This window comes from Catharus ustulatus, chromosome 17 (assembly GCF_009819885.2).
Source record: "Catharus ustulatus isolate bCatUst1 chromosome 17, bCatUst1.pri.v2, whole genome shotgun sequence".
Taxonomy (NCBI): domain Eukaryota; kingdom Metazoa; phylum Chordata; class Aves; order Passeriformes; family Turdidae; genus Catharus; species Catharus ustulatus.
The window spans coordinates 9,519,647-9,589,469 of record NC_046237.1 but is presented as its reverse complement, the minus strand read 5'-3'; the positions used below and the strand labels follow the sequence as shown (position 1 = coordinate 9,589,469).

The window sequence follows — 69,823 nt, the reverse complement described above, 5'->3', positions numbered from 1 at the left end:
AAGGCTGCTGCCAGATGCTGTGAAAGCTTCATGCACCGCACAGTGTTTAACCCCAGCAATCTGATGGGCACTGAATTTCCTTCTCATCTTCCAGAAGAATGACCTCTCAGAGGTCTCGGCAGGGGTTAACTGTACAAAGTAGTCACGCAACGGGGAGGGCTTGTTCCAAGCACCAAATAACTTGCAGAAGTAATGCATTTGTTCCTCATTAGGATAATTGCCCCATCACTTTTCTCTGTGGCATTGGCCAACCTAACTCACAAACGTCTGAAAACACCAGCTAAAGTATGACCAAATTTAGGAGCTGAGTCGAGTAATATATCGCCTTGATTTGCCCTAAAACATGAATTGGCTGGGGGTCCTCCCACATATTGCATTTCCAGGGAACATAAGGAACCCATTGTGTAATTAGTGGTTGTATTTTCAACACGCTGCCTTGGCTGTGCTCTGCCCTCCTCTCCTGAGCTACTGCAGCTCTTGGGACCCCCAGGCTGTGAATGTGAGTGGGTAGAGGGGGTATAGGACGTGTCTGCCACAGAAGTGTTGAGGATGGTTATAGCAAAGCAGAAGATAAGGGCTTGCTTTCTGCTTCATCCCTCTAGCATTCAGTTTGGAGCTGGCCAGAGTGGGGATGTGTGTGGCCATAACCTGTGTGATGTCCAGGAGAAGACCTTGGGACAGGGTGAGGTTTGAGTTGGAGGATCCAGCTCAGAACCATTGCTGCCTCCTGCAGTTGTCAGCCATCATCAGGATCCCCCAGCCATGGGATGCTCTCACTGGGAGCTCAGCAGCACAGCAGCACAAATCCTGCCCCAAGGCTGCAGGGAGAGAGTGAAGCTGAGCAGGAGCTGGGCTGTGAGTCCAACCCTGTGCCCTCCTGCCTGCCCACACGCTGATCCCAGCCCTCATCAGGGCTGGCTGGAAGGACTCCCCATGGTCCTTTCAGGAGGTCTGGACTGAGTTTGGTCATCCCCCCTCTTCACTTTGCCTGCAGGGAGTGATGCTGAGCCTTGCCTGCCTCAGCAGAGCACTGAGTGCTCCTTGCTTTGGCTCTCCACTCTCCCATCATGTGGATGTTTCCTTCTCCCTTCCCAAGCTGCTTTGAGCAACCCAGGCCCTAAGTAATGGTGAGGAGTTGGCCCTTGGAAGAGCTGGGTGCTTGGTGTGACTGAGAACATCCTCCAGCACATCAGCTTTTCCCATCTTGGTTTAACCCCATGTCTGGCAACCCTCCCTTCTCTTTTCCTTGTGAATCACCTCTTCACCATGCAAGGGACCATGTGTGAAGCACACCTGGGGCTGGAGTGGCTCAGGGCAGTACCCTCTCCCTGCCCTGCACCAGTGTGCCCAGCACAGCCAGCTTGCAGGTGTGATCTGCCATTGGAAAATGCCCAAACACCTCTTCCATGCTCATCTTTCCACATTTACTCACACTCTGAATGCCCCATCAGGATGCATTCCCCCAAGGGTGTTGACATTTGAAGATGTTGGGGAAATCCTTTTGCACTGTAAAAATAACTAATGGTTAAATCTCCTCCATGTCCCATCCCTGCCAGTCCAGGAGCTGGCCAGAAAACAAACAAGAGTGCTTCCCTCCTTCCCTGTCTGTTTGTTGTCAGACCCATATGTTCACCTCTCACACCTCATCTCGAAATGTTTTCCCCCCTTGTGACTGTTGGAAATTCTTGGAGAGGTCAGGTGTTGCTGCCCTGGTCAAACAGGGTGGGGACAGTTCCCTCTTTCCCACCCACTGTCCTCCCATGGAAGAAGGGTTAACAGCAGAAACACTGGTCAAAGCAGGAAAACAAACTAAGAGAAGCCTGTCTGTGAGCCAGGACATCCATTCAGAACAATTAGCTGGCCTGTGGGGAGCCCTGCTCTGCTAAAGGCATACATTTCCCTTCTGTATGGATTTTCCACCTAATCTCCACATTTTACACAGACGTGCTGGGGGGAAGGGCCCAGGATGAAGTGTTCATTCATTTCCCCTGCCCAGCTTTGTTTCCACACCTTCCACAGGCTGTCTCCTGGGCTGGGGATGCCTTTGTATCCACTCTCCCTGCCCTCTCACCCCTCCACCAGGCTCTGTCCCATGGCAGTGGGGGGAATACACCTCTGATAAACACATTTCTGGCAAGGCTGCCTGTGTACACGTATGGCTTCCTCGTAGGAAGAAAAGGAAAAGAAAAAGGAAAAAGAGAGAAGAAGAGTCCCTTTCTTTCATAAAACCATGGAAACATCCTCATTTGTGGGAGCAGATGGCTTTCCAATTGACTCAGCAGCTGAGGCCTCCTTCATGTGCACAGCAGAGCCCCAGAGCCGCCTTGTGCTGCTCTGCAAAGAGAAGAGAGAAAACCAAATCACTGAGACAACACGTGACTGCAATGCAAAGCAAACCAGCTCTGCAAAAGCCTTGCTGCAGGTAAAATCAAGCACAAGAGTGGATGTGGACTCAAGAACCCAGACCAGTTCTTCTCCCCCTTGAACTTCTCAGGCTCCAGCTGAGCTCTGATTTTGTCCCACTGGTCCTTGTTTGGTTTTTTGGCACTAGGGAGGTTCAAACTGAGATGTGGCAAACCCAAAGGAAGCTTCTCACACCACACTTTTCCCTGAGCTGCCTCAGAGGTCCCAGCCTGGCTGGTCAGTGATGTTGGGGCAGTGCAGATCTGTCACTGTCCCCTGACCTTCCCTTCTCCTTGGAGCTGCAGCTCAGCTCGTGTCCCACAGGGAGTTGCAGGGTTGGTATTGACTCTCCACTCTTCCCTTCTCTCACCAGGTGGCAGTTCCACGTTCTCCTCAGGGGAGCCAACCCTGGGTGTCCCCTTCTCTCTGCTCTCCAGGAAGCACCTAAGCCTCTTGCTTTCAGTCCAAGTACATCCCTTTAAATCTCCCTCCTCGATCTGGACACTTAGTAAGTCTTAGCATTTCATTAGCAGATGTTAATAGCAATGGCACAGAGCCACATACTTTGAATTCAAATCCTCCTTGGCTTAGCATGCACCACTCATCCCCCTGTCCACCAGCAGCTAGGATCTCTGCTGCATCCCTCCTTGGAGCTCTTCCTATCAAATGGGTGAGCAGCCAATGTTTCCAGCTAATTGCAGTGCTGGAGGAGGGGAACACTGATCCTGTGGCACCAAGACCTGTTCTGAGGGAAGGGGAAACCACCAGGCCTTGAAATCCTTCAAAAACCTTCCCTTCAAAAACTTTCCCTTCAGCTTCCAGCAGGGAAGTGAACATTACCAAGCAAGATGAACCAAGGCAAGAGCTCAGCTGGAAAGCATCAATGACAGCATAGAAACTGGTCCAGAACTGTGGGCTGGTCCCATTGGTGTTCACTGAGCTGCTCCCACAGGCTCAATGGGAAGGTGACAGTCTCTTTCCTCAGATGCTTTTTCTCTTCACTTCCAAGTCAAAATGTTTCTGAGGAAGAGGAAACCTCTGTCTGGTTCATTCCTCCTAGCAGTTATCCTGCCCAAGTTTTTCTCACAGCAGGGAAAACACAAAATGGGCCCTGGAAAATCAAGACATGGTCAGTCCCTTAATTCCCTTTAGCTTCCAATCTTCAGTCACTGCTCAATCAGAATCCCCAAACAATCCTTCTCATCTGTGTGATGATGATACCTACAGATAGTCCCAGGGAGTCACAGTGCTGCCAGGGACTGTTCCTCATCCCAGCCTTGCCAGTGAGTTCTCTCCTTTCCCATGCAGAGCTGAGCAAACCAGCTCTCAGTGACCCTTCTTGCTTTGTCCCAAACTGAGATGTGGGACCTGAGACCAGCGCCCAGGATGGTGAAAGCTGCACCAGAGAGGACAAGGAGGAGCAGTGCTGATGAACCAGGAGCAATCCCATCTGCCATGAGGCACAGCAGGGAGGGCAGGCTGCTCCCCCTGGTCCACAGAGGACCAAGCAGACGCCCTGAGCCCACGCTGCACATCTGGAAGTCGGATCCATTAAAACAAACCCTATTACATAACAACAGACATCTGGAGCCTGTTACCACTACAATTTTAGCAAAAATAGTTTTTTTGATATGATCTCTCCTAAGAATGTGGCAGAGGGGCTCAGAGCCAAAGTCTTCCAAGAATGGCTGCAACTGCTTTTCATAAAGCATCCCCCACCTCCTGCTTGGGGCAGGGCTGTTCCCTCTCTATGCACACACCGCGACTCCACACTGGTGCTTGGAGGCACAGAGGAAGGTTTCAGGGCAAAGGCAGGTGCAATGCTAGAGTTTCCTCAATGAATCTATAGAAAAAACCACAATTTGCTCTGGAGGTGCTTAGATACTCCAGGGATGGGTGAGTGGATGGCTGGAGGGAAGGGAGGAGAGCCATGGTTTGTGGACAGCAGTGTCAGAGCTGCTTTTCATAACAACCAGAATAAACAGCCACTTAGTGAAGTGAGAAATGCTGAGCTCCTGCAGCCTCCACGTCTCTGTTTTGCTGACTTTCTCTTGAGTCTCTGCCCTTGCAAGCACAGGCCCTGCCCATTATCCTGGCTGTGCAGTCTCCAGGCCATGTCTTTGTTTCCCTCAGCTTTCCTTAGCCCTTATTGCCAGTCAGACTCACTGCCCTCCTCTGTCCATGGACCACCCCAGACCCCCTCTCTGCTTGTGCAGCCCATCAGCTCAGTTGGTCAGCTTGTGACCGTGTCCCCAAAGTCAGGGCAATGATGGGATCAGGGCTTTTCTGCCAGCTGTATTTTCCACCTCTTTGTGGACTGCATCTCCAAGCACATCTCCTTCATCTGGTGGCCACAAGGGGATCATCTCTGTCCATGGACCCTCTGTACTTTGGCTTTCTTTAACTCCCCTGGTCAGACACTGTTTCTCCTGAAGGCTCCACCCTGCCCATGTGCTCACCAGTGCTGAGCACCAGATCATGGCAAACCCAGCGAGTGCTCATCTGGGAGAAGCAGAGGAAATCTTGAACTGGCAGTGGCTCAGTTGGCAGCTGCCGTGCTCCTGGAGCCAGCTCAGCAGCAACACTATGGAAAGGACCTGGAAGGTCATTTGGGCACATGCATTTGGTGTTAAATATTGAAGCGCTGTTGCTAAGGAGACCTCAGTGCTACCAGCCAGGCCGAGGGGTAACTCAGGTGCCAAGATCCGGTCTGAGCATTCACCAGTTGTTCCTTCCGTAGGATTTTAATGGTGCAATTCCTGGCTCCCCCAGAGCTCCTCAGCTGGTCCAGGCCATAACAACTGCCCAGAGCTGGCCCTGCAGCCAGGAAGGTTTTGCCTGGTGCTGTCAGATCCCAGGCAGAAGCAAGGAGGGTTTTGGCTGCCCAGAGAACATCAGGCTGCTTCGCAGCACAGAGCTGGACCAGCACACAGGGAATGGAAACTCCCTGCCTTGCTGTTGATCTATCTGCAAGAAAGTGTGTAGGGGTGGTGTTTGCACCACTTCATTAGTGGCTTGTCTGAAGTTTCTTCTGTCTTCACTCAGAGCCAGGATTAAAAAACATGAAGGAGATGAATTTTTCTTGTGTTCAAGCTTGATTGTTTATTAAATTTTGTCTAAAGTACAGAAAGTTCAGTAACACTTCTAGCCACCAGCTAGCAACGAGCAAATTGGAGGTGAATCCAGCTAGATACAAGTTCTCTTAAAGCTAAACAGTCTAACAGAGAACTAACACCTATATTATTTATACGATTGACCCAATAATTAAAGTCTCATGACCCTCAGTGCAGCACTAACTGTCCAGGAAGAACACCAAAAAGAGGCACCACCCAAAATCCTCCATCTTGTCCCATACCTATTACTATGTTATAAAAACCTCAAATTTAAGACCCTTCCCCATGTGAAATCACACACCTCTATTTTAACTACACACATCTGTGACTTTTATTCCTTCACTCAAAATTTGGAAACCTTCTCCAAGGCCTCAGGTCAAAAGCAATGTTCTGCAGGGGGTCAGTGCCAGAAAGCACAGAAAGCACAAAAATTCCAGGTTTCTGGGGTCCAACAAGAAAGTATTGGAGAAATCCTTTCTGCAGTTTTTTAAGGGAAGGGTGGAGCTGGCTCGGGATGGATCCTGGTTGCTGGAGTCAGGACACAAGACAGGGTATTTTGTTCCTGCATGAATGTGTAGAGGTGTTGTGTGCTCCTCTCTCCAGAGCATGGCTGGAAAAGTCCTGGAACAAGGAGAAATGAGACATCTGACCCACCACCTGAATGCTCCCCACCCTCCTGAATTCCTCCCTGGGTCATTTCCCAAAGCAGGAGGGCAAGGAGAAAGAAAGTGGATTTCCACTCAGGTCTGGAAGGGTAAATTTCAGTCTGGGTTTTAGGAACTGTGTTGGCACAGTGCAGTGGAAGCTCTGCTTTCTGTACAGGGCTAGAGCTCAACATTAACACCCTTCATGCCTCAGAGCAAGGCTGCACCATTTCCTTCCACATCAGCCTATAAAAGACACAAATTCAAACTCGAACTCTCAGGCTTTTTGCCCTGTGTACCAGGCAGACCTCAGTTTTCCAGAGGTTATAACCTGGGCAGCTTTTCATCTCATCTCCAGCTAATGCACCTTTGGGTGAAGTGCACCTCCTTGCCAGAGCAGAGTGTTGCTGGAGCCCTTGTGCAGAAAATGCTTTTCTTTTGCCTGAACCCTGTCCTTGCAAATGGAGGTGCTATTTTGGCTGATGTGCAGCCAGCCTGGAGAAGTTCAGGCCAAGTGTTTTGAGTCTGACAAAGTTAAAGGCAAATGAAATCAGAGCCTTGTAGCTAGAAGTGTCAGGCTACATCCATTACCAGTTCCACCTACAATAAAAACTGCTGGAAATTTGTAAGAATGCTTTTTTCTTTCCTTGCTTAGGGCTTTTTCCCTTTTCTTTTGGAACCTCTCCCCTACTCTGCAGTCTCTAGCTAAAATCAAAGCAATCCTACTCTCAACCTCATTTCCCACATGTACCCTGTCAGCATCCCAAATGGGCAATGCACAGCCAGCTTCTGACAAACTGAGGGCAGGAGGAGGCAGGAAGAGTGGGACATGAGGCAAGGCCATGGTTCCAGAGCACTGCTTCAGGCTGATGTGAAACTGGTGCCTGATTTTGGTTTCATCTTTTCAGCCATCGTCTTGGGAGATGCTGTGCAGCTGCTTCAAACCTGGAAAACAAAAGGTCTTTATTTTTCCTAGTATTATTATTTTTATTTTATTTGCAGATTCAGACAGTGGCTATTAATAGGAAATTCCTGCATGGCAGGAGCAGCAAATGAAGGCTGCTGAAAGACTGAGTGCAGTTACTCTGTTCATGCCTCTCAGATGGCCCCTTGCATTGCTCTCTGTGCTGGAGCTGCCTTCCCTTCCTGGCTCTTTTTCCATCCCTCCCTTTACATTTGGAAGGCAGTGTATGTTGCCTCTGATTTTCTACAATTTTATCAAAGAAAGATTGTGAATAAACAGAGCAATCTGGAGAAAAAGCAGACTCAGATTAGCTTCAGTTTGCCTTTGCCTGGCCATTTCCCACTGGTGCTCTCCTCACCCACAGCCTGTGGATGCCATTCCTCCCTCTGGAGAAGCAGCAGAGTTGCTGTCTGGTGCTTTTCTGTGCTTTTGGCAGGTGGTTCACTCGTGTCTCTGGGAGCAGCCCCTGGGACAGAGTGAGAGGAAAAGGGAAATTTCTGCGAGTGCCAAGCTTGGGGTAAGGAGCAGAGGCTGATCCCAGATGTTCTCCAAAGGCAATCAGGGTTCATTAAGTTGCTTATTCCACCCAGGAGTGTCCCCAGCTTCCCCATCTATCTCCACCCTCCCATCTCAGGTCCCTCCCCAAGAGGCACCGAGGCACAGGAGGGGCAGGAGGAGCCCCCAGAGCCCCCAGCCCCAAGGACAGCATTGTGTTCTCCAAGGTACAGCTGCCACATTTGCCCTGCTCTGCTTGGCACCCCCTCAGGGAAACAGCCCTGGAACTGCTGCAGTGGGAGCCTCTCACACCCAGCTCCCTCTGGGGTGTTCCCACATCCTGGGCTTTCCACTTGGGATTGCTGCAGGAGGAGCCATGGACGGAGATCCCCGATCCATGGTGCATGGCCAGGCTCCCCAGGAAGCCACATACCCCACATTTCTCCCAAAACAGCTCTGCCATGTCATGGGGACTCAGCACTTGGCCCCAGCACAGGGAAGGTGCTGGCAGGCTGCCACAGCCCTGTCCAAAAACACAGACGTTTGGCCTCAGAGTGCTGGAGCATGAGCAATCTCCCAAGAAGAGCAAAAAGTCAAGACACTGATTTGCAGATACTGTTATGAACCAAAGCCCAGAGCTCTGCTCATTGTAATAACTGACATAATCGAGGTCATTATTTATACAGTATCTGCATGAACATTTGACACTGGGAAAATACTTGCAGTTCCTGAAAGACTGGCAAATTCTAGCACGAGTGTTTATTCATGCCAGAATCTAATGCAGAAAGTCACTTTTCTTTCTCAGAGGATGCTTTATCTGATGAGAGCATGGACAGTGATGGGCAGGCAGAGCTCAGCTGAGCCACACTGGAGTGCCTGCCCACTGGAGATGCCTGCATGGGTGGTGGGGAAGAAAGAGGATGCCTCTCAATTGTCCCAATTGCCTCAAAGCTCCCTGGTCCAGGGAAATAGCCTCTAGAAATTTTCCCTGTTTCTGGGATGAATCCATCCCCTGTCAGGAGAAGGAGAGGTGCTCCTGCAGGTCTCAGCCAAAATGCCAGTGGGCAGCTGAATCCCATCACCCCCATGCCAATGCTGCCAGCAGTGATTTACTGCAGGGAAGATCCTCGAGGAGATAAATAAAAAGGCCCAAAGTGAGGAAGGATGAGCTGCAGAGCCCCGTGCAGGGGGACCTGATGTCTCTGCCAGAGCCCTGCACTTTGGATAAATATTTGAAGTCCCTGTAAACAGAAATCTCACTCGGGAATGAGGAGCAGCACTTTCACTTCTCCCCCTGCAGTGTGGGAAAGGCGAGCACGCTGGCCAGCAGCCAGGCAGGGACTGCCCCATGGGACATGCACAGGCAGGGACAGAGGTGACAGCAGGCAGGGCTCACCAACAAACCCAGCTCTGACCCTCCTGGGTCCCCTCTTCCAGCATGGGAGCACACCCCAGCTCACCATGCATCATCACATTCAGCCTGAGACAGGAGGCACTGAATGAAAATCGTGCCCAGTGCAGAGCAGAGTGCAGGGTTTAGCTCTGTGCCCTGTGAGCCTTCACACCCCAGTGAGAGCAGCCCCGTGTTCCTTCCCCTCCTGCACCCCCTGTGCCTTTGGCCCCTTCCCACCGCAGGGAGTTTCCATTGCTCCTCTCAAACCGCAGCCCCATGCTTGGGAACCTGAAACCTGTATTTGCTGGAGAGAAGAAAATCAGATTGTAGGAAATGCAGCACATGAAAAGAGACAGGGGGAGAAGAGGGGGAAAAAGCAAAGCCATTTTTTATTGCTCACAGAATCTGTCCATTTTCCATGGCTGTCACATCCCCCTTCCACAGCCAAGACACAACGGAAAATATGTTTGATTTTTTTTTTTCCTGGCAGGTACCTGATTTCTGGGGTTTTTTTGTTTTTTTTTAAAGGCACCATCCCTTCTCCCCAGCACCACATGGCTTCTCTAAGAGCTCAAGGCTGGGTGAGAGCTGGGGTCTGTAGAAGGGAAGGTGAGCTGCTGTTTCTTGAGGGAGATAGAAGGACCTGGTGGGTAGAGAGAGGCCTCCCCGCCAGAATCACTGTTTCTGCCTTGTTTTCTTCTACCTTCCTCTCTTTAAAGAGATAATGCAATTAATAATTATTATTGAATTTGTTATATTGCTTAATTTTTTACATTAATAATTTTACTCATTCTGTCTATCCAATGGGAGCAGCCAAGGTATCAGCATTATGACACCCATGCCAGCACGGCTCAGGAGTGTGGCAGAGCTCTCAGGATGAAATTCCTGCATACTTTCTGCCATATAAAAAAAAGAGAGAGCAAAGGGTGTGCTTACCACAGGGTTTGATGCTCTGCCTGGCAAGGACCAAGAGCATCCCCACTGCCAGGCTGCCTGTCCACCTTCACAGATGGGTCCAAGTCACGGCCACGAGCACAGGCTGGACCTGCACCCAGAGAGGAGAGGGACTTGAGCTGCCAAAGACCCAAATTAGAACAGATAATCACTGGGAAATGGCCTTTGAGGAGCCAGGGTGGAGACAGCAATACTGAATATCAGCCAAGCAGGAGAGGCAGCAGAACCCCAAGTTCAAGGCTGGACCAGCCCCACCAGCATCTGCCTGTGGTGAGGAGCCTGATGAAAGCACAGAGGACATGGGCACATCCTGCAATGGGCAGGATCAACACCCAGGAAAGAATAAGTCTGGAAAAGTGTGAAACATGGGAATTGTTGAGACATAAAGCACAAGGTTAGAGAGGGCTGAAGGTAGGAGCTGTGTCCTGGGCCGAGCAGTAAAGGCAAAGAGCTGTCACTGTCCTGTGGGGCTTTGCAAACAGCACCTGCAGTATCACAGCCCTCAATGACCCCAACAAGGCCACTTCTCCAGGGTCCCCCTTTCCAAGGAAGAGGTGGCAAAGCAGAACCCATGCAATGAGATCTCACTAGGAAGAGGTGGGGGTGGCCTGACCTGCAGAGCCACCAGGATGGATTTGTGGATTGTTCCAAACTCAAAAGCTTCTTCTGCTATTTTTAAGAAAAACTTAATATTCTTCATGGAAAGCAGCTGGATTTCTATTGATTTAAGCCAAACTTTACACGTGGGATAGCTGGCATAGCCAGTCTCCCTGCTGATGCTCAGAAACAAGCATAAGGAGGAAGAACAAGGTAAAAGCAAAAAAGAACAGATTCTAAGTGTGGGGAAAAACATAACCCTTGTTTTGCTTCATTCCCTTTGCTTTCCATTTCACAATCTTCTGGGAGCTGGTGAAGCTGCAACCTGCCCCCATCCTTGGATATAAGCATAGAGGTGATGGTGTTTCAACCTCTGAGTTGAGTAAGGGGAAGGACAGATCTGCCCAATTTTTTTGCTGCTGGGTTGCATTGGGAAGAGCACGTTTAAGAGGGCAGAGCCCACAGGCAGAGCAGAGCCGTACTGGAGCAGCCAGAGCCGCTCATCTGCCATGCAGCTGTGGGTGCACACACCTAATGCTTGGAAACAGCAGCCAGGAGAGCTGGGGGAGCTGGGGCCCTTTGCACCCTGCTCATGTCCTACAGCCAGAGCCCCACACAGGCACAAGGATGTGCTGGTGCTCGCCTGGCAGTGCCTGCATGTGCAGAGCTCCCTGCTGCCCATACCGTGCCAGCCCCTCTCCATCCCGCCCCAGCCCTGATCACCCTGCCCAGCCTCTCTGGGAATGGCAGCGGGGCTTATGCAAGTGAGGAAGGAAAGCTTTGCTGTGCTATGGGAAGGGATGGATGGATGGATGGGTGGATGGATGGATGGATGGGTGGATGATGGATGGATGGATGGATGGATGGATGGATGGATGGATGGATGGATGGGTGGATGATGGATGGATGGCCAGAGCTGTGCACAGCCCAGGTGAGGACGGTGCCCAAATGCAGTGCTCGTGGCCCGCCAGCCGCCAGATGAGCCGGGGTTTCGAGTTTCAACCGCAAGCCACACGAAGGAAGGAAAAAAAAAGCAAGGGCCAGTGAGACATGACCTGAGTTCAACTTTGGGGGCTGGTGTCTCTCCTGTCCTGCACCCCCTGGACCCTGCCCATCCCCTGGCAGGCACTCACACTGCGGGCAGGCCGTGGTGCAGGAGGCTCTGTGGGACTCCGTGCTGCTGCTGCTGATGTAAAACCCTCCCCATCCCGATCCCACGGGCACGCCAAGCTGGGGACCCAGGAAATGCTTTTATTTTAAACAGAGCAAGGCCATCTCTGAGGGAGTTCCTCCCCAACTCCCACACTGCAGAAAGGCTTCGATCTATTTAATCTTCCAATAAAACCTTCTGCAATTCTTCTCTGTTTTTTATCCGTTTCCTTTCCCGTTTGAGCAAACAGATTCAGATCCGTATCTCACCAGCAAGACACGGTCTCCTTCCAGTCCCGTAGCTTTGCTTGTGATCTGGAGGTTACCAGCAGCAAAAGGATGCAGGGAAATAGCAGTGATCCCTTCCTCTGCCCTTGCCTGTTACCTGGGGCTGCTCTAGCACTGGGGAGCAGAAGGAAATACCTGACATTCCTTCTCCATGCTCTCATTTCTCAGGCAGACCCCGCACAGGCCAGCTCGCTGTGCTCCCGTTGGATTCTGCAGGGAGATTTTCTCTTTCCAGACACGAACTCTGACTGTTCCCCCGCCGGGCCAGGCAGGCGGCTCTGCCTCGCAGGCACAGCCCGGCTTTGGGAGCTGGCAGGATGCACCGAGGGATGCAGGGGACACGGGAATGTCCTGCTGATGTGCTGGGGGCAGGCAACAGCACTGGAGAGGAGAGGAGAGGAGAGGAGAGGAGAGGAGAGGAGAGGAGAGGAGAGGAGAGGAGAGGAGAGGAGAGGAGAGGAGAGGAGAGGAGAGGAGAGGAGAGGAGAGGAGAGGAGAGGAGAGGAGAGGAGAGGAGAGGAGAGGAGAGGAGAGGAGAGGAGAGGAGAGGAGAGGAGAGGAGAGGAGAGGAGAGGAGAGGAGAGGAGAGGAGAGGAGAGGATTTCAAGTCTTTATTTATATTTTCCCCTCTGCTGCTGCTGGCCAGCAGCTGTGCACAGCTCCTCCAGCATCTGGAGTCTCTTGGCCACCGGCTGGGGCTCTTGGAGGACGTGTGCGCTCGTGCACACGCTGGGCTGCGCACGCCGGGTGACGGGAGGAATGTGGCCCTGGCCGGAGCCGAGCGGGGCTGTGCCGGCCCAGCAGCAGCTCCAGCTCCATCTCTCCTTCTCCTGCCTGGCAGATGCTGCCCGGAGCTGCCTTCGACAAGGGAAGGGTGCCAAGGTCTGCTGGGGGCTGGTGCAGTCCCCGGGCCGGGTGCAGGGCTGAGGCAGGTGAGCCAATGGGGCCAAGCCCAAATTTCCATCTCCGGCCTTATTGCTCCACTCATGGTTCCCAGATGTGGGAGGCAGTGGCCAGCATGAGGAGTGTTCCTGCAGCAAGGTTTGGGAGCAGCCCAAATCCCAGGGAAAAGCACGGTGGGGAGAGTGGCTGCTGCTGGCAGGGCATTCAGAGGTGGAAAATTTCCGATTGCATGTACCAAGCACCTGGGAAAATGGGGAAAATCCTCTAGGCTTGTGTAACAGCCATCATGAGTGCTGGAAGGCAGCTGGGTGATGAAGTCTGGGACCCTTCTACCCTTCCAGCCACAGCAGAGCCATGCCCACCTTCTGTGCATGTGTAGGGGGGAAGAATTTTGTGGCCCACAGGTTGCTCAGCTATAAACAGCAAAATAAATTGTTACCCCAAGTTTTAGAGGGATTTCACACCACCTGAGCCATGCTGCCCTTCCCTGCCCCACAGAGTCCTTGGCTGCTCTGTCCCTGCCAGGGGGATGTGGTGCAGCTGCCCACGGGCACTGGAGCAGGGCAGGAGCGACTGGGAAACCTCAGCTCCCTCCCAGTGCTGGCGCTGACCGAGCAAACCCTGGCTGTGCTCGCCTTGGCTGGGACCACAGCCTATTTTTGGAAGCTCTTGAGACTTCCAGGGATGGAACCGCCTTTTTTTTCCCTTCATTCACAGACGGGGTCATTTTGATTTGTTACGTGTTTGTGCATGGTTATTTTTGTTGCTGTTATTGTTTATTCTGTCCTGCCTTTTATTCATGGCATCAAAGAAGCAGAACTGAAACGCAGCAGAAGCAGAGGGGGAGCTTTGGACTCGTCTGTTTGGGGGAGCAAAAGCAGCCAGGCTGCAAACACGTGGGGACATGAGTGTCTCTGCCATGAAATGTCTGTTCTTCGTATCCTGCCGGTGGCACTTGCCAGATCTCGGGATGCAGAGGGAAGCAGAGGAGCCAGCAGGTTTCCACCTGGGCCACAGCCTGGCTCCAGGCTGCCTGCTGGGGATGCTGTGGAAACTGCAGCTTTCCAAGAAACCAGGCTGAGCACTCAAAAAAGGAGCTGTCTGCCTCTGACTGGGGACATTAGACTACTGATTCCCTTTGCCACCATCTCTACAGTTGCCCAGCCCTGAATATTTCCTGCTGGGATGCTGCCTTCTCCCTGCTCCACTCAGGTCACATTTCTTGGGAGCTCCTGATTCTGCAACAATCTCTCCAAAACACAAGTGCAGCCGGTTTTCCCAGCATGCAGCAAATGACTCAGAAAGAGTCAGGCCACAAGACACCCAACTTTGAGCAGAATTTGACCCTTTCTCTATGGTATGGAGCAGACCTTGACCTCTCTGGTGACAGCAATGGAGGGCAGAGAGAGCCACCTGGTTTGTGACCTACTGCAGATGGTGACACTAATTTGGATGTCGCAGGACAGCCAAGCCCTTGGCCTGCCTCAGAAGATAGGTAATTCCACTGGGGATCCATGGAATGCTCCCATGGATGTGGTTCCTCATGCAGCCTTGGTCGCAGCTCCTTCATCCCTGCTGGGCTCTACAGCCCTCCCCAGGAATCCCTACCTCCCTCAGGTCCCCGTGGGGAAGGCAGGAGAGCCAGAACCTTTCCCATGGGATCAGGACTGACTGGCTCTGCAAGCCCCAGCCCTCCTCCTGAGCTCTCCCCATGGGAGGGGTTAATGCAGGTCACAGCATCACCCTGGCTGGTGCACATGTCCTGACCCAAGCCAGGAGAGGGGACACCAGAAGACTAAGCCAAGTTTTCCTCTTTCCTGGGGCTGGCTTGCCCTTTCTTTGCATCCAGAGGTGCTCAGAGCGACTTGCAGCTCCCCAGAGATCAGATCCCCCATCCCAGCCAGCTCAGCGAGGTCATGGCCAGCTCAGTGCCTCGGTGCTGGGCTGTTCTGGGCTGCCTGGGAGCTGAGGCAGGAAACATAAAAACAGGCTGGGCTGTGCTTGCCAGGGCTGGAGCTGCAGGGGCCGGGGACTGCCACGTCTGTAAGCAGAATCCACGGGGCCGAAATATGCTCCCTCCCCTTTGCCCCCCCCCGTCCTTCCCTGTACGGCCCCTGGGCTCACAGGAAAAGGGAGGAGGGGGTCTTGGGGAATGTTCTGGATGAATCTCAGGGGCACAGAGGCTCAAGCTCAGCCAAGGAGCTGTGATGGACAGTTGGGATCCCACAGGCAGGGGAGTCTTGGGGGTGTCTCTGCAAATATGTTCCCATCCTGCTGCACTTTGTCTCATTGTCCCTGACCAACACCAGCCAGGCATCCAGCTCATCTCCAGCCCCAACCACACCTGGTGGGGACAGCCCTGCACCATGTCCCAAAACCACCCGGTTTTGCACCTCCACAGAAATTCTGTCCTTGGTGAAAGGTGTCACCACGGTCCCTGGGAGGGGAGCACTGAGGTTCCTCTCAGCTAAGGATTTTGGAAATGACAATGGAGCAAGTTGGGCTGGCAGGGAGACCAGTGGGGGCAGGCACTCCACAAGGGAAAGCAAAACTCCCAAGCTGTGTCCGCAGGGCTTCGTGACATGTGAAAGTGTTTATTTCATTGGATGGGGATGGAAAAACAGAGCCCCGGCAGAGGCAGTGGAACAAAATCTCCTGCAACAACCCCTGGCCGGGAGCTGCCAGCTCCCATTCCTGCAGCACGCTCCTGCCTGGGACCCGGCGCTGCAGGTCCATGGCTCCCGGCCCCTCCAGGGGAAAACAAAACCAGGAAAGGGCAATAATGAGTCTGCCAACAATTAACACACATGGGGGCAGGCTCTGCTCAGTTCACCCAGTGTAAAGCTGTGACTGGAGGTGTTTCTCCAGGGAGGCTTTGGTCTGGAGAAGCAAATGGAATAATATAGTTGAAATCTCTCTAAAGTAGTGGGTTGGGATGGACACAGGGCAGAGGGGAGCAGCAGGTAAATCCCACAGGATGACATTGCATGAAAGTGCCTGTTGAAGTCTGTACAGCTGATGGAAGGCTGCATGGAGCATCTCTGCACCTTCTGCTTCTCCAGATGGGCTGGCAGAGAAACACTGGCACAGGACACCTGTATTCCCATTAAGGACATCAGACCATGGGGGATTTGCAAGGCTCTGTCCAGCAGAAGAACTCAAGGTGCTTGGCATGTGCTCGGAGGTGAAGCCCTGGAGAGGAGGAGCCAACTGGGGCCACTGGGCTGGGTCCTGCACTGCCCCAGCAGCCGCTGCACCAGCAGGGAAGGGTTACGTGACTTTCCCAAGCTCCCCAAGTGACTCACAGGCAAGGCCAAGCCAGATGTCAGAATCCTGACTCTGGGACTGAGTGGTCTTGGGACCTCCCAACTCTTTGAAAGAGCAGATGTGCAGAGACCCAGACTTGGCGTTAGTGTCCAGGCTGGGGAGGAAAGAGAGGAAGGAGGTAAAAGAGAGATAATGCAACAGCTTTGAGGTGGTGAAAGGGCCCATCCAGAGTTCAGAGGTCGGTTGTGTTTCTGTTTTGCCTTTTGCACATGAAAGCAGTCAGAGGGAGAGGCTCCAGGGGAGATATGCAGCCATGCTCCTCTCAGCCTTCCTCCCACAATCCCAACACTCCAGCCCAGCAAACAACTCCTAGAGACGAGAAGGAGCAGTTTGAGAAGACGTCAAGCACCTTCATTGCCTAATAAATTCCTGCCTTGTCCTCTGGGAGAAGACTGGGTCCAGTGGATGTCAGCAAGGGGGAGTGCTGGGAATGTGCAGAAAGGGAACAAGGCTGAGAACAGCCTTCATTTCCCACCGGCTGCAAAACAGCAGCTACAGATATAAATATATGTGTGCATACATCTCTAATGTGTCTGGAAACTCACAGGGAGATCTGGCCAACATGGCTCCACATCACTCCACCAGACACTTTACAGAGAGAGCTGCACTGTAAAACCATGTGGGATGGGATGGGATGGGATGGGATGGGATCAGGGCTCCCAGGCTGAAAAACACTTTTTGGACCTCACCAGGCTCCCAATTACTCCCCTCAAGGGCCACCCATGCCTAACCAAGCATGGCACTTGCCACTCCCAGCTCTTGCACAGGCAGATGAAGCTCAGACCTGCCTTCCCTGCCTGCTGCTCTCCTCATTCAGATGAGGGAAACCAGCAGAGAAGGTGAGAATAAGGTGTGATTTCAAGAAAGAAATTTTTTCCAGTGAGGGTGGTGAGGCATTGGTACAGGTTTTCCAGAGAGGTGGTGGATGCCTGATCCCTGGGAACATTCAATATCAGGTTGGATGGGGTTCTAAGCAATGTGATCAGGTTGAAGATGTCCCTGCCCATGACAGGGAGGTTGGACTAAATGGTCTTTAAAAGTCTCTTCCAAGCCATTCCATGACTGTAACAGAGCTGAGAAGACAAACATACAGAACTGGTTTTACTTTCGGATGTTTGTTTGGAGCAAATCCCTCAAGACCATCAGATCTGTTGGGCTGCAGACCTGGAGACCTGGCACTGGGAATGAAAGAAGTTTGTCCCTCTCTGCACTGCAGTCACAGAGCAGAACACATTCTTTATTTCATAGGTGAGCACAGCCCCTCCCATGCCTGGAGCACGTGCTTTGCTCAGCCTGAGAACTTTCAATGGATGGGAGAGGTTGGTGGCTCAGTTTCCCTCTTGATGCTTTGGCCATGAATCTTCTTGGTTCCCTTGTGGCCACAGGGTTGGGAAGGGAAAGGTGGAGTCCTGGAAACATCCTGGGGATGGACAGAAGGCCAAGAAAGTTTCCAAGATGGAAGCCATCCAGCATAAATATACTCATTGGGCATGTGTGTGGTCTCCATATATTAATGCTACTAATTGGCTTTAAGGGACATCACAAAGACCACAACCAAAGAGAGCCCACATGATCTGAATCCAAGGGAGGCCAGGTCCTCACTGCCTATCACTCACTGTAGGGTGAGCAGCCGAGAAAAATCCTCCCTGACACCTTCTCCAGAGATTTCCCTCCTGCTCCCTCCTCAACACCCTCCAGTGATATCTGCCCCTGTCAACACACACGCACTCGTTCGAAAGCTTGCTTGCAAAAGAGAAAAATCTCCAAAAGTAGCAGGTGTCCTTAAGTCCTGTCAAAATACATCAGCGCTGTCTCTGGAGCGCGGCTGGCCCTGGGAGCCTGGCCTGACCCCGGCATCCAGCCGAGCCAGGCTGGTCCCTGCAGCTGTAATTAGGGCTTGGGAATGAGCAGCACCAGCACAGAGCAATTTGCAGCACCGCTCGCTCCTGTTGCGTGCCCCATCCCAGTGCAGGCAGGGCAGTGTGGCAGCAGGGCACCCACCTCCCACAGGAGCATCCCAGGGATGCTGGGCTGCCAGCACGGCCACGGGGAGCAGTGGGTACCTGGGCACCGGGTGTTGGGCAGATGGGCACCCCCTGAGCCACGGGGGCCTCGAGGTCTTGGAGGGGCTGCAGAGGTGCAGTTGGTGGGGCTGCAGAGGTGGTGAGGAATGACAGCGAGGAAGGGGCTCAGTGTCCCCCGGGGAGGGGAACAGCACGGTCAGACGGGTGTCTGCAGGGCGGCTGTTTGTTTTCTCACCCAGAATTAAAGGAGCACGATGTGTCAGGGAAGATCCCTCATTCAAACAGAGTCCTCTGTAAATCTTCAAGGGCTGGACTGCCAAAGAGATTGAAAAGGGGTTAAGCACTCATTTCTCCGAGGCTGACAGAGTTCAGTGCATGTAGCCTGGAGGTTTTCCAAGTAGCCTGATGTTTTATGTCTTTGGGATGTTTTTGTCTTCCTTCAGTTGTATTCAGTGCTGGTATTGTGTTTATATCAGCAAAACTCTGGATTATTGCCTTTTTTTTCTTTTTTTTTTTTTTTTTTCAAACATCTGCTGCTTCTGCTTCTAACTCATCATACCACTGCATCCTGCCAGAGGGGAGAAGCTCCAAGTAGGACGTGGGTGGCAAATGTGATGCTCCATGGCAGGCAGAGGAGTTCAGCAGAGCTCAGCCTGCCGCTATTCTGGTGACACAAAACAAACCTGCTCCATCTCAGCTACTCCTTAAGAAAAGGCACTGCTGGATTCAAACACAGAATGAGGTGAAGCTTCCTGCTGTGATGGATTGCAAAGCCACAGGATGGAGAGCTTGAGGAGAAATAGCTCTTGAAGTGCATTTTGGTAGGTCCCAGAGTACCCCATGGCTGGAAACTTGGTGGAACCACAGCCCAGAGGACAGGGCTGGGCTGGCAGGTGCTCATTGGCATCCTCCTTCACTCTGATCTGCCTGGAACCAGGCATGCAAGGGGTGGAGGCACTGCTGCATTATTTTACCCACAGGATTTCAACCAGGGCTCCCCAGGGAGCTGGGAGATGGCACAGCCTCATCTGCTGGAGCTCTCATCCCCACCCAGCCTCCAGTGCCAGCCCCACACCTCCCAGCTCTCCTGCCTGAGCCTCTGCACTACAAACCCCCTTCACCTCCCCCTCCCAGAGCAGCTCCTGGGGCACAAACCCACCCAAGGGAGCCTGTCACCCTCCTGGCCACACACACCACCCTGCTGCCATCCCCTGTCTCACATCCCGAAACCAGCGTATGAAGAGGAATGTGAGTAAACACGGACCCCCCCCAGCCCCCTCCCATCCCAAATTCCAAAGAGTGCCAAAGAGAGGCCGCTGGTGAGCAGGAGCAGTTTCAGTCAGCTCCCTATTTACTTATGAATTCCAGCCAAAGGGGCGACAAAGGTGCTGGAGACCTCCCACCAACCCGGCTTTTCACCCCTCGCAGCCCAGCATCTCCTCCCATGCCCAAAGGAGCAGCTCCCTGTGTCCCAGGTACAGTTTCCCTCTGCTCAGTTATGTTCCCTTTGCTCCTGTCTGCCAGTGCCTCTCCTCGCCTGCCTGCCTTTCTTTCTCTATTCCTTTCTTTCTGCATTTGCTGGAAAAAGGGCTTGATTACATAAGAAAATACGATCAAACCGAAAGAGAAATGGAAAGAAGCGCCTTAAAACTTGCTAGACAGACTTTTTTGGGAAAGATCAAGGGCCAAATTCTGCTTTCATCACACTGGACAAAAATCTGGACAATCTCCCCTTGAATTAATGGCATTCCTTTGTAAGGGGAACAGAATTTCATTCATTTGCACCTCGTACAGCAGCAGAGGGGCCATTAATCCTTACAGCTTCCAGTCACGTCTGCCCCAGTTCACAGCTCCAGCCAGTCCTGCATGGGAAGTCCCAGATCATTTTCTCGCATCCTTCCTTGACTTGTCAGCTCATGATAAACAGCATCTCGTCCGGATCCCAAATGTACGAGCACACTGAGTGATTACATCAGCCCCAAACCCACTCCAATAAGATAAAATGTAGCTTGCATCCAATTTGGATAATTCCACATTCCCCAGTGGGCTCTCTCCTCTCGTGCACAGCACTCAGGAGCCAAAACCTGGTGTTTGCTGTGGGGTGTTCAACCCACCACCATCCCTCCCTGGAATCTGGGGATTATTGGTCCAGGTTCCTGCCAGAGTCACTGCCAGGGGAGCCCTGTTGAAGCAGATGCTGCCCTCACTCCCTGCCAACAGCAGAGCCCTGAAACCACTTTCCCATCACCGGGTCACAGCCCTGAGAAGAAGGTGGATGAGTGCTGGAAACTCTAATTTTCATCTGTACTATCTATAGGGAGAGGGACCAAGCCTCTTTAAAGCTAAAGTTGGCATGCAAGGCTTGGAATCTGATCTGTTAAAGCTTTCCAAAGGAACAGAGAGCAGGCAGGCAGTGCTGGCTGGGGATGTGTGTTGGAGTGACACCACTGACAGGAGGGGGCTTTGCCCAGGTGCTAAGGGGTGTGCTGGACTTGCTGGGCAGGTGCTGCAAGGCCACAGAAGACTCAGTTTTGTGCTCTCAGAAGGTGTCTGACCCCCTCTGTGGTGCCTTCAGTGCACAGCTACCATGAATGGGAGCACCAGACCCTTGGCTCCTCCACCCCAGGAACACAGAAGTTATAAATAAGGAAATAACAGCCATGGGACACAGAGTATGTGAGAATGAGCCCACATCCAGCACAGAAAAATCACTGTAGGGACCTGTTCCAAAACCTTGGCCCAAGCCTGCCCTGGGTATATGGATGGAGCCAGGCTGGCACAACCGGGCCCAAAGTCCCACCTGAAACCCCTCTGAGACAGCTGCACTTATTTATTCAGATCAGGGAGCAGCAAATCAATGATGATTTTATAACGTGGACAAACACTTAAATCTCAGCATGTCTGCACTGAAAGGTCAGCAAGATGCTGCCAAGGAGTGAGGAATTCCCTCTTAACACCTCTCAAGAGCCTAGCAGGGAATGCAGCAGGCCAAGCTAGCATCTCAGCAGTACAGCCTTTCCCTTCTCAAGGCATTGGAATACCTCAGACCTTGGGAGTGGGTGTGGGATTAAAACAAGGGCTGGGGGATCTGGCAATGTCTGGGAATAATGACTTTCTGGGCACTAAAATGAGCTGTAAAAGGGGAGCCTGCCAGTCTCTGGAGGGGGCTGGGGTGCAAATGGGGAGCAGGTAAGATCACTTCCTTGCTTTACATCTCTGGGGCTGCTGAGAGCCCATGGTGAATAAAGCTCCAGCTTCCTGCCAGGTCTTAAACCTTTGCAATAAGAAAAGTTTTTAAAATAAGCAAATAGAGGGAAATCCTGCTGTTTGCTGTCTTATGCGGGAAGTGCTTGGCACAGGAAGGAGCAGGAGCTGGTGTCAGGCCAAGCTCTGCTGCAGCACAGACCAGAGGAGCAGCTCTGCAGAGAGGGTGAATGTTGCTGCAGGGCAATGGAGCTCAGTGGCTGCCCTGCTCTGCTCTGCCTCTGCACCCAGGATTTCTCTGTCCTGCAAGCAGGGAGCAGAGGGGCAGAAGTCCCTCACCCCAGCAGCCATCCTACTGAACCCATGGAGATGGGTTCTGTGCTGGGATAGAAGGAGCTAAATGGGCTTTGGCACAGCACCTCACATCAGTTCCCCCATTTGGAGCAGTTTGATGTTGACACACCACTGCAGATATGCTATAAAATTAGAGCAAGGGTGGAGGACAGCATCCCCTGAGCCCCACAGCATTTTCCTTCCAGAGCACAAATTTGGTTTGCCTTATTAGAGTTGGGGATCTGTGAAAAATGAGTGGGAATAAGCCTAACCAGCCCACTGGAACCCAGCACTGTGCTGGGGGAGCAGCAGAAATCCCTGTCCTGAGTTCAGTCTGGTTTGGCACAGTAATTTTTCTGCCCTACAGAAACAGTCATCTCAGGCAACAGCCCTCAGAATGTCTCTTCTCACAGAAGCCCCTCAGGGTATCAGCAGATTTGGATGGGGAAGGGGGTCCTGGAGTTCTTGTTGGGTTTTCATTGTCCTCACAGCTGGAATGACCCTGTCGATTTACACAAACTTCTCCAGACACATGCTGGGGTTTATGCTCTACTGGCATTTGCATTTCTACAGTCTGGACTCGGGCTGGGAACTTTTATTGGGTGGATTCTAGTGAAACAGAAGGCAAGGAATAAAAATAACTTTTTCTGGGCTGTGTTGATTGCTCTTACACCGGCAGAAATCCAGGTCAGCTCTATTGATTCTTAAGGAGTAACTGGGTTTATGCTGGTGTAACTTTGTCCCCAGAGCTGCATGAAATATTCACAGCAAAACCTGAAATTGCATGGAACTAGCAGAGCTTCACTATTGGGGTTTCATTACAAATTTGAATCTCAGACCGAGCTTGTCAAAAAATTCCTTAAGGTTCGTGAACCTTTCAGTCAGGCCTTGGCCCAGAGTCAAACCGAGCCCAAGCTGATTTATGGCTTTGCATGGAAATAATGTGAAATCAGTGGGTTTTGTTTGGTCTCTAAGCTGAAGCTCGATGCTGGCAGCTGAGCTTGGATTTTGAGAGGTCAGTTCTCTTTGAAAGACTAACTCAAGCCTGAATCTGCAGTGGGAGCTGTAGGAGATGCTGTCGGGATTAAAAACACAGGCTGGATTTGCAAGGGTAATGAGAGGGGTGATTCCTACACAGCCCTTGGAGTATGAAAGAGCTGAGCTGCTGCTCCATGCTCAGAGCTGGGCAAGGAATCAAATGCAATTCATTAGGACACAAGGGCATGTAAGGATCATTTGATTCAGCTGGCTGCTGAAGTGAGCTAAATACTATTAGTCCTAATCTCTGACAGTCCCTGCACAGGCTCTTGGAGAGGCAGCAGATAGCAGTGCTCCTCTGATACTCCACTTCACACTTGAGGCATGGTGCAGCTCCCGCTGGTTATATATTGCCTGCGGGATTAGGATCTGCAGGCAGCAGGGAAGCAGTTGACAGTGTGGTTTGGCAGCACAGGCCTCCTCCCCAGGCAGAGCCAAAAGCACAGCGCTCACAGCAGCCCTGGAGGAGAGGATGGAAACCTCTCTGAGCTGTGTGGGGCCATGCTCAGAGCCCAGTCAGCTCAGCTTGCTTCTCTTCATGGCCATTCTGGGGTGAAGGAGGTCAGGAGTGCACCTTGTTCCTAGAGCTGATGTGGAAATGGCCATGGCTTGGCGGTGCCAGGGTCCAAGAAGGGCAGTGTGACCTACAGCATGGCCCAAATCCTGCTGTGGCACAGCTGGGCTTGTGTTTGGCCACCTGCATGAGGAGACCTGTGGTCTCCTGGCAGCAGGTGAAGGAGCCTGGTGAGGGCTGGAGGAAAGAAGCATCTCTGCTGCAGAAGGAGGACAGCAGCAGCCCTGGGCTCATGGCACCACGTGGCCTCTCCTTGAAGGCTGGGGGGATGAGGAGCATCTCCTCTGAGATGTGCCAGTCGGGTGCCTGGGTTTTTCAGAGTGGTGGTGGTGTTGTTTTAATGCTCTGGTGATGCAATGGGAGCCCTGCACATCCCAGCCCTTGCTAGGAAGTGCTGTCTTGGCTGTGTCACTGAGCTGCCACTACAGAAGTTTCAAATTGACTGGATATTAGGAAAAAAATTCTTCATTGAAAGGGTGGTCAGGAATTAAAAATGGTGAAATCACTGTCCCTGGAAGTGTTTGAAAAATATCTGGGTGTGGACTTGGGGATGTGGTTCAGTACTGGGTTGACAGTTGGAATTAATGATCTTAGAGGTGTTTTCCAAACTAAACAATTCTGTGATAAACCAGGAGCTGAGGTGTGCTGGGAGGTCCTGCAGAAGGCACTGAGATACCCCAGCCAGGGTCTGAGGAGCCCCAGACAAGGAGTTGTAGTTGAAGAGCTGAGCCATCCTCACCTCCTCAGGGAGCTATGGCCTCAGGGATGGAAAAGATCCCCAGAAACAGGACCCAACCCTAGGGCACTAAACACAAACCTCCAATTCCCCAGTCCTCTTGGAGCAGCACCACGAGCCTTCTTCCTGCAGGACTGTTTAGCTGGACCTCTTGGATGGCTGGATAAGTTCTCACTTACATTTGCTGTGGTTTTTTTCCTTTGAATATATGTGACTGCTGCGTCCTGGTGGCTTAAGAGCAGTCCTGTTGGAGCATTTTAGGGACTGAGATTCCCTGGCAAAACTCTGCTTACCTAATCTGAGACTAGAGAGCAACATGTAATCTTCCTGGGCAATCACAGCTAATGAGTGCAGTTCACATGTTAACTTTTGGCCAGCTATGCACAGAGCAAACAAGCCAAAATGAGATTAATTGAAAATCAGTTGAAGGGACTTGACATGTGCTCACAGAGATGGCCCAAGCAAAACTAAAGGCGAAATTCAATGGATAAATAACTCATTGTGAGTTATTTGCTCGGCTCTACTTAAGTGGTTGATTATGTGGGTCTTTGGTTAATTGACTTATTGAGTGGCTGGCGTGGGTTTTTGGCTGCTCACTCACTCCCTGCACGTTTTTGCTATTAACTCAGCTGTTTGATGGAACAAGTAGTCTATTGTCTGTTTTTTGCTGGCTAGGTTGGTGTTTGGTTGGATGTTGGCTCTTGGGCTAATTGAACACATCTGCTGCTGGCTGTTTGGTGGCTTGCTGGGTTCATCACTGGCTCTTTGTTTTGTTGCCTGTCTGATGTGTTGGTGGCCCAGTTTGTCACGGATCAGATGCGTGCCTTACCTAATTGCCCTCCTAATTTCCTGCTCCTTTGAACTTGCAAACCAGGTTCTTGCTTTTCCCCGTTGCCTTTTGGGGTTTCCATTGCCTCTTCCATCATCCTGGGGCTCCCAAGAAAGGACTCCTCCTCCCTGACCAGCTGCACTCAGTGTATCATCTCCAGGACTTCTGAGGATTGTCACTGGGAAGGATGGACATTTTCTGGAAGTCCATTCCCAGCTGTAGCTGTGTTCTGCAGCCCTGGCATGGCTCCAACCTGACCTTTTACCTTTTCCATTGAATTCCCCACCATGTCTGCTGGGGAATGTGGCACAGGAGTGTTTGGGTTAGAAACAGGTGGGATGCTGGCTTGCAGGGATGCTTCAGCTAGAGCAGAGAAAGGGGAGGGAAAGAAGGGGAGTAGAGAAGAGATGAGACCTGGGCAGGAAATCATCTCTGGAAGTCTATTAAAAAGCTCACTTGATTCTGACAAGCGCTCTTCATACTCTTCTATTTGTGTTTGGCCCTGACCTAACTTTAATTTTGGGGTGAAAGAGTATTTTCCCACTGTGGTGAGAACCATTCCTCAGAGTTTCATGCTGGGTAGGGTAGGAATTGGCATCAAGCAGTGAAATGTATGTCTGAGAGCCAGGAGCCAGCTGAGGGGATGTCATGAGGGACAAGGATGGGGAGGAGGGAGCATTCCCTGTGCTCTTCCTCCAAGCCTTGCTCAGCACCTGAAATCCATTAGCAGGCAGGTCCCTGCAGGCAGCCTGGCTGGGCTGGGCTCTGCCTGATGTGGGAGGTGTTGACTGGAGCTGAAGCTGACTTGACAAGGCCCTGGGGAGACACTCAAATGAGCTTCTTTACAGCTCTCCTGCTCTTTTGTTTCATCTGCCATGCTTGTAAAACAGTCTCATGGAGGAGATGGCAGTGTGTGTGTCCTGCTGTGCTTCCTGCTCCTCTGGGGAGCCTGGCAGGATGCTTGGCAGCAGCTGTGACACGTGAGGTGATGCAGGTGTCCCCTACAGCTCCCAGAGTGGCCCTTTTGTACATACCCTGTCCCTCAGGCACAGGGAATGCATTGGCTCTCCAGGTCAAGGTTAAAGTCATGGCCAGGGTAGGAATGCAATGAAATATGCCCTGGAAGAATTCATGCCTCAGATGAATTCGTCTCTGGGCTTTGCAGCCCTCAGAGATCTCATCCCCAGCCATGGCTCCATGGACCATCCTGAGGGATGCTTGTTGCTCCTCTTGGACACTTGCTGAACCCTGGTGTACATGCAGAACCAGCTGCTTCCCTGGCTAGGGACACAGAGAAAGAACATCCTGCATTCCTGTTTCTTTTGCCCCAGCCTCTCTCTGCAATGCTACACACAAGATATCCTTTAACCTTTTTTATCTCTGCTCCAAGTCTGGGACTTTCCTGGTGAGCTGCAGCACTGGGTTTGTCCATCAGCCCACCAGTCTCCAGCTCAGGGACAGGAGACGAGTTATTTTTGTCCTGTGCTACCCAGGCCTGGCTCCCAGCAGGGGAGAAGGATGTCTGCACCCTTGGGCAATTCCTTGGAGGAAAGGGATGGGATAAAGAGGTAGCACTGAGGTCAAGATTTCTGTTTCAGACCCTATCTTGGATTTCTCCAGCTGTACAGTGGCCAAAACCATCTAGGAGAATGTGATGAATGCAAATCTAAAACGTAGGAGTCCCCTTGAGCAGCCAGACTCGCTCAGTGGGGATAAGGAGCACATCTGGTACTGAAAGATCTTCCTCCTGCCATTTGGTTGCACAAGGAATGTGCATGGAAATAATTCCTGCATTAGCAGTCAAGTCATCTTCTCCCCACCTGTCTCATTCTTTCTCCTCTTCCATTTCTGTGGCTCGTTCCCCAGCAGGCAGCCTGGGCTGGGCTGGCAGGAGCTGTCCTGGGGTATGACAGGGAGCAAGGAAGATGCTGCCTAAAGCTCCCTGAAGGTCACCAAAAGGTAAGGGAAGAGAAATAGGCCAAATTCTACACATTTTTGTTGCTGTCTGAAGTTTCTCCTGTCTTGGAAAATGCCCTCAGGGCTGTCTTGCTGGAAGCCCTCAGAAAAACACAGGGCTTTGGGAGGGTAGATGAAATAAAGGTGATCCAGGGGCGTAGATTTGTTTGTTTAGCTTCTTGGAGAGGCAGTGAGGAAGGAAAAGGTGAGTGATGGGGTGATTTCCACTGAGTGTCAGCTGAAACAAGAGAGACAAAGAAGAGAAAATGGGAAGATTTAGGACCAGCAATGGATTATGTGCCTGCAGTCCTTGAACTTCAGAGGGTCAGACATGTGTCCTGCAGAGCTGGTCCTTGGCTCCCAATTGGAACCATCAGAGCACCAGTACAGTGTGATGTGACAGGGATAATTCCTGGGAGTGATGCCCTCAGAAAAGAGCCCTGCCTGTATCCCATGGGATAATCAGTTCACTGGGGAGTACGTGGGTAACACAGAGCCCCCCAAAATGCTGCTGCAAGGACTGCATCAGCTGCTGCTCCTGCCTGGGCTTACTGTGAGAGTTTGTGCAGACTAAAATAAGGCATGACCTGCCCAAAGCTGATGCCTAGAGAGGCTACCTAGGACAGAGGCTAGGCAGTGTTAAAGGAATAAAGCAGGGATTTATTAAAAGGCCTTCTTGGGCAGCTCAAGAGCCTGGCTATGGCTACACCCAAGATGCACCCTGAGTAACAAGTTTTCACACTTTTATAAGTTTTAATACATTTCCATATTGGGGTTAATTGTCCAATTCCAGCTCCAGGTTATGCAGTCCCATCCTCCCAGATTCTCTCCTCAATTTGCTGTTGTTTGTACTTTTTGGGCCTGAAGTTGCAACGGTGTCCTTGTTTCTTGGGCTGGAAAAGGATTGTTTTGTCAAACTACACTGTGAAGAGAACTTGCTAGCACTCTGTGTGAAGTTCAGAGCTGCATACTAATGCAGTACAGAATCTAGAAAATGTGAAAGCCAAAACTTAAGGCACCAAAGCCAGCATCCCAGCCACTGGAACAGCCAGGATGCAGCATCTGGATCTGCTCCACAATGTTTCTGCAAGCTGGTGGCTCCTCTGATGTTGGTACCTGTGTCATCCCTGGTTTCCACTGGCCCCTGCCAGGGTTTCCTTAGCTGCTTCCCTAGCACATGCAGCAGCATGTGGCTGCTCCACTGCAGCCCAGCTGGACTGTCTGAATTAAACAACCAGCTTCACCACAAAGCCAAGAGCCATCCAGAAATACTGTAAGGATGGGGATGCAGGAGGAGACCAAAGGGGAGCTCTGAGTGTCCTGGAGCCAGCACAGTTTGTGAGTGCTCAGCCCAGCACAAAATTCATTTATCCTAGGCTTCCAAACTGAGTTTTTTAGCCCCAGTGAAGTGAGGACAAGTATTAATGTGTGGATTTTTGTTCTATAGTAAGGAAGAATTTTCTGGATGAAAGCTTTAATTAGATTTGTTTGGACCATGTTCACATGCCTCCTGGGTTCACTTTCTCTGAATACTTTAAATAACAGTTGTATTGGCAGGAACATTTGTGCAAACTGCAAATTTGGGGTCAGCATCTCAGCTGATATCAATCAGCATGGGCCTCTCTGAGGTGGTGGAGGTACACAGATTTACACCCACAGAAAGGCAGACTCCCCAAACGAATATTGAGAAATTAGTCTTGGAACACAAACTTGGAGAGAAAACCTCCCAGTGTTTGTACTGGAAACCCTATCCTGAGGCTGCAGCAGCTTTCAAACTGCAGCAGGGAGCATCAACGACCGGTCAGGGGAGATCCTGGCATTCTCCTGCACCTCCTCACCTCCTCTGTCTCCCCACACTGCAATGCCCTGCTGCCAGCCAGCCCTTCCACCCTGCTCACCCCCTTGTTGCCACCACCCAGGCTGAGCTCCATAGTCTGGACTGGTTGCCCCAGCTGCATGGAGAGCCCTCACTCCTCTGGGACATGATCCAGCCCAGCTCCTTGTTGGGGGTTTGGGGGGTGTTGAGTTTGGACACTCTGAGGGATGGAAAATTAGGGGGGCTGGGACTGAGCCTGGGGATGGCAGGAGAAAAAGGAGGTGAGGGGCCCTCTTATTGCTGCCTCCTGGAGGAACTGGAGCATGCCCAGAAACAATAAATGTCCAGCAATGATTGGATGTGAGTTAGGATGGAAAAGCATCACAGAGGGTGCGTCTGAGACAAACTCGCTTAGAGCGTCGGTGAACTTTTGAACAAATTCTCATGCCTTTGCAAAGCTGTGCTCCATATGGGCCAGGAATCCTTGGAAAGGGGGCTGTTCTCTCCCTGGGATGCAGAACCTGCTCAGGACACCTTTGGCTCGTGCTGCAGACGGGGAGAGGTGAGGTCAGAGATGGCTGGGCTGGTGCTGGAGCACAGGAGGGAGCAGAGGTGCTGGATGCTGTGCAGAGAGGATGTGTTGCCTCAACACCCTGCTTGTCCAGGGGCATTCAGGACCCAGACCCAGACATGGCATTGCTGGCAGGATACTTCACTGCACCCAAAATGTTCTCCAACACCTCTGTCTTTCATGATGGAATATACTGTAAGAATGAGCTGTAAACCTAGAAGAGGCAAAAGCTACTCCCAGGTTACTGCAGGTAATATTGGAGACAACAAGCATCATAGAATCATGGAATATCCTCAGCTGGAGCAGACCCACAAGGATCATAGAGCCCAGGTCCTGGCCCTGCACAGGACAAACCCAAAAATCACACCACATGCCTGAGAGCATTGTCTGAGTGCTTCTTGATCCAGGCTGAGGTCTGTGTGATTTGCCATACACCACCTCCCTGGTCCCACACAGTGATGGGGACAGAGCTCCCAGTCCCAGCCGGTACTGGCCACTGAAGCAGGACTGGAACAGGACTCAGGTGGGATTCTGGCTCCTTCTGGGAGCAGCCTTTAAAGCCCCCATTTGATTTCAGCACCCTTGGGGCTGAGCTCTTTTGGGAAGCTCCAGCTTTCTCATGGCAGCAGGGCAGCTTCCCCTGCATGGAAACAGCTGGAACTGGAGCCCTTCAGCATTGTGCCACTCTTGCAGGGACATCACAGCTTGCTGGTTCTCACAGCCCTTTTTAGGCAAATTCTGCACATCTGGCTAGAGCCACCAGCTCCAAAACTCCCTGTGTAGGACTGCAGGTGGACAGAGGGCTTTCATCCTTCACTGACCTAAGCAGATTATTCTTGCTTCCCAGGCCAAACCTCTCAGAAAGGAAGGATGACATCAGGTGTGCAAAGCAGGCATAAATGCCACCCAAACCAATTAATTACCTTGCTGATTACCACTGCTCTGCATGCAGGGCCAAGGGGAGCTGCTCCCTGCTTCCCCAGGCACCCAGAGCTATTCAGAGAAGGGAAATCCCTGTTTGATGAGAGGGGCTGAGAGGGGCATGGGGAATCCAGGCCAGGACTTGTCCATCACTATCCATCCCCAGAGCTGAGCCCTGGGGTCAGGCAGGCAAGAGGCTCTGGGGGTCTGTGCAGTCACCTGGAATAAGAGAGGAAGGAATGTGTGGAGACTGTGGCCTTGCTGAGGGGCTTTGGGGTGATGGGGGTTAGAAGAGGAGGGAACAAGTATCTCCTGGGGCTTTGCAGGGAGCACTGCTCTTCTGGGAGTTGGCTGTCAGTCCTCAAAATAGCAGTGCAGCAGAGGGAAGATGCTGCATCCCACACATCCAAGGTTTGCCTGACCCATGGCTCAGCAGGCAGCACCTGAGCAGCCCCAAAGCCACCTCACAGAGCAGTTTGGCTTTTTCTCCCATGGCTCCCATGCAGGGCTTCCACAGCACAATGAAGGGGTCCTGCACACGAGCACATCTGTGCAGAAGGTCCCTGCACACACAATAAAAAGTATCCCAGACAGTGTGAGTCCTTCAACTCAGCTCCAGCATGGTTTTGGGAGGGAGTGGAGGAAGGCTGGATGTCGGCAGCCCTGCCCTCACACCCAATAAAGTGAGGCTGTGTCTGGTTTGTATCGAAGGCAAAATGAGAGAGAAAAACCTCTCCAAAATGAGATTCCTTACATGACAGCATGCTGACATGCTCCGGAGTGATTTTGGCAAGAAAGGGAATACTAAGCAGGAGCTGGGGTTTGTAGCATTGCCCAGGCACTGGAGGAGCTTGAGGGGGCTGCTGTGCTCCCCCTCCCCAGCCCTACACCCTCCTGGCACCTCTTGCTCTGAAGCTGCCACCCAGCCTTGGTGCTGATGCCACCAGGGCACTGCCCTATTGAACAGGGAACTCTGTTATGCAGGGGGTTGGGTTTTATTTTGTCCCCTGTTTATCTCTCCCTGTGGTCCCTTCAACTCTGGCTAAGCTGTCAGTGAGGGTGCCCAGCACCCCTGAGCTTTGCAAGCTTGGTGCTGGTGCTGCAGGTGTGTCCCCAGTTGGTGACAAGTACCACATCAGGTGAGTAATGCTGCCCTTATCCATGGGGGACAGGGAGCAGGAAAACATCAGTCTCCCCTGTAAAATGTCTCCCTGTAACTCCATCACCCCCTGGACTCTGAGGAACCCTTTGGATTTCACTCGTGGACAGCAGACTGAGAAGGAGCAGGCAGTGCACTCAGGGAAGCAAATCCACAAAACCTGGACTCCAGCGAGCAGCTGCATCCCCATTGCTCCCTGAGAATGTCCCTCCAGAGCCATCCCTATGGTTTAGGGCATCAAGTTCCCAGCCAAGGACCCAGAGGCTGTTTCACATCCCGGGTACCCCAGGCTGGGGAGAGCATTTCAGTGCCGCGGTGTTTATGAGCTGCTGGCTTTGGCCCTGGCCCTGTCCTGTGCCCTGTCCACAGGGATGGATCCTGCAGGATGGAGATGGGATGGATCCCATAGGATGGAGATGGATGGATCCCACAGGATGGAGCTGGGATGGATCCCACATGATGGAGATGGGATTGATCCCACAGGACGGAGATGGGATTGATCCCACAGGATGGAGATGGGATTGATCCCACAGGATGGAGATGGGATGGATCCCACAGGATGGAGATGGGATGGATCCCACAGGACGGAGATGGGATGGATCCCACAGGATGGAGATGGGATGGATCCTGCAGGATGGAGATGGGATTGATCCCACAGGATGGAGATGGGATGGATCCCACAGGACAGAGATGGGATGGATCCCACAGGACAGAGATGGGATTGATCCCACAGGATGGAGATGGGATGGATCCCAGAGGATGGAGATGGGATGGATCCCACAGGATGGAGCAGGGATGGATCACACAGGATGGAGCTGGGATGGATCCCACAGGATGGAGCTGGGATGGATCCCACAGGACAGAGATGGGATGGATCCTGGCAGGATGGAGATGGGATGGATCCCACAGGATGGAGATGGGATTGATCCCACAGGACGGAGATGGGATTGATCCCACAGGATGGAGATGGGATGGATCCCACAGGATGGAGATGGGATGGATCCTGGCAGGATGGAGATGGGATGGATCCCACAGGACAGAGATGGGATGGATCCCACAGGATGGAGATGGGATGGATCCCACAGGACAGAGATGGGATGGATCCCACAGGATGGAGATGGGATGGATCCCGGCAGGATGGAGATGGGATGGATCCCGGCAGGATGGAGATGGGATGGATCCCACAGGATTGAGCAGGGATGGATCCCACAGGATGGGATGGAGATGGATGGATCCCACAGGATGGAGATGGGATGGATCCTGCAGGATGGAGATGGATTGATCCCACAGGATTGAGCAGGGACCGCGGGCGCCGCTCCCAGCGATGCGCGGGGGAATTCGCAGGCGCTTTTTCAAGCATCTGGTGGTTGAATATTTATGAAGTAGGAGAGCAAACCAAACATGGGGAATCAAAGGAAACTGAACTTAATACTTGCAGTTGCTAAAACAGTCAGGAACCGGTTTCTTCCTGGCGGCTGCAGGGCAGGAGCAGCGTGTCCCCCGGGACAGGGGGTGGGATGGAGCAGAACCCATCAGCTCCATTCCAGCAGCGCCAAATCAGGCTGGTGAAATCGGGCACAGCTGCATGACAGCCACACTGCCTTACACCCCTGCTGCTGCTCCAGCCCCACATTATCCAGCTCCTTCAGCACGATCCCAATCCTAAGGTCTTTTTGAGAAATTCAGTGCTGTCCCTGCATGGGTCTGGTGCAATGAAATGCCTGTTGCTTCCCTGCCTGCAGGAAGGGGGCCAGGAAGAGCCTTATCCAGCCAGGAGAGGAAGAAACCTCTGGATGACTGTTCCTACCTGGGCTCATAAATTTTGGGATCTCTGTGCCACAGCCTTGGTTGCCATGCCAGCAGCACCAGCACAGACAGCACCAGAGGCTGGGACTTGTGCAGCCTGGATGTATTTCTTCAATTTCTCTGCATTTATTTGGTTTGATTTATTTTAAGTTATTTTTAACAATTTTTCTCAGTGCTCCCTGGGGCCTTTTTCCTTAGTCAGGGACTTGAGCAAAGCTGGAGCAGAAGGGAAATATCCCAGCCAAGCTGGGATTTCTACCACACAGAGGAGTTTTGTGGCAGCCCCATGCCCACCAGGACCATCCACCCACACTCACACACTGACAAAGCCAAGGCAAGGTGTTCTCCAGTCACTCAGCCCTGGGAGCACGGCATCCTATCCTTTCCCTAGCTGCTACCTTTGTGTCACCACCAAAGCTCTGCTGGTGACTTGTCTGTGCCCCTGCTCTGAGGCCATCAGGAGGACACTGGGAAGTACGTGCCCACCCATTGCAGGAGGCAGTGCAAGGGGTAGAGATAACTTCATTCTCCTCTGCAACACAGAGAAGACCTCAAGCTCAAATATCCCACATTTCCAGGCTTCTCCATGCTGATGGTTGCAGCCCCATCCTGGTGATGCCCTGCTGTTCCCAAGGCTGATAAGCCTCATCCTCAGTGATACAGCAGCACCTTGGACACAGAGCCAATGCTGAACATCACTGTTCACCTTCCTTGCTCACGAAGCAGAGCTTTCTAGGGGGCTTTTGAAGACAGATGTGCCAGAGTATCCTACCTTTGGAGATTTCATTACTTCGAAGTGCTCTAGGAGCAGAGAATATCTCTTACCACTCCTTGTCTCCAGCAGCAGGAGGATGGAGGGAGTCCTGGAGCTGCTCAGCAGTGGTACTCAGCAGGAATTCAGTGCTGTGCTGTATCTTGGCAGGCTGCTCCCAGAGTTGCAGTGGATCCAGCACAAACCCCAGCATTACCTCTGAGAAGGCTTCAAAACCTCTGGATTTCCAGCACTTCTAGGGAGGGGTGTGCTGGGATGGTTTCCAACAGCACTCACAAGCCTGCCCTGCCACTGCCCCCATGGGATGTGGAGGGAAGGTGGGCAAATCTTCCCCACATCAGGGGCACTTCTGTGGGCTGCTTGCACATCCCACACTGGGAGTTGTGGGTGTTCCCTCCTGCAGAGGGAATCCAACCAAGGAGCCCAGATCTGACATCATCCCACAAAAACAGGAGAATTTCAACATGTGCAATGGGAATGATGCAAACAAAGCCATCTGTAGGAGCCTTTCACCAGTTCCCATCCCACTCCCAGCTCCCATCCATCCTCCTGTCCAGGGCAGTGCTGGGACACAGATCTCATCACTGGGGTAGCGCAGAGCAGAAGGAGATCAATAAATCCCTTTGCCACCAGGAGATGATGCTGGAGGGGCTCACACAGAGGCTGTTTCCTGGGAATGCTGTCAGGATGGCATGGAATGCTGGAGGCACTGCCAGCTGCCTGCTCCTGGAGGGACTGGGCTAACTGGGAGAGCTCTGCAGCAGCCAATGCTCCCAGGGGAGGGGATGGCTTTGGGTCCAGGCAGGGGATCTTGGTGGGGCACGGAGTGGGATGAGAAGGGGAGGATGAATGGCTCTGCAGAGAAATTCATATCAACAATTTAATAAGACCTAGGGAAAAAAAAGGTTTCCCAGCTGGGATTCATCAGGGAAAGCTTTCCAGGAGTAAAAATAAGGAAAGCAGACTCCTGCCAGCACAACAATACCTTCATGCTGGCTGGGTGAGGTGTGGTCCTGGGAAGGCAGGTTGGGCAGCTGATCAGCTGAGTAGGGCCCAGGGGTGCCTGTGCAGTGGGGCAGGAGCTGCCAGGCACAGACAGTCCTGGAGAAGCCCTTTGCAGGCATTTGGAGCAGGGGCTGCTTCCCTGCAGACAGCCCCTCCACCCAAAGCTGGGCTGGGGAACAGGCTCCTGTTCCCAGGACTGGTGGTATTAAGCCTAAAAAGGGAATTGTTGGAGTCTTTACCAAAGAAGGAAGGCTGGCTGTGCTGCTGGCAGGCAGAGCTGGGGGGAGGAATGGCACAGCCCAGCCCACAGGTCTGGGGGCTCACTCCCCTGCTTGTCCTGGGCTCCCCTTGAATGCACAGGGGCCAGATCCAGCCTAGAGGTGCTGCAGAAGCTGGAGCTGTGCAAGGGTTGCTGCAGGGAAGGAGCTGCCTGGATCCCATGCATTGTGTGCAGCAGGTGTTGGGAGGCAGTGGGGGCTGAGACCTGCACTTCCCTCCATGGATTCACCCCATTCCTTCCCTGCCTTCCCACAGGGGGAGAAGGAGTCGTACCCCAGCTTCTCCCCTGTCCTCCTTTATGTTCCACCTCCATCTTTCCATCCTTCATCTTCCACCCTCCACATTGCACCCACCGTTCTCCACTCTCCATCCTTCACTCTCACTGCTCCCCCCTCCAAGCCCACCAGCACCAGGTGGAGCAGCAGAGGAGGGCTCTGCCTGGGTGTGCAGAGACTTTGCACTGCCCTGCACCCTCTGGAGGGGTCCTGGCCCTTCTCCCTGAGCTGGCAGATGTACTCCACACCTCCTCATCCCTCTGTCCTTGTCACCATCACCAACCAACTGAAGCTCAAGCACAGACAGGCAAGACACCCTGTGGCTGCAGGGCACAAATCCTGCCCTGATCAGTGAGTGCTGCTGTGTCCAGAAGTTCCAGCAAGGACCAGCCAGAGGATCTGGGGGTGAAATTCCCAAGCTATTTTATGATGAGGGATTGCAGCTCTTGATGGGCTGCAGGTCAAATTCACAGTTATTAGAACTTAGTAAATGTGGTTTTGACAACCATCTGGCTCTCTTTTTATATGCAATAACCATCCCATTACATCGAAATAAAATCCACATTTAAGGCTCTTAATTGCACAAATGGCCTTTTGCTTTCTTTCCTCTCGTCTCAAAAAAAAAAAAAAAAAAAAAGGAAATGTCCCATTTCCATCTGTCATAGCAGAAGAATTTGGCTGAGAGTCTCCAGCCTCCTCTTGAGGCTGGGCTGGTGCATGTGGAGTGTTCCAGCCCTGGGAGAAGGCACTGGAGCCAGCCAGGCTCCCCATGGTCCCTGGGGATCCTTCCCCCAGGGCAGTGGTGGGGCAGGCACCCTGCAGCTGCCCAGAGGGTCCCACCACCCCTGGGGATTGTGTGGCCATTTCCTGATATGGACTAGAACAGGGTGAGGCCAAAGACTCACCTGATAGCTTGAATAGAAGTGAAATGCCATCTCACAAAGGATTTTGTGTTCATTTTAGTATGGCTTTGCTCCAGTTCTGGGCAAATCATCCTCCCCTCCACCAGGAAGGGAAATGGAATGGAAAATGCTATCTCAGATGGCCAAAGCGTGTCATTTGGTTACTGCAAAGTGTGAGGTGACACAAACCCAACCTGGCAAAGTGAAAGCATTTTCTCAGACAAAACAGTAAAATCAGGCACCCTTCTGCAGGACATTTTCCTCCTTCCCCCAGGAAAGCTACAGTGACAGAATTTTGCACTTCAGAGCAGCTACATCTCCCAAGGGAGAACAGGACAGGAGCAACCCAGTGCAAGGGAGCATCCTCAGCATGGCAGATGCACAAAGCTGTGAGCATCTCCTGCTGTCTCAAACATGTTCAGGCTCAATAATTGGGGGATTGAGGTGAGATTGGTGGTTCAGCACTGTGCAAACCAACCTGTGGGCAGCACATCTTGGCTGGGATCTAAAACCTTCCAGAGCTGATATCTCATCATCAGTGTGGCACAGAGGGAGAAGCAGGGGCAGAGCAGGGAGGATGGTTTCTCAGCAGTGGTTTTTCCACACTAAGCAGCTCCATGGCTCCTTGCTTTCCCCCAGTGAGGCCAAGAGTCCTGTCCATGTCACACCAAGTGTCCCCAGCGCCAGGGCGAGCAGGATGGGTGTGCAAAGTGGGAGCTGCACCAGCTCCAGGGGATCTTTCCCAGAAAGTAAAAAGAACAAGCTCCCAGTGCCCTCTGCAGGAGGAAGCAAAGCCCTTTTCCCCAAATTTTGGGGCCTTCCAGCAGGACAGTGAGGAGTGGGATGGGTGTCTGCCACCCACGGCTTGCTGTGTCCCCTGTGGGGACAGGGACACAGAGGCCAATGTGCCATCCCCAGGGGCTCACAGGGGAAATGCCATTTTGCACCTTGACTTGTACATTGCTTCCCTGAAGGAACTGATGGACCCCAATAGCCATGGCCATTCCCAAGAGCCACCTGAAAAAATCACTGCCCTTCATTCCCACAGAAATCCAGCTTGGTTAAATGAGAGGTTTGGGTTTTGTCCAGCAGAGCTGGGGCTTGACATTACACTTGCTTTTTTGTCTCTTTTTATTTGGTACTTAAGAGGAACAAAACCAAAGGGGAAGAAACGAACAGATGGGAAACAAGACTCAGCACTACATGGCCCATGGCACAGGATTGCTGTCCCAAGCAGGGGCTTGTTCCCCAGCGTGCAGCACCAACTCACACACCAAGGGGAGGTATTTTTGAGGTTTTTTCTAATTTGCACAAAATAGGGAGCTGGGTGATAACCCACAAAAGGCTGATTCCCCACTCATCAAGACTTTACATAATTTATACATTTCAACAAAGCTATTAGCATTCATTGGCTGCAAATTACAGAACTTTTTGTTAATTAGTACTAAATCCCCTACTTGCTAGTTATATCTAATTAGTCCACAGGCAGAATTCTTCCCCCCATTTGAGTCTGGGGTCTGTTTGGAGTAGGTGGTCAATGAGTCAGTGGTTGTGATCCCCCACTTCCAAAATTACCTTTTCCTCAATTACTGGTCAGTTCCCTGACTTCACTCCTGGTGGCTCTCGGCCAGGCAGCCCATTCCTCTTTTCCTTAAAACCAAAGATTGGAATCACAGAATTAGAACAGAACATAGATATTACCAGAGTGGGAAAACATGGAAGAAGGAAATCAGGAATTGGTAAATGTTATAAGTACATAGGATATTATTGGATTTCACGAATACTAAAATGAATGCTATATGTATAATGTTGGAAAACTTTGCTGTATGAATATAGTTTCTTTCAGTTCTGCTATTAACAAAACTTAGACATAGTAGTGTGACAATTTTTTTTTCTTGGACTATAACATGGTAATGTAAAAAGCTTTTGTTCATGTAACTCAGAATGGTAAAAAAAAAGGATAATCAGGAAATTCTTCACATTCTTGGATTATTAGTGACACACCAGAACCTCAGGGAAAGAATTTATTGATATTCCATTATCAGGAAGTGCCTACATTGATTTACAGGTTGTGGGGGGCGATGATTTTGAATAATGCATGAAGGTCTATGAATATGCAACATGTTGATGCATATTAAAAAGCGTTTTCTGAGCTAGTGCGTGCTCTTGGCTGAATGTCAAGCACCCGGCCGTAAAAACCTTTTGTTTTATTGTCTTTGCCTCCTATTCATATTTTTTTATTACTATTTTTCATTTTTATTTTATTATTTTTTTAAAAATTTACCAAGAAAGTACACTCGTTCTTCACAGTAACCAATACTCTTGGTACAGCTAGTGAATATATTTCTTTGGCTCCTGAGTGCACACCACATGCAGTCACATTGCACATCATTTCATCTATTGACCAACAGCTGGAACATCTGCAAGTTTGACTGACACCCCCATTCAGACATCGAGGGGCTCGGTGGCAGTGCGACATGGCAGCGTCACACAGCGTGGCACGGCTCTGAACAGACCGGGACATGACAGATCGCGACAGATCGCGACAGAACCCGACACAGCCATGACCCCCACACGCTTTCCTGCTGCGGCCCCTTTAAGGCGCCCTGGCCAATCAGCGCAGCCCACATCCCCGCCAGGGGCCGCCCCCGAGGCCCGCCGGGAGGTCTGTACCACTCTCGCCAGCCGGGGGAGTCACTTTTCCCGTGGCCTGTCGACCACGCCGCCGCCGGTCTCCTGCCCGCTGCCTCTCTCTCCCCGCTCGCTTCACTCTCTTTCACAGTATCTCGGTTGTCGTAGCGGGCAGAAGTGTTACTGTGGGACCCTGGCATAATACGCCGTCCCTCTCGCTCCCCCCGTGGCATGATGGTGGGTGCCAGGGCGGGGCGGGGCGTGGGGCGGAAGCGGCACCGTGGCGCGGGAGGGGGCGGCATCATGGCGGCGCCGGGTGAGCCGAGGGCGGCAGGGCTGTGGCCGGTATCGGTACCGCGGGGATGGGGAGACGCGGGGTAACGCGTTTATCTCTCCGCAGGCCCGAGGCTGCGTCTGGAAGCGGCGTTCAGTTTCCTGCTTCTCCTCGCCGGTGTCCAGGCCCTTGTCCCCAGCCATCGCCTCGCTGCCCGCGACCTGGCGCGGCTGCGGGCGGTGCTGGAGCGGCCTTTCACCGACGTGCGGACCGCCTACTACTCCATCGTGGGGCTCAGCAGCCTCGGGGTGCGGGTGGCCGATGAAAAGGTGAGCGAGTGAGGGCTGCCCGGGGGCGCTTTGCTGTCTGAGGGGCTGCTGCATAGCACTGAAAGACGAATTGTTAATATAATATGAGTTTATAGAGAGAGCTGTGCTTGGGCAAGGCCGTGTGGGAAATGCAAAACGTACGTGCGTTATATCTTTAGTAAATACACCGGTAATTGGCGGCTCTCATGTGTTATTTGGATAAATTGCATCTTTGCCCGGGCAGTAACGTGGCCCTGGCTCGCTTACACTCGCTATCTGTAAATGGTGGCTTCAGGGCTCGCTGCTGCACGGCCCGCTGTGATGTTACTGTGGATATCAATTTCTTTAACTGCCTTGTGAATGAGTTCCTTGCCTGTGGCACGTTTGGTGCACTGTACTGTTAAATAGAGTTCCTGTTAGTTTGTTTCAGTTCAAGTACTGAAATCAGGCAGTGCTGGTTTTATATATAATTAATTATATAATTTTAAGGTTGGTGGTATCTACATAATTCTTACTGTGGTGTGTCACTAAGCATTTCTAGTTTAAATATTGCAGGTTGTGCTTGTAACAGGCTCCTCACATAGACACACCTGCTCCCATGCATGTGGATGTTTACCTGTTCTTGTGAACTGTAAATAAAAATTTCTTTCCTCATAGGTTCATCCACTACATGGGTTCTGAACCCTTTGGTCTTGGTTTCTCTTGAGTACTGCACATAAGCCATTAATTGTGAGGCTCCTGAAGATGAGGTTCATCTCAGTGCACCCCTTGCTGTGGGCACTTGCTGGTTATCTGTGGGCTACACTGGGAATTGCTGCTTTACTTGGTGTCATTGTGGCTGGATGTTTTTTTATCAGTTCCTAGTTCTGGCAGTGATAGCACAGCCTTTGCTTCTGCAGGGAAACAGCATTTGTTTATTTATTTATTGAGGTTTGTGGTGAGACTTTTCTCTGCACAGTGCACCTCTTCACAGGGTGGGGCTATTTAAAAGTTAGAGGTAGTAAAAATAATAGCTAGGTATAACACTTAAACATCTGTTGTGGAATGACCCACCCTTAAGATGTCTGTGTGTTCTGATAAGCTCTCCTTGAGGCTGAAAAGTGAAAAGTCCCAGCTCCCTCAGCCTTCCCTCCTGAGAGGTGCCCCAGTCCCTCATCATCAAGGACAGGTATGTCCTTGTCTGTCTTGAGCTGGGAAGCCCAGCACTCCAGATGTGCCTCAGCAGGGCTGAGTGGAGGGGCAGGATCACATCCCTGACCTGCTGGCAGTGCTCTTCCCAGTGCACCCCAGGACACTCTGCTGGCTCATGGACAGCTTGTTGAGCCAGGACCCCCAGGCTCATCTCCTGGAAGGCTATCCCATTGGTTAACCATGATTTCCCCTTGGTGAATCTGTGTTAGCTGCTCTTCATCACCTGCTTTTCCTCCACATACTTTGAGATGAGAGTCAGGATGAGCTGTTCCAGCCTTTCCAGGGCTGGAGGTGAGGCTGGCTGACCTGTGGTTCCCAGCTCCCTCTTCCTTGCCCTTTGTGAAGATTGAAGTGGCACTGGCTTTCCTCCAGTCCTCAGACACCTCCTGTTTCCCAGGAGCTTCCAAAGATGATGGAGAATGGATTAGCAATAACATTTGGCAGCTCCCAGAGCACTTTGTGGCTGTATCCCATTGGGGCCTGTGGATTTGAGGGTGCCAGGTTTGATTAAGTGATCTCTAATCTGATCCTCCTCAGCCAGGAGAAAGTCTGGGAATATTCCTGGATACTGCAATCCTGTCCTGCTGGTAAAGGCCTGTGCTCCACATACTCATACCCTGTGATTTTATGTATGAGCAGTTAAATTCATGGTTGTCTTCTGGTGAAAATGCATCCCAGTGATCCATCTATCCAGCTGTCAGTTAATACAAATTAACAAGCAGTCCCATTGCTTACCTTTATGCTGTACCTGCTTGCCCCACTTTTCTCTCTACACTCTTGGAAATTCTGTATTTGTATCCATTAATGATGGTGTGATATGCAGCTAGAAAGGAAACTCACCTACAGAATTTCTGTTCATTTGTTCTGTACCGTGGAAAATTTTCCCTGCTAAATACACGTGACTTTAATTTTGATAGGCTTTATAATTATACTCAATTTAGGTTTAAATTAAGTTGCAGTAGAGCTTATGTGAAAATTCCTTATGTCTTTTAGGAGGAACCACCCTTGTTTCTGTGCAGCACTTGGCAGAGTAGGATCTGGGGGGTATGAAAAGGCACAGTGTTCATGGAACTGTCTTAGAGCATTATTGAAATCTCCTCTCAGTGGTTGAAGTTAACTTCTGTTTCTCCACAGGCTGCATGCAAGTTCATCAAATCTCATGTGGACTCCAGCAGTGTTGAATCCCTCTTTTATGCTGCCCAGGCCATGCAGGTTCTGTCAGGCTGTGAGGTGAGTGTGGAGCTCTGAGTTCTGCAAATATTACCAAGGAAATACTTGCCTTGATATTTTTCTTGGGTTTGTTTTATGCATAACTTTTATTTTCTTTTGGTGGATTATTCTCTGTTATGCCTTAGATAAATAAATGTTTGGGTGTGCTCTACACAAGGCAGAGTATAAATATATAACACAAGTATTTGGTCCAGGGTAATTCTGAGGGGATTAATTTTTTTAAATAATGTTTTCTAATTAAACACTGATGGCTAAGAAAAAAGGCAGCACATTTGGTTAGATTTCTCAGGACTGTGTCAATTAGAAACTCTCTTTGTGTGGATGACTGTTGGGATGTTGGAACAGTGCTGGATACAGTTGCAGACCACCCTTGCTGGGTTATCCAAGCCTTCTTTACCATCAGCACCCCTGGCTACTACACAATGATGTGATGCCACATGAAAAGCAGTACCAGGATACATCTGAATCATGGATTATCCTGACTAATTGATGGTTGACAGCAAAACTTAGGAACTTAATTAAACTAAAATGATTAATGACTTTTTCCCAGAAGCTTATAGTATTTCAGCAGTCTAGTGCTTCTCCAGAAAGGACTCAGTGATGATTTGAAGGCCATGTGACCCACTGTGTTCCCTGTGCTTTTCCTCAGGTCACCATTTCAAATGAGACCAGAGAGCTGCTGCTGGCAGCTGTCAGTGAGGATTCCTCAGTCACCCAGATCTTCCACGCCGTCGGTGCCCTGAGTGGCTTTGGCCTTCCTCTGGCATCCCAGGAAGCCCTGAGTGCTCTCACTGCTCGTCTCAGCAAGGAGGAGAGCGTGCTGGCGTAAGTCAGGCAGAAGGATTTGTTTGTCTATCCTGCAGGCAACTGGGTTTTCAATTAAAGACTGTTTTAATGCTTAATATTTGTAGTATGGATGTAGTAGTGTAGGTGCGGTGTTTTCATAAGGTGTGTTTGTCCAGTTCATTATTATTCCTTATTGGGGGAAAGGAAAGATGTTTTGGAGCTATTTTAAATACATATTTTGAGACCATTTCTGTATGATTTTGTAAATTAACTTTAACATTCAGTCTAGTTCAAGGGTAATGGTCAGTAAAGGGATGGTATCATAAAAAAGCCTCTTAAAAGGATTGACAACAGAATTTATACTTTATTACCAACCGTGATTCTGTGTCATTTGTGATTGCAGCAGACTTAATGCTCTTTCTCAGCCCTGTTTGTACTTTGGGGTGCCTGCACTGTGAGCTGGAAAATGTGCCAGTAAGCTGAAGGAATCTTGGCATTTATCACCAAAAAAATTTGTTTCACTATGAAACAAGAGAACAAAGTGTCCCTTAAAGGCTGGGGAAGAAATGGAAACTTTAAAACTTGCTTTGTTGACTAAAATAGTGGATTCCTGGAAGCCTCAGTAGCAAGTCTGGGATCTGTGCTCTGCAGGGATCAGTTTGTTCTCTTCTCTGCCTTTGAGTTTATCAGTTTCTTGCAGCACTGATGCAGCTGAGGTGACATTCTGTAATGAATGCTGGGTTCACACTAAATCAGATTCATTCTCTTGAGTGAACTGAAGGCAGGAACAGCTGTCTTACACTTCATTCAGAATAGAAAATGCAGTTGCTTTGATTTAAATGATGCTTGACTTTTAAGGAAGGAATAATTGTACATTTCTTTGGTTTTGTTTGTTCTTGTTTAAGAACCATCCAGGCTTTGGAGACTGCATCTTACCTGTCCCAGCAGGCAGATCTCAGTAGCATTGTTGAGGAGATTGAGGTAGGAACATACTGTGCTCTCTAATTATTAAGAAATTTACTAGATTGCTTTAGAACTAAAAGATGTGAAAAACAAAATTAAAAACCACCCTGGCTAATTGTCTGCCTGTAGGATGTGGGTTGGCTTTCAAGCAGATAATTCCTTGGACTTTTATCTGCTTCACAGTGGACTGAAACAGAAAATCCTGACATTTACATATAATTAAACCTACTAAAGGCTGGAGGATTTTCTTTCTTGCTGTTTCTAAATAACTGTTACAAAATGTATCATTGATCCCATACAGATAACTGTTGTTAGGCCTGTAATCAAGAATTAACTTCTGTGGATCCTCTAGAATGCAATTTAAATTTTAATAACTCTTCCTGTCAGGATCTTGTCGCTCGCTTGGACGACCTGGGTGGAGTTTACCTGCAGTTTGAAGAAGGAATTGAGACTACTGCCCTGTTTGTTGCTGCTGCCTATAAACTGTCAGACCATGTGGGTACAGAGCCAGCAATAAAGGAGGTCTGTACCTGCCCTTTCCTTGCTTGCACGCTCCAGCTCCCAAAAAGGATCTGCTCAGTCCCTGTGGTGCAATGCCAGGGCTTGATGTAACTGAGTAGAATTTCTACTGGAAAAAGTATTGAGCACACTCAGTGAAAAGGGACATTGTGGAGGGAATGCTAGGAAACAAAATCAAAGAGGAAATTCCAACTTAAAGATCACAGGCTGGATTTGTTGGGTCTTTTCCTTTCTCAAGTGTACAGAAGGAAATTGCAAGTGAAGCTTAGTTTTTCTTTGTTTATTGAGAAAAGGTGTTGAAGAAAACCCTTGTTTCAGAGTTTGTTCTGGTATTTGACACTTGGGTAGCACTTTCCAGCATTTCAAGGTGTTTTGCAAATGTTATTTATCTGTGAGGAAATGCAGGCACCTCAGTTTGGGGTGCCCAAAAGAGAGACAACATTACCATGTGCCTGCAGGGAATCTAGATGAAAAAACTTGTCTAAGATGAAAGACTGCTGGAAATTTCTTTTTATCTTGATTAAGCTATAAATCATTACTGCAAGCTGTCCACTTAATATTTTTTTTCCTCAAGCTGATGGAATTAGATGTACTTTGGAGTCAGAATGGCAGCACCTTAAAGCACAAGCCAAAGTGGCAGGGTTAAGACTGAAGCCAGTGAGACATCTGAGTTCAATCCTGGCTCTTTTCCACACTGCTGCCAAACAGACTAAGGCAAAGTAATTTTGATGTCATTGTTGAGGTTGTGATTCTGGCACATGCAATTTGAACTGTCCAAATGATGCTTAAAAAAAGATCAATTAAGGGAAATGGTTTTGTTTTTTTCAGAATTGTGCTGTCAGAAGTGCTGCTCTTGGGGCATAAGGCTTTATCTATGATGCATGGTGTGAGAGTGCCTTTGGAATGCCACAAAACTGTCTTTAAAAATAACATGTATTTGAAAAAATAACTCCCTGGTTTTTTCCTCCTACAACCTCAATGAGTGTCAGTTGCTGATTAGGGTCTGGAGCAGTGCCATGCCCTCCACAGACATGAAAAACACTGCAGGATTTGCACTGTGCTGGAGTTCTGTAGCATTTGTCTGGATGCTTTCTCTAGTAGTTCTCTAGTTGTTTGGTGTTCACTGGTACAAGCAGAAGAAAATTTGAGATGCAGTGGATTTCATTTATAAGTGTTCTTTGCAGGTCACTAAGTTCTATCCTTATTGCTCTATTTGGGATTGTCTTTGATTGTACTCATTTTCATTAGAATTTAGCCTGGAATTCTTGGTTTGGATCAAAGTACTGGTAGCCAATCCCTCTGTTTTCCAGACTAGCAGGGAGTGATGGAAGAAGCTGAATAATGACTGGTAATGATTAATCTGCAGAGAGTGGTGCAGGTGCCCTAACCTTACTGAGTCAGCTGCAGAATCAGCTGGGGGGATGCTGTCCCACTCCTACTTTGGAGAGAACAAATTAGCTTTGGCACATCCCAAAGGCAGAGCTGGCTCTGTGCTCCTGGTGGTACTGCTTTAAAGCTAATCCTCTTAGCTTGAGGACACTGCTGAGCCTGAGGGGATAAGCCTGCATGGGCCTAGACTGGTTCCTTCCAGAGCCATTGGGATGCTTTCTTTACTCCATGGCTTTCCTGGCCTGGCAGGTAGCCAGGACATCAAGTCTGGTCCTGCTCCACTGTATAAAGACAATTGTGCAGCTCTTGCAGCCAGATTGTCTTTTTGCAGCCACGTGCAGTCTGGGTAGTTGAGCTGATGACATCTTTTTGCTCCAAAACACATCATTTGCAGAGGTGGATCTGAATTCTGCTTTTCCAAGTTCTTGAGACAGTTCCAGCCATTGTGGTTGGAACCTCTCAGCCAAGAATAAGAATGCATATGAATTCCAAAGGTAGATAATTTTGGGTTGCCTCATAATTTGAACTGTTTTTAAAGCAAATGGAAAATTAAACAGTCTTTTATGAATGATGTTTTCATTAATAACGTAACACTGAGCCAGTTTGCAATGTTGTGGGAAGCTGCTGGTGCTTATATGTGGTTGGCTTTTCCTCTTTCAGGATCAAGTTATCCAGCTGATGAATGCCATTTTTAGCAAGAAAAACTTTGAGACCCTGTCAGAGGCCTTCAGCGTTGCTCGTGCTGCAGGTTCCTTGTCCCAGAACCACTTCCACCTGCCCATCGTCGTTGTTCCTGACGGGCCTGCGGCTGTGTCTCATCATCAGCCCGTACTCAGGGTAAGGCCTTAGCCCCAAATCGTGCCTCAGTCTGTGGTATTGGAGCTCTGGGCTGAATGAAAGTGTAAGCTGATGTCTTTCACTTTTAGCTCTGTGGCTTGGGCTCCAGCAGATCTGAGATTTTAGTGGTTTTGTCAAGTGATTCTTAGAAAAGAAACCGTGGCCTACGAGGCACTGCCTCAAGAAGGCATGGCATGGCAGTCAGCTCTTCACCTTCCCTGTTGTGGCAGAAAGAACAAGGGAGTGTGGGATGCTGGGCAGGGGAGAGCTCTGGGTGTGTAACACAGAGGGGTACTGAGTTGTCTGTGCTCCTGCATTTCTTCTGGGACAAGTCTCACAGAAATGCTGGTTTTTTCTCTCCTAGCTGCAAGTGACCAATGTTATGTCCCAAATACTGACTCAAGTTTCTGTGAAGCTTGACCAAGCCAAGTCTGTGTCTAGCAAAGCCACTGTCCTTCAACAGCTACCATTTACTCTCTCTGGGTAAGAAAATAAGATTATTTTTAGAGTAAGGCAAACAGGTGTTACTTAAGCAATGTTGGACTTAGTTTTCCATAAGTGTTTTTTCACCAAAGAAATGTTTCTGTGATAGAAAACTCAAAATTCTGTGATTGTGTTTTGTTAGAGTGACTAATCACATTTGGTGGTGATGGTGGATTTCTGTTGTTTTTTTCTTTTGACTGGGAGTAGGAAATTCCAATGTTCTTTTAACTTTGGTCAGCTTTGAAGAGTTTTTTTTCCTTCTGCACTTAGCAAAGTTAGTTTTGTGCTGGTTTTATTTACCTATTTAATGTAGCATATTTGGAGGCTTCTTAACACCTTGGGGTTTTTTGTTACAGAGATTTCTTTGAGCTGAACTTCATGAATGTGAAACCTGCTAGTGGATATTATGATTTCTCCATCAGTGTGGATGGAGATAAGCGATTTATTGCTAACAAAGTGGAGGTGGGTGTGCTCTTTGATGTGTTTTCATTCTGTGCCTATTCACTGAAACAGCTTTTTATTCATACTTGTGAAGGATGTTACCAGTTGTATGGGATTTTTATCACATGCTTTTCTGTAATGCATTGGATTTTGACTCAGGATTATGGCCAGTAACCAGATTAATACATGATCAAAAGGGATTTGTGTTCATTTCAAACCTGTCCTATCACTTAGATGCTGATCTGACAGCGTATGAACAAAGGGTAACAGTGAAAGTGTTTATATGGCAGCCCTAAGTCGATATGCAGAAATGCTTAGAGTGTTAGTTCTTCAGAGCATTCCAGAGTTGAGCCCATAAATCTCAGGGCTTGGCTGTCAGTTGTCTGGGGATTGCCTGATGTGTGGAAGCTGAGCATGTGTTGTCTGTATAAGTGCTAGAGCCCTAGAAGAGTCAAGGGGGTCTTTTGGCATTTCCAAACTGTGTGTATGGTGAAGATTGTGCAGTGGAGAAGCAGTGACCAAAGCCATAGAAGCCTTCTTTACATGCATACACAGCCCTTTTTTGGCAGCAAAAGCTGTTAGACCACACCTTTCTGAAGAGCAGTTTATATAAACATTTGGAGTTTTCCTTTCCTCAAGTTTGTTACAGTGAGTGGAATGTGACCTCTGTCTGTTCATGTATCACCCCAGTGTCAACAGCTGAGAATGCTCTTCTCCAAAGAATCCCATTCCCAGGGTTAATTTTTGCCCTCAATCACCTATTTAAGGAAACAATTAGCATTTCAAGTCTTCCAACATATTTAGCTTGGTGTGGAGGAAGACAGAACTGCTGACCTTTACTCTGAGTACCAAATTGACTCTGTCAGTAGAGCAGTAATGGCACTCAGGGGTGTCAGAAGGGGCTGGATTGTCCTGCTTAAGCTGGGGCTGGCACAGGGAGGCACCAGCAGGAATGTATTAGTGCCTGCAGCTTTGTGGGAACGCTGCTAATAAGACACATTGTTATGGGGGAGGACTGCTGGGGAGCTGCTTTTTTCCTTACTGTTATTAGCATTAATTGTCCTTAATGCACCATCGTTTTGACAGTAATGAGCTAAACCAGTGGGTTATTACTCGGGCAGAGACTACATTTCCTGGCATTAAAATATTTGAGAGATGTTTGTGTACTGTGCAGTTGGAGGGGCTGTGTGCAGCAGCTCTGAGTTGCCTCCACACAACTTTTTTTTTAAATTAATATTTCATTTCATTCATCTTTCTTTGCCCCATCTTGGAACAAATTAAGGCTTTGCTAAAGTTAGTCTGAATCATCTGCATGTTAATGGATCCATTTTTGGGGGTAGCCTCTCTCTTAAATTATGCTTTTTGTTGTAAAGGAGCTGCCAAGGATTGTGTTTGAAGTCTGGCCTGAATAGTTTAGTTAATGTTTTTACATATTTTTCCTACAGGTTCTCTGTGAATTATTTTTTGGGCTGAGAGTGTGGGGCTGGTTCACATGAGCAAACCTGTAAAAACAAATTGTAGTATAAGATGAAAAATATCTTGGCAATGAAACTTCCGTTCTCTAGGGGAGCATTTGTAAGCTGTGAGAACAAATGTGCTAATTAAAAACTACAGACTGCAGCAACTGCTTATGGTTGAGAGAAGAACTGAAATCAGTCAAACCCACTCGGCTCAGTGCCTGAATGGGCTGTGGTTTGGGGCTGGGGAAAGGGCAGGAAATCATTTCTCTGCTTGGGGTTTTTACTGCACTTAGCACAGAGGAATGTGATAAATGGCAGGGCCTTATTGGCTGCCCTGCACTAAGGGATAAATGCTGTGACTCTGAAGGAAAGCTTGCTGGACAAAGTGCAGGTGTGCAGGAGTACTTTGGCATTTGCCTGCTGGTAACGAAATCAGCGGAAACCTGTTGGGCTTTAGGAGCCAACAGAGGCAGAGCTGCTGCTGTCCAGAGACCTCTTGTCTCAAATTGCTGTCCAGAAAGTAGAAGGACATATGCACAGGCAGTGTGAAGTTGTATCATATGTGATGTAATCTTTAATAGCTAGTTTCTGCTGGTTCAAAAGGAAAGCTAGTTGGATCTGGGTAGTTGGACTGTTTCATTAAAAACAGCTCTCTCAAGGACAGCCAATTCCAGCATGCCTGAGAAGGTGGTGTCTGCAGAGCTGGCTGCTTGTGCAGGGAGGAAGGGGATGGCTCAGGGTCAGTGACTGCTGCTGGAGCTTTGCCAGAAGGTAATTGCTGTAGATCCTTCTATGCAGCTTAGGCTCTGACTTGGGCTTAGTCATAAGATCCCCTCTGGGGAAGAGGGACAGAAGAGCTAAAGCATCTGCAGTGAACTTGACCATAATTGGTATATATAGAGTGCTCTGAAGAATTTTCTATTGTGTTTTGTTGCAGCTGAAAGTAAAAGTTTCCACAGAAGTGGGGATTACTAATGTGGATCTTTCTACCGTGGATAAAGATCAGAGCATTGCACCAAAAACAACCAGGTAAAACAGTGTGGGAGTGTGATCCTGGAGGGACAGCCCTGACTCCAGACTAGAGCTTTGATTTCTCTGAGCACCAGGCTTTGTCTTGGAGCATCATCTCAGTTCTGTCTGTTTTTTTTTCTCCTAGGGTAGCTTACCCAGCCAAAGCCAAGGGCTCATTCACTGCTGACAGCCATCAGAACTTTGCTCTATCCTTCCAGCTGATAGATGTGAACAGTGGAGCTGAACTCACCCCTCACCAGGTTAGGACAGTTTTTGTCATTGCTGTGTTACCAAGATGTTCCATCATGAAACATCTGAGCTGACAGTTGCTCTTGAAAAGATTGGATAGATTTTGAGAAACCTTATGTTTCTGACGTGTACTGTGCAGATCACTGATCTCACTAGGTGGAAGATTCATTTGTTTTGTCTGTCTGTTAAATGAAACCTCTCCTGGCTCTGGTATTGTGTTGCATTTAACTCCACAGATTTAGTGCACTGCAAAAGCACACTGATTTTTTTTAATTTTTTTTTTAATATAGATTGCTGGCTGAAAAGTGCTTAAATGTTACAATCTTCCTTGCAGACTTTTGTTCGACTGCACAACCAGAAGACTGGCCAGGAGGTGGTGTTTGTTGCAGAACCAGACAGCAAGAATGTGTACAAATTTGAACTGGATACCTCTGAAAGAAAGACTGAATTTGACTCTGCCTCTGGGACCTACACTCTTTACCTGATCATTGGAGATGCCACTCTGGAAAATCCAATCCTTTGGAATGTGGTATGTAGCTGGAAGTGGGGTGATGTGGTTTTGTCATTACTGACAGTCTAACAGGCATGGTACAGGCTTGGAAGCAAAAAGCTCAGATGTTTTGTTATTTTTAGTGAACCAGGATCCTTTTGACCATTTATGGCTCTGAGGTTTGCTGTCCATTGCAAGTTTTAAATAAATATCAAAGCAAGACAGAAATTAACATTAATTCCATGGTGTGGTGGTACAGAAAGTTTAGAAGGTTTATGGATTTGATTGCTATTTCACAGCAGGCTCTCAAGGTTTAACCTCTGTTCTTTCTCTGCTGGAAATAAGTCCAGTTCTCAGTGATGGGGTTTGACATTACTGCCCCTGCTTAAAAATCTGGTGTCTTTTTCTCAATTTCCTTTTAAAATTATGCAGATTGTAGATTGTCAGATAAGGAAATAGAGCAGAATAATGGAATAGGTTTTAGATCCAAATGCATAAAGCTGCACAATTTCATTTCAGGCTGATGTTGTGATCACATTCCCAGAAGAGGATGCACCATCCACAGTCCAGTCCAAGAACCTCTTTGTTCCCAAACCTGAAATCCAGGTACAGTCAAGATTACATGTGGAGATGAGGGTTTATTGTTATGTGTTCTCATCATAATTTATTTGTAAGTAATGTAATTAAAGGAAGACCAGAGTTACTGCTTAATGGAAAGTCATTTGTTGGAGTACTCTGGTGTATGAATAAAAAAGCTGTGGGTTCTACTATAAGAGAGCAACTGGTGTCAGTGGAAAGACTCAAACATGAAAATATGGCCAGGTAAGCACCATAAAATGGTCTCTGTTTCATTCCAGCCATCTGGGCTGATGTCAAGCTAACAAGTGCTTCTGTGAGTGCAAGGAAAAGTTAACTGTGCAAGAAATCAAATGTGCATAGACTGGAATATGCTTTAAAGAGTCAGCCTTTGCCTTAAGAAGAATGGCTCTCATCCAGAGGAACTCCTGAGAGCAGCACCAGGGCTGCAGCTGGTCACCTAGGGAGCAGAGGAGCTGCTCTGTTGGAACACTCCTCCTCATGAGCTGGTTTTGTTTGTTTGCAGCACCTCTTCAGGGAACCTGAGAAGAGGCCTCCCACAGTGGTCTCCAACACTTTCACAGCCCTGGTTCTCTCCCCACTGCTTTTGCTGCTCATCCTGGTGAGTGAACTGAGGTCACAGAAGAACAACTCTTCCCCCATTCAGTCCAAGGTCACTTAGGAGGTTGGAACTCAATTCTTGCTGAAACTCTTGGTTACTTGTGACTGGCACAGCAGTGCTGGAGTCATATCCAGCAGATGTCAGTGCAGAGCATTGGTCTGGTTTGGTTGTTTTGAGGTTATAGTCAAAGCAGAATAACACTGCTGCCAAGCTGAAGTAGGTGGATGAGTTTCTTCAGTGTGCTTCAGCTAAAAATGGTGAATAACAGTGGGCAGATTAACGTTAGACTTCCTCAGGAAAAAGGCAGTTATTGTGCTTCACGTGTAATAAATCCATCACAAAATCTGTGTTACTTAATCCTATCAGATTGAATTCCCATTTATGGACATTGGAGTGTCTGTAGTTGAAACATCCACTGTTACTCACTGTATCATCAGGTCAGTGCTTTGAACTTAATGCAATAAAAAAATCTGACTGAGACAAGTTAAATTATTCCTTATTTAGTAGAGGAAACTAATTCCAGCAGTAATTTGCCATTAGCCAGTCTCAGTGAAAGCTGGCATTCAGGCTGTTGTGTCCTCTGGGCTGTGGAGTTCACAATATACAAGCTGATGACACTTTAGTGAAAAAACTCACTGTTGCTGCTCCTCTTTTCCACCCTTCATTACTTTATATTTTGTAGTCAAAAACTAAAAGTGCTACTATGAGCAAACATCTTGTATCTATAGCTGTTGTTTGGATGAGTCCAAAATGAGTGCAGTACCCTTTTTTTTGTATTTTTAATGGAAATTAATTCAACTGGGTAGAAATAACAATGTTTATTTCTTTTTCACTATTTAAATTTGGAGCAGTCCTCTCTCATTAGTTTAAGGTATTTGAAGAACTGCATTAGGGCAGTCAGAAGTAGCAGGAAAAAATTCCACTAAAGCAGCTCAGCAATGCTGCCTTTAGCAAAATTGCTACTGTCTCTTGCAGATACAAACAAGTGCTTCTGTAGAGAATACACTGGATTCACTGAATATCTTAAGCTTGAAAGATGTTGAAGCTTAAAATAAAAGCTTGTGTTTACAAGGCTGTTTAACTCCAATTTTGTTTCTTTTCCTTTTTAGTGGTTCAAGATAGGTGCCAACATCTCCAACTTCAGCTTTGCTCCCAGCACCATTGTTTTTCACATGGGTCATGCTGGTAAGTGTCAGAGGCTTTCTGCTGTTTGACCTCCTCACCTGGGAGTTACAGATGAGAGCCTCTGGTAATGGGCTCGTGGTCTATTAACTTAATGACATAACAGCATAACATTTGTTCTCTTGTTTCCATCTGCCTTCCTGCTTTTCATGATTGTTAATATGGTGATAAACCTGTTTTGGCCATCAGCTTATAACAACTGTCATTATCCAGGCCCCTCTCTCACTCCATTTATCTGTACTTAATAGAACTTCTTATTTCCAGAGGTCACACTTTCTTTATTGCATGTTTATCCTCTGAGAGCAGGGAGGTTCTGTGGGGATTGAGACCTGCAGGACTCTCAGTAGTGAAAGGCTGTGTCTTTTCTTGAAAGCTCTTCCCATAAAAGCACTTCTGGTTTTTTGGCTGAACCAAATTTTTTCATCAATTTTATTGTGTCCTTCGTTACACAGTTATTTAATGTTGGTGGAATTTCAAAAACATAGCAGGTTCTGAGAACACTGAATCCATTGATTTCCAAGTGTCACTGTGTTTTTCAGTCCAAGTCAGTTTCCTTAGAAGCTTTTTAAAGCTGTAAGCCCTTCCAGATGTGTGAGGTTAATATTCCCTATTGAAATCCAGAGTATCCTCCTCTTTTTAATAGCCCTTAATGTCTATAATGTGTCCATAATTCTGCCACAGGAGGGTTGGTTGCAAGCTGTCAGTATCACATTTTCATTCCAGAATGGGGACCCAGATGTCTTTGTTCCCTGGCAATGATGTGTGGTCTTTAGAGCTGCCATTCAGAGCTTCAGAGATGAGCTAGGAACCAAATGCTTAGGACTGGCAGTACAGTTGTTCTGAGGATGACAAACGGTTGATCTTTGAAATGCAGTTTAAGCCATGGGCTCTTTTTAATTTTTTTTTTTAATTTTTTTTTTCCCCAGCAATGTTGGGACTCATGTATGTCTACTGGACTCAGCTCAACATGTTCCAGACTCTGAAGTACTTGGCCATTTTGGGTGGCATCACATTCCTGGCAGGCAACAGGATGCTGGCTCAGAAAGCTGTGAAGCGGTAAGGGGGGGACAGAGCTGAAACATCAGTGGGGAGGAGGTCCTGGGGTGCTGCTGTGTGGCAGTGACCACTGCTTTGGGCTCTTGGACCTTGTCTGTGGGGCTGGGCTGCTCAGCCCCACTTCCCTGCCTCTTGAACTGAGCAGGGCAGTGAGGGGCTGTCCCCAGAGAGAGAATTGGCCATGTGGCATGTGCTGTAGAAAGCTCTTGGAATAGTGTTAGATTACAGAAGCCACTAAAAATGTAGGAGAGGCCCTGCTGTTTGGGAGCTCTGCTTGTGATAAAGGATTTAAGAGGAGGAAGGTAAGGTGGGAGTAAATCACTGCTGTGTTCCTGTAGCTAAGGGGAGATGGTAGAGAAAAGGGAAGCAGCTGCTGTGCAGCCACAGGCAAGAGGCAACAAGCCAGCAAACCCAAATTCTGCTAGGCATTAGGGATACAGCATTCTTTCTGTACTGGCACTGGATTCATTCTGCACACTTGTCTTCTGCCACACAGTGTCTCATGACTGCCCTGGTGTGGGCAGCCAGCTGTTTGCTGACCCAAGCTGCCAGTGCAGTGCCTTGGTTAGGGGTCACAGCATTCCCTCTCCTTCACTTCTGCCACACACACTTTCCGTGTGAGACTTCAGCTTTTGTACTAATGTAGCCTTTGACTTTGAAGATGATTTTACTGACCTGCTTTGCCATCACACCTGTGCTTTCCTTACTTCCCCCTTTTTGGATGCCTACCTGCATAGATATCCCTGGGGTCTCACCTTTTTGATTACACTCTATTAAAACCAGGACAAGAGCCGTAAAAGAATATATAATAATATAGTTTTCAGCAGTGTTGCATTGATGTGTTTTCTTTAAGACATCTCTGCATTTGAGGCTTTGTCAAGGAGGATGATTAATGTAATTAACTATTTTCATGCTGTCTTCCCAGCTTTCCCAGCCTTGCTCCCTCAGATGTCCAGTCCTCTCCATTGTGGCATTTTATTGTGTTAGCACGGCTTCCTGTGGGAATTTTGTTGCCCCTGGGGCTGTGATATCCTTTAATAATGTTTCCTTTTCCCATTGAAAGAGTAATGAGACATTGTTATTAAGTGCAGATTGCCTAGGATACAGATTTGGAGAAAAATTTCTAAGTGTCTTTGCTCAACCAGGGCTTCTGTTAGCGCATAAATGCGGGTGGTTGGTTCCTGCTTCAAACCCCTGCAGGAGGTGTCCGTGTGCTTTTTCACTGTAAATGACACAGAGCTGCAACTACAATGGCAAATTTGAAAGTAAAGCTTCTCTCTGAGGCTAAAGTTAAACCCTTTGTACACGACTTTAAAGTTCAAAAGCCATCTTCTTGTGAAGGCACTGCCTGCCTGTCTCAGATGAAGTGCAGTGACAATTAACCAGATTGCACTTTGAGGTGAAGCTGTGGAGACCAGCAGCAGGCGTGGGAAGGGGGCTGTCTGTACAAACCATCTTGTTACAGAAGTTACCAGAAGGCCTGGTTTTGCTTTTTGCATTTCTGTCACTGGTTCCTGACAGGGCTGCTTTCTTCCTTCCTGTCTTCTCTGAACCTTTCTCCCTCTCTCCTTTTGGCAGGATCGCTGCAGAGCAGAGCAGTAGGTTGGCAAAGTATAGAACGCTGCGGTAAAAGGGGGTTTGCTAGTGACCAGCTCTTCAGGAAGTAAGGGCCTTTTTGGATTTTGGGCATGTTCCTGTTTCATTTCACCTCATCACTCACTCCTTTGACAAAAAATGTGAGCTGAAGCTGCTTACCCCAGCATTGCTTATTGGGCTTTAAGTCAGTCCTTTGGTGCCCTGGCTGCAGCAGGGTTGGTATATTACCAGTACATGTTCTCTGAGACTGAATTGTGTTTGTGTGATATCCTTAATTGTCTGAAGTCTGTATGGTGATATGTGCACATGTAAATATGCTGTTGTGGGCATCAAGCAGCTCTCAGGTGATGAAATAAAACAACATTATTGCTCCTGTAAATAAATTGTTAGTAACACTGGCTGGAGGAGACCATGATGAAAGTGGCTGATACTGGGGCTGTTCCCACCCTGCTGCTGGTAGTCTCTGTCCCCACCTACAGTTTTCTGGCTGTTCACTCTGCCTGCTAAATTACATCCTCATTTGGGGTGGTGAGAGCTCTGTGCAGCAGAGCCAGGTCAGCACCACCTCTCAGCCAAGGACATGACCCAGCCTGGGGTCACCCTCCCATTACACTGAGCTGGTCATGCAGGCTCAGGCAGCAGTGCCAGCCCCCTCCATTCCATACAGTTCTGGGTCTCCATTGCCATTTGCCAGGAGAAAACCCTTTGTTTCCTTTCTTTCCAAGACGTAAGGACCCAGTTTGCTCTGTGCACAGTGGTGTAGGAGGCAGGACTGCCCAGTTCTGAGTGTGTGTGCATGGGGGCTTCATTCCTCATTCAGTGCACTGGTTTGTTGTGGGGGAAGAGGGAGAGTTTTGAGATGACATAAATCACTGTACAGTGTGCTGCACAGGTACATCTGAGCATCTCCTTCCTCTCACATCCACAGTCAGTGCTCCAGGCACATGGGGGCTGAATGGAGCTCAGGTTTTGTGGTGCAAATCCAAAACAGCACTGGGAGGTGTTGCCACACAAATGATGTGCACTGTGGTGAGATCTCTCTGTAGATCAGGGAGTGTGCAGGATGGTTGCATGGGAATTACCTGGGGAAAATTTGGCATCATGTCGCTCAGAAAAACACCCTTTTGCTATCTTTTCTCTCCCTGGAGTGTTTTGAGATGCTTGAGCCCAGAACAAGCAAGTTACTGGAGAAGAACTGGAGGTGGCTGTCACTTGTCCCTTTAGGTGATTGCTGTGTTTGCTGTTCAGGCTCCTGGATGCTTCTCTTTAACATCACTTTGGGCCAGTGGTTTGCAGCTTTTTAGTGGCCTCATGAGTGTGTTCTTCACAGCCTGCATGTTTCCTGTTTTTCAGGCTGGTATTTTAACTGTTTTATTCCTTATGGGCTGTAAGTAATCCTACAGGATCATGGAATCACAGACTGGTTTGGGTTGGAAGGGATCTTAAGGTCCTCTAGTTCCAGCCCCCATGCCATAAGCAAGGACACTGAACACTAGAGCAGGTTGCTTAGGGCCACATCCACCCTGACCATTAACAAATTCCTGAGATGGGGCATCAACAGCTTCTCTGGGCAGCCTGTGTCAGTGCCTCACCACATTCTGAGTTAAAAATCTCTTCCTAACATCTAATCTAGACCTGCCCACTTTCAGTTTAAAACCACTGCCCCAGCTGCCTGCACAAAACATCCCTCTCACTCCTTTTCATAAACCCCCTTCAAGTCTGCATGGCCACAGTGAGGCTTCCCTGGGGCCTTCTCCAGGCTGAGCATCCCCAGCTCCCTCAGCCTTGCCTCAGAGCAGAGGGGCTCCAGCTCTCAGAGCATGTCTGTGGCCCTAAGATCTTGCAAATAACTTAATATCCACAAACCCTAAGATAGATTTTGCTGCCATGTGCAGCCACAAGCATTTTTCCCCACTGCTGAGTTTTCTGAGGCCCCAGCTGTGTCAGTTAAGAGTGTCATTGTCATACTGTGTGTACCTGTGTCTGGCATCATGGAAGGCACAAGGACTCCAAAAAGTTAGGTTTGCTGTGCTAACCCTGCTTGATTTTTTGGGGGAGATGAAGATCTCTGTGTTAGCATGGACCAACGATTCCCAGCAGATGGATCAGCCCTATTAAAAGAAGCTAAGGTATTTGCAAGCTTTACCTTCAGCCTGGGGTTTCTTTTGTTCAGTTTTGTAATTTCATAGGTACATTCATCCCTTCTGCACCAGAAATTAATCTTCATTTTCTCTCATGCTCCTTGAATTCCATCTCCCATCCCAGAGCAGTGGTTTGTCACTCAAACTGCTTTGGGGAAGTTTGTCCAACAAACTTATTTTCAGAATGAGGGGTCTGGGGACACCTGTACTGTACAGGTGACTGCTTTGTTGCCTGGAAGAATTAAATTGTTTTGATTTTTCTTTCCAGGACACACTAGTACCAGAAGAAGGAAGAAATGTGGAAAAACAAAGCAAATGCCTTCAGACCAGAAGTGAGTAAATAACTGAAAGGCCAGAAGAAAGAAGGCAGAAGATAATTCTTTTTTATATATTAAATCAAAAGGGTGCCAGTTAAACTGTTTTTTAAATCTTTATTTTCATCGTTGTGTTCATGCTACTGGAGTGCTTTTCGTATGAATCTGGAAAATGTTTTCTTCCCTGGACATTTGAGTTTCTTTTTGAGAAAAAGGAAGAAGAAAATACAAATCTGCTTTTCCCCAGATGCCTTTTCCTCATCCAAAAGATTTGTGAATAAAGAGGAAAGAACAGTCCTGAGTGTTGTGTTTTGGCTGTCTCAGAGGTGGTGACTGGAAGCTGGGTTCCATGAGAATGAAAAGAGCTTTTTCTGGTGCCTCATTTTGTGTGTGAGTCATTGCTAAGTGTGAAGCTTCCTGTTCTTTCATGTCCTGTCCCTGGGGGCTGTGGTTGTTGGGGGGGACTCCCCTCCTGCCTGTCCCTGGGGTGAGGCTGTGGCTGCCCCTGCAGGCTGTGCCCAGCTGCTCTGCGTCCTTGGGGTCAGACCCTTGAGAGGATCCAGCTGTGGTGCTGGTGTGCTGGCTGTGTCTGACCTGGCACTTTTGGGGGTCCTCTGGGGGCTTCACTTCCTTTCCAGCCTCTGCAGTAACCTTCTCACTCCAAACACAAATGTGATGGAGGTTGTTGCCTCTGGTCTTCTATGAAACCAACAGCCAGGTGTCTGCTGCTTGTCCTGTGGCCATCAAATTCTAATTTCCCACCTAATTTCTCCCTTTAGGACCACCCAGCAGTGCTGAGGCAGCAGATTTGGGTGTTACTGAAGGACTCACAGATAGTAATAACCAAAGGCCTAAATCTCCTCCTGATGAGCAACTTTCACATGGAAAACTTAACTGTTTTAACTGTTGCTCCCTCCCCTGCTCCTGTTCATCCTTTGTCAAGGGCAGTGCTTTAAAGGCCTTTTGGCAAAGGAGCCTTATCAAATGTCTTCTGGAAATCCAGGAAAATTACATCAGCAAGCAAGTATGTGGATAAAGGGTGTGGAGCTGAATCCTCCAAAGCATTTCACGTGTGTGAGACATGACCCCACTTTATTAAATCCACCTTGTCTCTTCCCCATGCTGTTGCTCACACTTAGCTCACTGTTCCTGCTCTTTGTAGCAGTTCCTACCTGCTTGTTCAGTGTAAACATTAGCATGGTCCCAGAGAGGTTCAATGAACTTCTTTGACCTCCTCTGCACTCCTTCAAACACCGGATCTCAGGCTGCATTCACGTCCTCTGGGACTTGAGGAGTTTCTGACAAGAAATAATAAGCTACTATGCATAGTACAGTAATTTCACAATTATAAGCCGCACCATTTTGACTAAAATTTTGGTCCGAACCCAAAGTGCGGCTTATAATCCGGTGCGGCTTATATATGGACAAAGAACGAAAAGTTGCTGTTTTAGTTTGGAGGACAGGTGTCTGCTGAGAAAGGCAGGAGTTTCTCTTTGAAATGGAGAATGCAAACCCCCTCTCTCCAAATTATTATAATTTTGAAATCAAGGGGCTTTCAGGCAAAAATATGGGAATTAGGAATAACAGTTCTTTTCTAGGGAAATTAAAATAGAAATACAGTACTACAAAGAAACAAACTCCAAACCCTGACACAGTCAGAGTACAACCTGACACCCCGTCAGGCAGGGTGTTGGTAGCAGTCCCATTAAATGGTGATTGCAGTCCCCTTGCAGTGACAGATGTGGCTCAGTTGGAGCAGTGCTCCTGTACAAGGTGCAGTTTCCCTCCGGAGCTCCAGTGGTGATGTGGAGAAATCCGGTTTTCCTCTGGAGTCCAGTGGAGAAAGGGGCTCCCTTAGTGTCCCAAAACCTCTGTTTTTATCTTGGTAAGAAATGTTGGGCTCTTCCCCCTGGCTGGAGCAACTCCCAATGGGATGCAGTAATTTTATCAGTCCCACAGTGGGACTCAATGGCCATGAGCAGAAAATGACTGGCTGGAGGAAGGATGGGTTGTGAAAAGATAAAGAACAATGCCTTGCCTGGTTTCAATGGATGGCCCATTAGCAAATTATCTGCCATTGAGATAAGGATCACTGTCCCCACCCTCAACAGATGGTGATAGAACAGATACCTTTTATCACACTCTGTATTGTAACATGCGGCTTATAATCAGGTGCGGCTTATGTATGGACAAAAACCAAAAAGTTGCTGAAACCCAGAAGTGCGGCTTATAATCAGTGCGGCTTATAATCGTGAAATTACTGTAATTTACCCTGAAATGATTTTTTTTTTAGCCTCATACTGCTCACTCAGCAGCTTTGTTTAGTGACTAATTCCTTCTGCTGATGCTTTGTGCTGGGGCAGAACTTTCCCTGTAGAGCTGCAGCATGTTACCCAAGGAGAGCACAGATGCAAAAGGAAAACCATGGAGAGCCCCTGTGAAGTGTCTTCTCTAAGCTATGTGTGTTGCTATTGATCTTCCTTCCTTGGGTATGCATTAGGAAAGATTGGTTTTATTGTTTTGATCTTTTATTCCTCTGGTATTTTTTATTTGCTTTATTTGTTTTTATATTTAATCTCACAGTTTGAGCATGTTTCCTCATTTTGAAGCAAACTGAACTCCCAAAGGAGTCTCTTATTCCAAATAGCTGGACTCACCCACTTATTTACTGACACAGACTTAATCACCCAAACACTTTCTGAAATGCTTTTGAGAGGTCTTTGATTTTATTGGCAGCATCCAATCCAGTGTTTGCATATGCCTTTTATGCCACTTAACAGAGTTTAAATTCTTTTTGCTGCTGTGTCTATTACTACTTTAGTGATCTTCATTTTCTGCAATTCCTTTCCTTGGTGTGAATAAGTCCTAATGGCTTTGAGTGTGGTTGTTACAGAACAGGTTTTACAATCACGTTTTGAACCAGGCTACTCAGGTGATTTTTCTTCTGTGTATTTCTGCACTGTGAAGCAGAAAGATGTCTCTGACAGCTGCCTGCCCATGGAAGGGGAGCAGTTATCCATTAGTGCCCCTGCTGCTGTCACAGCTTCACTGATCTCCCTCAACATCCTCTCAGTGTTTCCCATCCTACTGGGTTTGTAATACTGCCCTAGTGCTGGAATTGTCAAACCTGGACAGGGAGGCTGTAACAGGTAAGGATTTGGTGCAAGGATGAAATAATTTTCCTGCACACTGGAGCCTCCTATCCTAAAACATGTCACCTGAGGAAAAATGAGATGGTAACTACTGCAGATAACAAGGAATTGTAGGAGTGCAAGGAGGGAAGACTTCACAGATAGGCATTAACACACATTTATATATCACTGTGTTTCCAGCCTGGTGCTGTGAGTGGTACTGGAGCTGGGGCCTTTGTTAGGCCAGCTTTGTCATCCTTGGTGCACTTGACAACTGCCTGTGAGGAGCATCTTCACTCTGGGCCCAGGATCAAGAAAATAAGGTCTCAAGAAAAGAGCCATCTTGACCTGCTGTTGGACAGGTTTATTTAGAACGACTCTTTTTTCCTGCTGCTGATGGGAAAGCAGACCCCATCCTGGTGTTATTTACAGTTCTGAAGACATAATTATTACACAGACAACAGGGGGAGTGGGGTGAGAGGGAAGAAGTAGCTGTATGAGATCACTGGGCTAATAACTTACTCCTTTTAAAACATTCACAGGTGTACCTGTAGCCATGGTGGAGCTCAGAGCCAGGGGATGGCACTCAGCAGGACATTGAGCTGGAACAGTGACAGCCCAATCTGATGCACAGGGATCTCCTTTAGCTCTGGCAGAGCTGTAACTTCAGCTGAGCATTTCAGAGTTGGTTCTGCTGCCAGGCAGCAGCAGCCCAGGGCAGTGTTTGCAGTGTTTCCAGTGCAAGGGAGACGTGTGGATTCATGTCTCACCTCCCCCTGATCCTTGCTGTGTGTGGTTGTGCCATCAGCATCAATTTGGAGGATGCTGTAATCAATTTACAAAATTGCCTAAAGGTGCCTTTTGGTGGCCTCATATTTATTAATCAGGCCCTCAAACAGAAAGATGACTTGGCAGAAATTTTGCTATACTTTGTGATTTGAAACCTTAATTAGTAGGCAGAACGTCCCCAAGATTACAAGTGTATCACGTGTTTCAGTCTCTGTGTAAAGCAGCCTGAGGTTAAACCACAGAGGGTTTTTTCTGATTTAGTACAGAGAAGTATTTCAAGAGGGGAGTTAAATTGTAAAGACTGCAATAAATTTAGTGCTTCAGCACTGCATTCCTTTGATCAGATCTGAGGAGTGTGTGCATCAGTTTCCAGCTGCTCACATCTGGGAGTGTCTTCACTGCCATCAAGGGCTCACTGTACAGTTTGGTCCATGAGCTCCGAATTATTCTAGACAGAAAAAGGGGGAAAAGAGAATTACCAGAAAATGTCATAAGTGCACACAGAAATTTTTTCATCCTTTGGAGGCTTTTCCTGACTGACCTTATTTGTGGAAAGGTAACCAAGTCAAGCATGGTAAGAGATGCTGGAATATTTTACTCTCACAGCTGAATCCATGAGTGTGATTTATGTAGAGCTCTGATCTTCCCTCTCTTCCCCAGCCCCTCTTTTGTTCAGTGTGCACACTGATCTCTCCACACCCCTTTATTTTGTGCTGGCAGGATTGGACAGGTTTAATTTCTGTGGGACAGGGCAGTAAGAGCAGGTTGCTTCACACAATACAACAGATCAAGTGAAGGTATTCCCAAGGATGGATGGTTTGCTGGCTCTCATTCCCCCATGGCTGCCAAGATTTAAAGCACAATTCAAATTCCAGCTGACTGTTTTCAGAAGTGAGGGATACAGAAACCAGTAAAATGTCCTCTGCTGTCCAGTGCAGGGAAAAGCTGACATGTCCCAGGGACCTAGAGACAGGTTCTGCTGCTGGAGGAGGATCTTTGTCTGCCTTTAGCCTGGCCTAAACACTCAGGTACTCTGTCTCAGAGAGCTTTGCAAGGCTGCTCTGGGTTGCTGCAAGCCTGTCCCCAGACATCCACATGCAGCTTCACAGCCCTTGTGGTCTGTCTGTTCAAACTAGCAGGGTTTCAGGTACTTGATTATACTGATTGGGAGATTTTTCCCCCTTAAATTACAGCAGATGGAGAGCATTGCTGTAGGAGAACCTTCAAACCCTGAGCAGTGCAGCAGCAGTGAGTTATGCACAGGACTGAGCAGGGAATGGTACTCACCAGAGCATGGGGAGATGGAAAAGGGAGAAGTATTTACATGAGCTTAGCCAGGGTGCTGGGAAAGCCTTCTAGCCGACTGCTGTCCATGTCCTGAGGCCTGCAAGGAAGAGGACAGGGATGGTGAAACTGGGAACAAGAGAGAAATTCTCTTTCCTGCTACTATTTCACTGGATGAGCAGGTTGAGAAGGCAGCAGAGTGATTTGCTGCTGTGTGTGGTGCAGGCTGGCTCAGGACAGGCTGTTCTTACCTGCACCCTACTTGGGGTCAGCCTTATTCCTTCCCTGACTGTTCCTGAAATGACACTTAATGCAGGAGCTTCACAGCAGCAATAAGGACCTGTGTGTGCAGTGACAGAGGATGAACTGCTTCCCACCCACCTTTGGTTGTGCAGGATGGCTCCCAGGAAGTCCCTCAGTACCATCTGCTGCTGGTACTGGCTGTCCATCAGGATGCTGTCGGACTGGCGCCTGCTCAGGAATTCCTGCACCCCTTCCCCTGGGCTGCTCTCGCTGCTTCTGTTAGGTGAAGATGAGAAATCTTTGTTTCTGAGATGCTTTTTTGTCCCTCACTCAAAGTTTGGCTCAGGCTGAGCAGCACAGAAAGGGCTGGGGCTGAGCCTAAGGCCATTGTGCTTAATTTCAACAAGAAATTAGTCACTGTATTTGCTCCTTTATTAGAGGATGGATTGGGCTGGCTTGCATCTGACCAGTTGGTCATGTTTAGTGGCAGTCAGTGATCCAACTAGCCAGGGGGAATGGAGAGGCTGCTTTCTGTGTTCAAACTAGGCCAGGGATAAGTGAAAGATCACTGCAAATATTATCCTCAAATATTATTGCTTGTTGGTATTGCAGCAGAACTCTCAGCTGATCTGATGCTTACAGCCTTGGAGGAAAGGATTAATTAGGCTGCTTAATGATAACTGTGATTAAGGGTATCCAAGACTGTGGGGATGTGGAGCAGCAGGAGAGATTGCTTCTGTTGCAGTGAAAGGCAGTTCTTTCTGCCCAGGGTGATGGAATACCAGCCTAGGACTGCAGGGTGCTGGGGCTTACCCGAGCCTCTTGCCAATGATGGTCTGTAGGAATTTCCGGGCGGAAATCTGCCCCAGGAATTTGCGGTAGTTGTCAGTGAATATGGCATCAGCATGGCGCTGCATCCTGGGGGGAAAGGAAGGACAGTGTGCTCTCTGAGCTGTCAGTGAGAAATTACCCAACACCCCAGGTGTCACCGTGCTGGTATCAGGGCAGGGAAGCACAGCAAACACAGAGGGCTGGACTGCATTAGTGTTGGAGGGTACAAGGATTTGAGGGAGCTCAGTCCTGACATGAAGGCAGCAGGCAAAATAAAATATCTAGGGCAGAGTTGGGCTGGGATATTCCTGTGCTCCATCCCCTCTGGGAGGGCTGTGTCAGGGTGACAGGGGCCTCCAGCAGGTCTCTAGCCTGTGTTAGACCCAGAAAACGCACAGGAAAATCACAAATCACTCAGCTGGTCCCACTGCTGTAAGGACAAGTCCTCTGTGCTTCAGACAGAGATGATCATCCTCTATCTCCAAGCAGAGATGGAAAGGAGAGGCTCTAACATTCCTGGAGATAGATTCCCAGAGCTCAGTGGGAAATTCTGTTCCCTGCAGGAGCAGAATGTGTGTCCTTGCTGGTGGGGGACAGCAGGACATGGCTCTGCACATGGGTGATGTTTGGGACTGACTGAGCTGCCAGCCTGCTCCTGGGCTGGGGGCAGACTGTAACCAGCACACCCTGCAGCAGCAGGGCTGGCAGGAGAGCCACAAACCTTTTCTCAGTGGGGTCTGTTAACAAACCCTCCTCCTCCTGCTCCTCTGCCAGGGGGGAATGGCTCTGCAATGAGCTGCTGTGCTGCAGCTGGAAGCTCAAGGCTTTGCCAGCAGCCGGCCCTGGGCTGTACCTGCAAGAGAAACCCCAGGCACACTGTGAGAGGTGCTCAGAGGCCAGCTGGGGCTCAGTCATCTTAACCATTATTCCCTCTCTCCTGCTTTTTCTTTCTCCGTTTGTCATCCCATCTCAGCAGTAACACAAGTGCTATCTGTCACTCTCACCAGGTAGAAACTGCCCTGAAGCTCTTGCAGCAGTTAAAGGATGGTTTATAGAGCTACCTCAAATACACATCCCCCTCACTGAGCTCCCAGCATCCTTGAGCAAAACCCCAGTGCTCTGGTATTGTGCCATGGCTTTGGCACAAGGCTAACGCATTTTCTATGGGACATTACAATCCATGTTAGAGAAGCCAGTGCTCGATTTTGGGCTTCTGTTGATTTGTAGAGATACAAAGCACCATTTCAACTTCTAAGACCCAACAAGGAAATACTTGAAATATTAATAGGTATCTGTAGAATTCATGTACTAGAATATCTGCAGTTCTGACTTCAGGGCAGGTGCCCTGCAGCCACAAAGTTATTATCAGTGTTTGAGCTGGAGGTGCTGCCTGCTCTGGAGATTGCCTGATTTCCCTAACCCAGCATTCAATTCTAAACCCAACTGTTTAGGCTGGAATATTCCATCTGGTGCCTGCCTTCTTTGGAAATCACCCCTAGGCCAGCAGTGTATCCAAAAAATTAAGACGGGGCAAATAAATAGGCCTAGAAACACATTTAGAGTTCATTCAGGAGTGCTGGCAACTTCAGTTTGGCACCTGCTTCTTCTGCACAAGGTCAGAGATGAGGCAGTGAGAGTGTCCATAAAGCACTCAGCACTTACCTGAGAGCTGGGTAGAGAGGAGAGGAGATGGAGCATGTGACTAAATGCAGGAACAGCAGCAGGGTGGCCTTATCCAGCATCTTCCACCCCTTGGAGTCACCTAAAAGGCGGAGAGCCCGAGTCAGGGCAGTGAGGGGCTCTGGGCCAGGAGTGCCACCTTTGTGTTCTCAGTCCCTCTGCTCATTTCTCAGCACAAAGGGACTGGAAATGAGTCTGTGTGGTTGTGGTGCTCCCCGAGGCAGAGATGTCTTGGTGTGGCAAAGTGTCCCCCATGGAAGGCAGCACCTGGGGCAGTGGCTGTGTGTGATCACCCTGCTCGGGGTTTGGTGCTGTGGGACCCCCTCACTGACCTGTCCCACTGCTGTGGCTGGAGGAGAGCTCTCTCTTGGGCTGGTGTGAGCCCCAGCAACCCCTGTAGGGCTGTGAAGGCACCTGGATGGGGGCAGCACTTGGCAGGGATGTGAAAGGAGCCATCTGCAGCCAGCCCTGGGACCTCTCCTGTCCCATTCTCCTGGGGATGTGTCTGCTCACCTGGCTGTACCTGCAGGGCACAGCTCTGTGCCTGGCAGCTCACCGGGCTGCCTCACTGACTGTCCAGAGACTGGGGAGAAATGGGGAAAAACCAAATAAAATCCTTGGGCAAAGGTGTAATACTGGCACAGAGGCAACCCTGGCAAAGCCATTTATCAAAGTGCTGAGCTCGGTTTGCCAAAGAAAACACAGACTGTTCCCTCGGTGGAGACAAAACTGGGCTGGGATGTCTCTGCCCCGGGCACCCCGAGGCTTTGGTGGGAGCTGAGCAGGGTGTGCAGCCCTGGCTGCCGAGCCTCTGTCCCGGGCTTGGCCCAAGAGCTGAGGATGACTCAGGCCAGAGCCGCCCGAGGTCACCCACCCTCGGGGCTGGATTCCGAGCTTTTGTCCTCGCAAGCGAGCAACGGTGGGAAGGGATTTCAGTGAATGCTGCTCTTCCCGAGCATCCATTGAAAGCGACTGATCTTTTGCTCAAAGAAGATTCTTTAAGAATAGGGATAGGAACCTTTAAAATACCAAGTTTCCCTGTTCCCTATCTTATTTTATAGAAGAAAAGATCAGAAAGGTGTTTGATCTCCATAACAGAGAGGAAAAATAAAAAAAAAAAACTCTTCCAAATGTATAATGATACTTCCTTGTAAAAGCTGCAGCCTCCAGGTGGAAAGGGTTTGCTTGGACTTCTCATCGCTCAAGTGAACTTTCAAGCTGTGTGTTTTACTAATGAGGGGGGGAAAGTGAGGCTCTCTGATGGAAAACATCATCAGGGAGCTCTCTTTTCTGCTTGGACAGAACAGGTGAACACAGAGAGAGGGGCTGTGAGGAGCTGTGGTCTCACAGGTGGGGCTGATGATGCCAGGGAAGTCAAAAACAGAATTAGCGGCAGTGTCAGAAGTGCATGGACAGACACGGGGAAGGGGTCACTATGGAATGGGGGTTCTTATCACAAATGCATTCTCAGCCAGTCTCTGTTTCCAGTTATTTGTGGGACCAGCAGCCTCCCCAGCATTTCCCCTGGGAACAGCACAGTAGCTCCTGGTGCTCATGGGTGGCATCTCCTGCCTCCTGCTCCATTACAGAATCACTTCAGCCTCTCAAAGAGCCAAGGAATGCTTAAAGGAAGGAGAAAAGGACTGTGATAGGCATACAGGACTTCTGCTTTTAGAACAAATCCCCTGCTTCCCTTTCTTTTTTAACTTTTTCTTTGGAACTTGGAAAAAAACTTGCTTCTTCTGTGCCTCTTCCCTAAATATCCTCAAGAAAATCCCAAGTCAGATCTCTCTAGACAGAGGAAATTATCTAAGGCATCTATCAGTGGGTACCAGCAGACTGTGGCACCAGCATCTACAGAAAATGCCAATCAGGAGATTTAATCAGTATTAGAGAAGCTTCTATGTGAGCTGAGAAGTGCCAGTGTAAATGAAACCCCAGCCCAACTCTGTCTGCTTCCCCTTCCCAGGATACAGCCCTGATTGCCACTCTTTTTCTGTCTGGCTTCTCTTCTTTAAGTATTGGGTTTTTCTCTAGAATTGCTTTTTGAACATTTGAGATCCTTTTTTTCTATTTCTCTACTATTAGTTTCTTTGCAGTTTTTTTTGTTTACTTCTGGCTTTGTGCTTCTTCCCCTATTCTGCTTTGTCTTCTCTCCCTTAGCTACAGCTTGCTTCCAGGTTTTTGGGTGTCTTTGTTTCCCTTTTTCCCTCAGGAATAAATCAGAAATAAAAGTTCTACATCCCTTCCAAGATGTGTCTGTTATTTGAGAGGAGAAGCTGAGAAATTGAAGTGTTACCCTGTGTGCAGGCAGCTTGACAAAACATTGTCACCTCTGAAATTCTCCTGAGGTGAGGGACACCTTCACTTCCCATTCTGGCAGCATGTGAAAAAATGATTAATAAATAAATTCCCCTTAAGATGAAGAGCTTTTAGCACCATTCCAGCAGATGAAGCACAAGAGCTTTGTTCCATCCTGTGCAGGGGGAACAGCAGCTTTGAGACAGTGATGTTGGAGAGCTGGTAACTACCTCTTGCCATTTCTGAAACCTCAACCTGAGCAGTCTTCAAAATACCTCTGTGTAGATGAAATGAGGCTTTTGCCATGCCTGCTGTTTTATAAAGCTGAAACTTTTATACCCTGAAATGCTGCATTAGAAAAGCAGAAATCCTTTTAAGTGCCTCCCCGTGCCTCACCGTGGCTGGCTTTGCATCACCTGTAACACACTGTTGTGTTTCTCCTCACACCTGGGCTTGGCTCGAGCACAGTTTCACTGCTGGGCAAGTAAAACACCGTTCATTTGCCAGGGCAAAAGAAACTCACCTCAACATAGCAAAAGAGAAAAACTGTGCTCCATTTAGCAATCACCTAACGTTTTTTATAAAGCTCATCTGTAGCATAATTCCATTGGTTTGCATTTATGATGTAGTTCAATAGTTGTTTCATTCTATAGCATGGTACACAAATATATTGGTACAAATTTTGATACAATACAAAAGTACCTGGCAAAGCTCGTTCCTGATGCCAACTTTGATTGCATTTCAGTGGAATTTAATTGTCTCCAACTTCCAAATAGTCATTATCTCGTTAAATGCACAGAGAGAGGCTCACACTTACCGTTCCTGGAGGAAACCAGCACGTCCTGCACCAGCTCCTGCCCAGGTGTTCCTTCCCCTGCCGCAAATCCAACTTCTCCTCTGTGAGCCCGCTGGGTGCAGGACCCTCTGCTGGGCAGGGAGGGACTCCCGGAGCTCCCCCAGTGTCCTCTGGCTGCCAGGGAGGTGCATCTCCTCCTTTTATACCTGAGCTCCCTCAGGAGTCCTGTGGGCTTCCACGCGTCACAGCATCAATTATCCTGGATTTCAAAGGCGGTGTTTGCATCCTCTGTTGGTGTGAGTGTGGGCAGGGAGGGGGCTGTGCCCGCAGCCCAGGGTCATTTGCTTTCTCTTTATCCCTCAAAGAGTGAAGAGCAAATAACAGCAGTAATCTGGCAGAGTGAATGACAAATTCACTTTGCTGGGTAAACTTCGCTTTTCCTCTGCAATTACATTTTTTCCCTTCTACTCCACAATGACAGTTAACCATTAGTACCTTCTCACTGCCTGAACAGGAAAGTTGATCTTTTTGCTATTTTATTTTTCTTTGATTATCAGCCTTTTCCTCCTTGTCCTTTGTTCCTCACACC

At 49.0% G+C, this 69,823-nt stretch overlaps 2 protein-coding genes across 3 annotated transcripts; one reads left to right on the top strand and one right to left on the bottom strand.

Moving 5' to 3' along the window:
• The first annotated feature begins 39,327 nt into the window (after nucleotides 1-39,327).
• RPN2 (ribophorin II) lies at nucleotides 39,328-58,476 on the top strand. Of its 2 annotated transcripts, XM_033075083.2 has the most exons (18): nucleotides 39,328-39,377; nucleotides 39,462-39,664; nucleotides 41,969-42,064; nucleotides 42,714-42,889; nucleotides 43,756-43,831; nucleotides 44,201-44,335; nucleotides 46,382-46,558; nucleotides 46,923-47,041; nucleotides 47,398-47,503; nucleotides 49,880-49,971; nucleotides 50,099-50,213; nucleotides 50,537-50,731; nucleotides 51,212-51,298; nucleotides 51,795-51,890; nucleotides 53,000-53,075; nucleotides 53,999-54,128; nucleotides 55,707-55,791; nucleotides 58,134-58,476. In XM_033075083.2, the coding sequence occupies exons 1-17, from the start codon at nucleotides 39,365-39,367 to the stop codon at nucleotides 55,756-55,758; spliced, it is 1,944 nt and encodes a 647-aa protein (XP_032930974.1). In that variant the 5' UTR covers nucleotides 39,328-39,364; the 3' UTR covers nucleotides 55,759-55,791; nucleotides 58,134-58,476. The 2 variants fall into 2 exon arrangements, with proteins under 2 accessions (XP_032930974.1, XP_032930975.1); XM_033075084.2 differs by lacking the exon at nucleotides 55,707-55,791.
• Nucleotides 58,477-63,362: 4,886 nt separating this feature from the next.
• Nucleotides 63,363-69,449, bottom strand: GHRH (growth hormone releasing hormone). Its single transcript, XM_033074957.2, has 6 exons — nucleotides 69,256-69,449; nucleotides 66,120-66,219; nucleotides 65,179-65,310; nucleotides 64,440-64,544; nucleotides 63,765-63,902; nucleotides 63,363-63,483 (listed from the first exon to the last, which is right to left on the bottom strand). The coding sequence occupies exons 2-6, from the start codon at nucleotides 66,197-66,199 to the stop codon at nucleotides 63,420-63,422; spliced, it is 519 nt and encodes a 172-aa protein (XP_032930848.1). The 5' UTR covers nucleotides 66,200-66,219; nucleotides 69,256-69,449; the 3' UTR covers nucleotides 63,363-63,419.
• Between the last annotated feature and the right edge of the window lie 374 nt (nucleotides 69,450-69,823).

Bases quoted from the DNA above. Each gene is read 5' to 3' on its own strand.
- RPN2 (XM_033075083.2), top strand. The intron at 42,065-42,713 runs GTGAGTGTGGAG...GCTTTTCCTCAG, and splicing joins AGGTTCTGTCAGGCTGTGAG to GTCACCATTTCAAATGAGAC. The intron at 42,890-43,755 runs GTAAGTCAGGCA...TTCTTGTTTAAG, and splicing joins AAGGAGGAGAGCGTGCTGGC to AACCATCCAGGCTTTGGAGA.
- GHRH (XM_033074957.2), bottom strand. From the start codon at position 66,199: ATGCTGGATAAGGCCACCCTGCTGCTGTTCCTGCATTTAGTCACATGC. The intron at 63,903-64,439 runs GTAAGCCCCAGC...TTCACCTAACAG, and splicing joins ATCATTGGCAAGAGGCTCGG to AAGCAGCGAGAGCAGCCCAG. The intron at 63,484-63,764 runs GTGGGTGGGAAG...TCTTCCTTGCAG, and splicing joins GCCATCCTGCACAACCAAAG to GCCTCAGGACATGGACAGCA.